At 38.3% G+C, this 71,667-nt stretch overlaps 3 protein-coding genes across 3 annotated transcripts; 1 reads left to right on the top strand and 2 right to left on the bottom strand.

Moving 5' to 3' along the window:
- The first annotated feature begins 10,274 nt into the window (after positions 1–10,274).
- LOC115924701 (uncharacterized protein K02A2.6-like) lies at positions 10,275–14,429 on the top strand. The gene has a single exon (XM_030987454.1). The coding sequence runs from the start codon at positions 10,275–10,277 to the stop codon at positions 14,427–14,429; it is 4,155 nt and encodes a 1,384-aa protein (XP_030843314.1).
- Positions 14,430–20,936: 6,507 nt separating this feature from the next.
- LOC583433 (selenocysteine lyase-like) lies at positions 20,937–38,340 on the bottom strand. The gene is made up of 13 exons (XM_030987005.1): positions 38,112–38,340; positions 37,412–37,510; positions 30,436–30,545; positions 29,271–29,371; positions 28,611–28,767; positions 27,507–27,637; positions 26,538–26,699; positions 26,209–26,327; positions 25,299–25,335; positions 24,499–24,582; positions 23,305–23,404; positions 22,149–22,224; positions 20,937–21,177 (listed from the first exon to the last, which is right to left on the bottom strand). The coding sequence occupies exons 1-13, from the start codon at positions 38,153–38,155 to the stop codon at positions 21,018–21,020; spliced, it is 1,380 nt and encodes a 459-aa protein (XP_030842865.1). The 5' UTR covers positions 38,156–38,340; the 3' UTR covers positions 20,937–21,017.
- Positions 38,341–63,206: 24,866 nt separating this feature from the next.
- LOC105440337 lies at positions 63,207–64,606 on the bottom strand. Its single transcript, XM_030987453.1, has one exon. It carries the CDS (start codon positions 64,604–64,606, stop codon positions 63,305–63,307), a length of 1,302 nt encoding a protein of 433 aa, XP_030843313.1. The 3' UTR covers positions 63,207–63,304.
- Positions 64,607–71,667: the final 7,061 nt, after the last annotated feature.

Here is a 71,667-nt window from a genome sequence, read left to right as displayed (position 1 = left end):
AAATCAAAATAATCACATGGGGTGAGCGTTTCCGGACAGGGCCCCTGACTATTATATACTGTGTAAAATTGTGATAGCTTTCACGATTGCTTAATCAGCTCATGGAATAATCACTACTGCCAACGAATAGGGAAAAATGACTGAAGTCGGATAGTCCCTATTAGAAAAAAGCAGATTTGAAAAAAGGAAACAAAGAGAGCCTTCCTCTCGGAATCCTTAATCCGTTATTATCTTACAAAATAATATTATTTGTAGTATAATGTACCTTTCTTTGTCAAACCTTCGGGGTTATCAATCTCTGATCATACACTATTAAGAAAATGCTTTGTTTTGAGGGAAAGGGGGGGGGGGGGAGAATGAGATGAAGATAGGGAGAAAGAGGGAATGCATGAGAGAGAAATAGAGAGAGAGAGGTGGTGGAGGCGGGCGGGCGGGGCGAAAGCGAATAATTTTTGAGAAAAAAAAGACAATATTTACACCGCCCTATCAATTCCAAACCGTATTCGGTCCATTGTGGTATAATGTGCATATTCATTAGCTTTTAGAATTGACGAAATAGCAATCCTTTCTGTCCTGCGTGATCAAAATGTAAACATGCAGTCCACTTTGGAGGACACGCACTATTTGCTCAATTGCATGTTCGGTGAGTTCTGACGAAAGTTGCGGTGTCAATTCTTTTTGACGAGTAATGTTTTGCCAAAGTGAAAATAGAATATATTATTAAAAGTTCATATATATATATATATATTCATATGCTTACACATTATGTTGGTCTATATTGTGACAGCTATTGTCTGTGTATATTCAAAGACTACATTGCTATACTAGTAGACTTAATAACTATTGTATTTATATATGATATTTGGAATGTATGTGTAATCGATCTCATAGTCATACAAGTGGAACTAACTATATGATGCTTGCATCGTTATGTTATCTCATTTCTATCTTATTTCTAATTTTACTCACTTTTGAAATGCGTGTTTGTAATATTGTTGATTAAACAACAAATTAATAAAGATGTAATAATTACTTTGTTTATATATGATATTTAGAATGTATGATGCGTAATCGTTCTCGTACAAGTTGAGCTAACTCTATCATGCTTGCACCGTCATGTCATCTAATTTCAAATTTCTTTCTTATTCTGCACTCACTTTTGAAGAAGTACATGTTTGTAATAGTGTTGATTAAACAACAAATTAATAACGATATTTGAAAGCCATCTGAACGTGCGAATGTGGAAACACCAAAGAGTTAAATTAAAACATCACCCCCAAGTTTTTGTCCTCGTCATTTATTATCATTTGAACAGTTGATGAAAGCATATAAGTATTTGTGATAGAATCTACTTATTATAAAAGTACCTATACCAACATACACAATCATAATCATAACTTATTATAAAAGTACCTATACCAACATACACAATCATAACATACAAAAGCAGGACAAATAAGGAAAATGAAAATAAGGGGGAAATGAATAAACCTGCAGTTATTGAAGAGGTGTGTATTTAAGTTCTTCTCAAAAGAGTCAATTAAACTCGAAGTGCAGACATAGGAAGAGAGGTAGTGCCATATTTTGGAGCCGTAATGAGAGAAACCCATTAATCGGAGGAATGTATAGGATCATTGGTGTTGGATCGGGTTGGTGCGTTCAAAAGAATGGGTACCGGTAGATCATTTGGTATGGGTATTTAGGCAATTCATTTATTACACGCGAAACTTCATAATACGCTTTTTCATGGGTAAAGTCTGGGCAGTGGTAGCCTCTTGTCGATTGCCCTCGCGTTGTTGGAGTCTGTAAATTCTGGCGAGCGAAGCGAGCCAGAAAAACCGAGCGCGAGCGAGGGCCTCTTGACAAGTGATCTGAATTATATATTCATGAGACCCGATTTCCTACTGAATTATGCATGTCTAGACAGCAGCAATTGCGTGAGTGTATGTGTGTATTGGGATTGCCAAACTAGACTAGTCTGCAAACACAGACCCTAATTTGACACTTTATCAAAAAATAATTGTGCCTTGAGAGAAGCCTAGCCAAGCTACCTACTGGTACTTACTGGTTGTGTTAATATAGGTCAGGAGCAGCTATAGTACATGGCTTATAGTAGTCTTATAGTGCAGACTCTCTTTTACGACTGACTAGGGTTTGTGCTTGCAGACTACAACTAGGCGGCCAGTCTCGCTCTCACGGAAGAAATTCGCGCAGAGCGGTAGATATTACGTCATAGTAGCTCTCTCTGATTGGATGACTTTCACCGAACTCTGTTGGGTCGGAATATTCGCCAATGTAAAACATAAGAAATTCAGATCACTTGTCAAGAGGCACTCGCTCGCGCTCGGTTTCTCTGGCTCGCTTCGCTCGCCAGAATTTACGGACTCCAACAAGACGAGGGCCATCGACAAGAGGCTAGGGCAGTGGAGACAGATAACCCCATTCATTTTATTTGGCTTAATGCGTGTTCCAAAACTCTCCGGCTCGTAACAAAAGAAAAAGGTCGACCCGTATTGACTTTACACACCGGACTTTTGCTGAAAAAGGGGGGGGGGTGCTGAAAAAGGCTTGTATAACAAATGAAAAAGGTCGACCCGTATTGACTTTACACACCAGACTTTTGCTGAAAAGGGGGGGGGGGGTCGCTTGGAACACGCATATGCGTACCCTAAATAACTTACTCAGGAGACTGGATGTTTTGGAGCAAGGATATCCTATCATCCTAACACTACTGCAACATTTCAACTTCGACTTCTGGTGTCTGGAGATGTGAATCCAAACCCAGGACCAACCAAACATGGTAATGATATATCTCCACCTAATGGGGAAAACATTAAGCAAATCGTCTATGACCGATCATTCCTGCTTAAATGCAATCCAGTCTGGGACCATGGAAAGAGAGGGAGTATTTCGAAACAGATATGGAGAGATATCACAACACTTGGTATCTGCCCATCAACATATTATCGTGGGAAGAGAGGAAAGAGAGGTGGAAGGAGAAAACAGTCAGCAGAGGGAGGCTAATTCCAGGACAGAATGGGGCCAACATGAACAACCTCCGCCATCTAATGGACACATCCATTTGACAATCTGAGATGAGATCCATTATACCACAAGCCAATGAGAATTGTTCAGGAATAAATGTCATTGTGAATAATCAGCGCCACTGTCAACGCGAAAGAATTTCAATTCATGCAAACCTTGTGAGGATACAAACGACTGAACGCTGTCATAGCCAAGTAGCAGCCAGTCAACACAGATATTTGAACCTTCCATCCTTCTATCTATGCAACGCAAGATCCCTCAACAATAAATCAGATGAAATGGAAATAATTCTGAGAGAAAGGAAAACCGATATTGCAACAGTAACAGAACCATGGTTCAGATCCGATATGCCAACACACCTTGCAGAAATTACTAATTATAATTTGTTCACAAAGTCACGTTTGCATAGGCAAGGTGGTGGTGTGGCGCTTTATGTCCTGGAGGCATACAACCCAGTACAAATGAAAATTGAAGTACCCACAGAACTGGAGGTTCTTTGGGTGAAAATACAACCTGAACGTCTTCCGCGAGCAATTTCGCATCTGATCGTGGCGGTAGTGTACCATCCGCCAGACAGTGTGCACTGATAGACCATCTACAGGACACTGTGGGTCAGATCTTGGGCCAGCATCCAGATGCTGGCATAGAGATGATGGGAGACTTAAATCAACTTGACTTAACTACCTTGCTTGCAAACACCAACTTCAAACAAGCCGTCAAGACGCCAACAAGAGAAAATAGGATCCTGGACAAGATAGTGACAAACTTCTCTGGTTTTTATGACCACCCACTTGTATGTTGTCCCTTAGGAGCCAGTGATCACAACATGGTGGTTTGGTCACCACTTGCCCCTCCTCGTTATCAAAATTCTATTATGAAACAAATAACAAGACCACTCAGAGACTCGGATAAGAGACTATTTGGGTCCTGGATAACAAGGTATGAATGGAGTTTGGTGATGGACAGTATTTCATCAGACGAACAGACTGAAGCATTCTATGCCATTTTGAACTCCCAGATTGACCGTTTCCTGCCGACAAAAACGGTCAGAATGCACTGCCGTGACAAGAAATGGATTATCCCTGTCATCAAATTTTTGATCAAGGAAAGACAAGCCGCATTCAATGGTGGTAATAAGGAACTTACCAGGAAACTTGCCAACTGCGTTAAAAAGGAAATAAGAAAAGCAAAGCACGACTATTATCACACTATCTCACACTTTTCCTGGATCTCCTGTGCTGTCTGCACTATGTTCCTCCCTACCTCTCTTCTATATTTCCCTACAGCCCTATGATGATTATGGAATAGAATTAAGATATTGTTAGCTATTAAGCGAATTTTATGAATTTTATTAATTTGTATATATATATATATATGTGTGTACACCGATTTATTTAGAAAATTCATTCACTGTGTGATAATGTCTTATTAAATACGTTTTATGTTTGTATAAATATTTATGTTTTTACAATGTACAAAGTTCTGCAATTCAGCCATCTGGCTGCAAATGAATTTTTAATAAAACCATTACCGTTACCATTACCATTGACAGTTTAGGAGTTCAACAATGCTGAAAGAGAATTAATTAAGTATATACAGAAGCAATCTTTTCCAGAAGAGCTACATTAAAGAAAATGGAGATAAGAGACCTCGGCGCAAGCAAGCAGGTGCTATCGAGAAGCTGAATCCGATCCTGAAGGACGGACTGCTACGAGTAGGTGGGAGACTGAGTAAGGCCTCTATCCATGATGACGAGAAACATCCTGTGATTCTTCCAAGTGACCATCATGTCACTAAGCTATCGGTAATCCACCACCATGGTAAAGTAGGACATAGTGGTATGGGAATGACATGGACATCTCTTAGACAGCACTATTGGATCATCAAGGATGGAGCCATGGTCCGTCACCTGATAGGCAACTGCTTTCAGTGTAAGAAGCGGAAGGCTATAAGAGGTCAGCTATTTACGGCTAATTTACCAGAAGACAGTTCGACTCCTGGAGAATCACCTTTTACTAGGACAGGAGTTGATTTTTTTTACCATTCTTGATAAAGCATGGACGAAGTGTGCAGAAACGATATGGATGTATATTTACCTGTCTTTCTACTAGGGCTGTACATCTCGAGATGGCCTATACCTTGGACACAGATTCTTTCATACATACCTTGCGACGCTTCATCAGTCGTCAAGGTCACCCGAAGGTCATATGGAGTGACAATGGATCAAACTTCAAGGGTGGACAGAAGGAGCTTAAAGGCAAACTCTCAAAGCTCAATTCAGACAAGATGAACAGGTACCTGCATGGTGCAAAGTGGTATTGAATGGCATTTCAACCCACCAGGAGCTAGCCACATGGGTGGTGTGTGGGAGAGGATGATACGATCTGTGAGAAAAATCTTGGCAAGCCTCCTACATCAGACAGTGACGGATGAAGCATTGGGAACCTTCTTCACAGAAGTAGAGTCAATTTTTGAACGCTCGACCGCTAACCCAATTGAGCATGGATTCAAGAGACGATGAACCTTTGACTCCCAATCATCTATTGCTACTTCGCAGAAATCCTAGCTGGCCACCAGGCATTTTTTTTAAGGAACATTGTTATCTTCAGAAAAGATGGAGACAAGTACAGTACTTAGCGGACCAACTTTGGACAAGATGGGTCAAGGAATATCTTCCTTTATTACAAATAAGGCAAAAGTGGAGGAGACCGAATATGAAATTTGCGGTCAATGACCTTGTACTTGTAGTCAATGAAAGTGTCCTGCGTGGGCAGTGGCCCATTGGGCGTGTAGTGAAGACTTATCCGGACAAACAAGGTCTTGTAAGGCAGGTGGAGATTCGGGTTGGACCAATCTCAAAATTGTGCCTATTGGAAGCTAATGAAGAAATTTCATCTTAGGACTTTAATAGGAATCAAATATGTAGATGTTCATTTTTGCACCTTAATTGTTAGGGGATAGAGTTGGTATTTTAATCCACTATTTTATTCCCTATTATCTAGTGAAAAGGCAACTTTAATATTTTTATTTTTTTTTATATGTATGTTTTTGACAAAAATATGCATGCTATTGATAATTTGTTCATTTATACATGTATAATGTGATTATGACGTCATTTAACTTGACACTTTAAGAGCATATGTGAGTGATATATGTATCTAAATTCTTACACTCATTTGTTTTTATTGTTAAGACAGAAATTGAAAGTGTATGACGCTATAGGATGTGTTGAGAAATAATTTAAATGTAAGTTAAATCATTTGGGGCTGGGTAATGTAGCGTCAGGGATATATGTGAAGCGCCATCTACGGCGAAAGGATAATTTGTGCAGCAAATACCGTGTATAAGCAAACATGGCGTCTTGATTGTTATCAAGATTTGAAAGGAAAGTTCTCCAGAAGGAGCAAATAGTTGTGAACCGCTAAATGATGATGGTTCGCTAACTACGGAATTGATGATTGCTGAATTGCTGATTTGCTAATCACTGATTCGCTGATTGATGAGCGACGTGAAGATGTCTTGTTACTAAAGAACAGAATACAGAGAAAAAAGAACAGGACAAGTTGTTTCAACGTTTTCTTTATTGGCACATTCACAGTTGTATCTATAACATTTCTGTGTAGTGCATTGTATTTAGGCATATATTGAAAGTGGAATTATGTTAAAGAAGTTTGTGAGGAAAACAAGGGAAGTAGACGCTGAGAAGCACTATCATTTATATCTATATAATCTCTTTGTTCTTCCTAGTACTTTGTGATTTAGATATATTTTATCCAATGTTCATGTGTTAAATTACTTGTCAAGTGATAAGCACTATTATACTATTTGTGATCATGCTTGTTATAAGCAATTCATTCATGTAAATGGTTTCTGTCATTACTGGGGAGGTGTTTACACCCGACTTAACTTGCCTGATTATTCTTTGATTAATTAACTTAGTAAATTAACGAACTGTAATACTACATTGTTCATTTGTCCTATTACAGTAAAACCATCTTCACCATCATTGATGTGCACCAATCGTCGTATAGCAAAGGGCTCAAATTAAAGAACATAAATGCAGATATTGGCTGTGTTTGTTTATTCGTCATGTCGCAAAAGTAAGTGAGGATGCGTTTGACATTGTTTGATAATAACCTAATGTAGTTGAAGCTACATTAAATTTTAACAACTATTCATTATCTGAATGAACCTTGAAAGTAATTGACTGGAAAATACTCTGTTGATAATATGGAACGGTCAGCAGGGCTCAAGCAGTCATGCATCGGATATCAGGGGAACATTGCAATGAGATACAAGGAGTTAGAAAGGCTCCTGGGAACCTTGCAGTCGTAAAGACAAAGACTTATCAACTTCAAGGCGTATTCCTGCTCTACGAGGCAGAGTTCAAGGAATATATTGCGTCCCTTGGTGGTAGACCTGCCAAATATATTGAGGACGCTTAGAAGCAGTTTACCGCCCACAAACACAATAAAGAAAAATTTGACCAACAAGTTTTGTCTTGGAGCGCAGCATTGAAACCAGGGGTAGGAGATGATCGCCGCTCCCGCGTGTCTGCGAAATCATCTTGCTCGACTCTTAGAAGTGCAAGCTCCAGTATCAGCATGCACGCCAAGGAAACAAGTGCACGACAAAAACTGGCAGAACAAAGATTGAAGCAGCTTGCTGAGAAGAGAGCGCTGGAAGAACAGAGGAGGATCGAAGCTGACAAATCGTATCGCCGAGTTGGACATTGAAAATGAAAGGGACAATGCCGAAGTAGAGGCAGATTTCTGGACCCAAGAAGCTGAGGAAGAAGTCAAAGAAGAAGGCTTATCCGAAAAGGTACATGTAGACCTAGGTAGTAAGCAATTATTGCCTATTGTTGAGAAACCGCCTAGTGTACAGGTTGCCCAAAAAAAGAGGGCTTATGAGTTAATAGGGCCTAGTGATATACCGATAGGGCTAGGCGTTAGCATTAACCGTTCACAAGGGGCAGGCGCGGATCCAGGATTTCTTAGGGGAGGGGGCCCAACTTTTTTTTTTTTTTTGCTCCCGAAAATTTGAAAATCGCGCTGGCCGAAAAGTCGCTCAGTGGGGGGGGGGGGGGGGGGTAGTGAGGACATTTTTTATTTTTTGATCCTCAATTTTTTTTTTTTTTTTTTTTTTTTTTTTTTTTTGCTCCCGAAAATTTGAAAAACGCGCCGGCCAAAAACTCGCTCAGTGGGGGGGGGGGGGGGGGGGGGGGGGGTAGTGAGCACATTTTTTTTTTTTGATCCTCAAAAAAATTTCAATTTGCACCCCCCCCTTGAGCGCCAGGGGGGGGGGCCCAACCCCCAAAAAAGGTAAAAATCACGTGATTTTACATGATTTTTTTCTCAAGGGGGGGGGCCCGGGCCCCCCGGGCCCCCCCCCCTGGATCCGCCACTGACAAGGGGATCATATAGATAGCAACCAGAGCTCAGCACAACAGCTGTGCGATGCTATGATGTTGGCAATGAATATGCCCAAGCCAGAGCTAGTGGGTTTTGATGGGGAACCAACAAAGTATTGGAGTATCATCCACACTTTCGATGTTAATATAGCCTGTAAGATAAATGATGAAAAGACAAAACTTATGTATTTGACTCAGTTCTCTGTAGGCAAAGCGAAGGAAGCTATTGAATGTTGTTGTCTAATGAATCCAGTAGACGGGTATAAAAGCACGAGAGCGACACTAAAACAGCAGTTTGGCCAGTTGCACATCATTAAACATTCTTTAATTGAGAAAGTAATTAGTAGGCCTCAGGTCAAGCCAGGTGACGGCTATGGCTTGTCAGAGCTGGCGAGAGAGATGCGTAGGTGTCTGGTCACACTTGAGCAAATGGGTCACACGGCCGACCTCAACGCTAGCGATACGCTTCTGAAGATACAGCTCATCTTGCCAGCATACCTCCAATCAAGGTGGCCGGAAAGGGCACAGTGTCTTCTCCAGGCAGGTGAAGAACTCAGTTTTGCTCATATGACTGACTTGGTCGAGAAAGCAGCTCAGATAGCAAATAACATGTACGGGAAAAAACATTGGAAAACCAAACACATACTTGGTTAAATCTTCTAGCCAGAAGGGCCACTACAAAGCGTCAGGACACAGAGTGACAACCTTGGCAACGGAGGTTCAAGATGACAAGAGAGAATGGCTTTTTGTAACGCATGGGGAGGACAAGAGGTTCCGGAGTTAGAGTCTGCTGATTTCCCCCCTTTTTTCCGGATCAGAGGTATAATATTGTGCTCCATCCTATAACATTATTATGAGCAAGAGACAGGAAAGGAGTAAGGTGAACAAGGGACCATATCTATTACGTGACAGGAAAACTAGAAGTGGAATAACCCAAACTGTTTCAGCAACTACGAAGGCTGCAAGTTTAACCGGCGCTATGTCGGGTGAACCTCCCGGTGAGACGGTCGAGGAAGGAGCCTTTCTTCGGTCTACGTCTCTCCGCGAGCCCACTGACTACACGCAGCCCAGTGCTGCGGAGAAAGACAATATGGCGCCACTCTGAGTCACTCTGAATTTGTCAAAATCACCGACAAAATTATTGAGCAGCTCGACTTACTGAATGCAAATGTAACATCAATCCACAAGGAAATAGCTGAAATACGCGCTAACATGACTGATTTGCAGGCAGCAGTAGCTGATTCCTCATCCAGGCTTACCGATATTGAAAATGACGCTCTGCCTAAATTGCGGAAAAAGAATGAGAATTTGGAAACGGATCTGACACAAAAGTTAATGGCTCTTGAGCTGCATGATCCCAAAATGAACTTGCTTATATACAGAGTTGAGAAAAAGAAGGATGAGAAGGTAGTTCAAGTTGTGAGAAACGTTATTGAAGAACTGGGATTCTCAAATGAGGAGGTTGAGAAAATCTTCTTTGCAAATGCCCATCGACTGCCACGTCGCATAGTAACGCAGGGGAATGAGCGAAATGCCGGGCATGGTCAAACTGGTCATGACCCAATTGTCATGATAATGAATATGTATCAGATTATGCAAATGTGACACCTGTGACCTCAGGAGGTCAGATCGCATGTGCGCGATGTATATGCGATACGCGTGACTTGATACCCAGTGCGGGGAATAAACACCAGACTATGGTTTATGGAATTCAACTACTTTGTTAGTTTGTTTGCACTTAATATGTGACATTGGCGACGAGGATTAATGTTTCTTGGATGTTGAATCTGTGGCTACGAGCTGGAAAAGTTTCAACATGGCATTCGCTGGAGCGGAATTGTTAGCGCTTCGAGGAGTTCCACACTTCGATCCGACGGGTGGTGCAAGTATTGTCAGCGGCAAGTGGAAAGCTTGGCTTGAAGAGTTCGAAGCCTACGCCGATAGTCGCGGCCTGTTTCTGGACGGATGTACGCCGGCCCAGGAGGCGCAACGAAGAGCACTGTTGCTGTACACTGCGGGGCCTGTGGTAAGGGAGACTTTCAAAACACTTCCCAATAAAGGAGAGAGGAATGAGTATCAAAAAGCCACAGATGCCCTAAATGCTCATTATGTTGTCAAACCTAATGCTACGTTTCAAAGACATTTGTTCAGGAAAACAAAGCAGGAAGATGGTGAAACGGTTGCCCAATTTGTTACCAAATTACGACAGGTTGCTATTGGATGCAATTTCGTAGCTGGGGATGTAGAAAACCAAATTCTTGACCAAGTAGTTCAGTACTGCAGAGCTGATAAACTACGCAGGAGAATGCTGGAGAAAGGAGGTGAGCTCAAGTTAAATGATGCATTGTCCATGGCTGCTGCTCTAGAAGCTGTTGAAGGTCAATTTAACTCCATGTCATTGAGAGAGAGAGAAAGGCCTAGAGCTGGTGGACAAGTTCAAGTGAACCAAGTATCGTATGAGAATGACAGAAAAAAGAATTTGGAATGCTACCGATGTGGGAACAAAGGACATTTTGGGAAGGATGCATCATGTCCAGCCAAAGGAAAGATCTGTCGGAAATGTGGAGGCCAAAACCACTTTGCGACGATGTGCAAAAGTAAGGCCAAGAGCACAAGTGAGGCGAGAGGAAAATTCAGAGATGGGAAGTCCAGAGATGGAAAGAAGTATAAGAATAGAGTTCGCCAAGTGGAAGGTGAACCCGGAAATGATAGTGATGATGACAACAGCCGTGGCCGTGATCAGAGGTACTATCAATTTGCTGTGAATGGTGATCATGAGAAAGTCCCAATAATCATTGGAGGTGTCACAGTCCCAGTGATAGTAGATTCGGGAAGTGATTGCAATGTAATAGATCAGATATTGTGGGAGAAACTGAAGAAGGACAAAATCATCTGCAAATCTACTAAGAGTACCAAGAGGCTTTATCCATACACATCACATATACCATTAACGACCATTGGATGTTTCACAGCCACCGTAGAAGTTGGCAAGATGAAGTCGACTGCAGAGTTTGTTGTCATCAAAGAAAAGGGAGAACCTTTACTGAGCAAACATACGTCTAGAGAGCTGGGAGTGCTCCAGGTGGGAATTGTACATGTAAATGCGGTACAGAGTTATGCAGGTTTAAAGCATGAGTTTGAAGCAGTCTTCAAAGGAGTTGGGAAGTTGAAGGGCCGACAAGTTAGGTTAGCAGTGGATGAAACGGTGAAGCCAGTGGCCCAGCCTGTGCGAAGGACTCCATTTGGACTGAGAAAAAAGGTCGAGATGAAGATTGCGGAATTGATCGATCTCGACATCATTGAGCCAGTTGAACGCTCCACGCCATGGGTAAGCCCAGTTGTCATAGTTCCAAAGAGAAATGATGAAATCAGACTGTGTATCGATATGCGTAGAGTGAACGAAGCAATCATAAGAGAACGTCACCCCATTCCCACTATTGAGGAAGTCCTACAGGAGCTGTCGATTAGCAAGGTCTTTTCGAAAATAGACCTGAAGTGGGGGTACCACCAACTGGAGTTACATCCGGAGTCTAGAGAGGTGACAACCTTTGTCACTCATTGTGGGTTGTTCCGCTATAAGAGACTGTTGTTCGGAATCAATGCTGCTCCAGAGATTTATCAATACGAGATACACAGAGTGATAGCTGGGATAGAAGGAGCTGCGAACATATCAGATGACATCATTGTGCATGCATCGACCCAGAAAGAGCATGACAAGAGGTTGAAGCAGGTGCTTGGCAAACTGCGGGACGCAGGACTTACTGCAAATGCAGAAAAGTGTAAGTTTGGTGTCTCTGAGTTGGACTTCATGGGGCACAGACTGACTAGCGAGGGACTCAACCCAGGATTGGCCAAGGTGAAAGCAATTGCAGAGGCCCGTGAACCCCAGACTGCAACTGAGATGAGAAGTTTCTTGGGGCTAGTCAACTACTGCGCAAAGTTCATTCCGAACTTTGCTACATTGGCAGATCCACTGAGAAAGCTGACCAGAAAGGACACGCCATTTCAATTTGGTCATGAACAACAACAAGCGTTTAAGGCGCTGAAGGAAAGCTTAATGAGTGCAGAGACCCTGGGCTACTATGATCTAAATGCACCGACAAAGGTCATAGCGGATGCCAGTCCAGTTGGCTTAGGAGCAGTGCTGGTGCAGGTGCATGCTGATGGCCCGAGGATAGTAGCATATGCCAGCCGCTCGTTAAGTAACGTTGAAAGGAGATACTCTCAGACGGAGAAAGAAGCCCTTGGACTTGTGTGGGCTTGTGAAAGATTCCATGCGTACCTGTATGGAATAGAGTTTGATCTAGTGACTGATCACAAACCGCTTGAAGTCATTTATTCACCGAGATCTAAGCCATGTGCGAGAATAGAGCGGTGGGTTCTGAGGCTTCAACAGTACAAGTACAGGGTAGTCCACATCGCAGGAAAGTCCAACATAGCAGATCCATTGTCAAGATTGCTGAAGGATGATCAACCGAGAGAAACTTCTGTGTTGGAAACAGAAGCAGAGAGCTTTGTGCGTTTTGTGGCAGTCCAGTCAACGCCAGGTGCGGTGACAACGAAGGAAGTCGAAAGAGAATCTGAACATGATCCTGAACTCGAAGTTATCAGAGAGTGTATTCACAGTGGAAAATGGGATGATTGTCCATATAAAGCATACATTCCCATCAAGGATGAACTCTGTATAATTGGTCAGTGTGTGCTGAGAGGTAGCAGATTGGTGATTCCACAGGCACAGAGGCCAAAGATGGTGTCATTAGCTCACGAAGGACACCTGGGCATTGTTGGCACCAAACAGAATTTGAGAACCAAGGTATGGTGGCCAGGATGTGAGAAAGATGCAGAGAAATTCGTCAAGACGTGTCATGGTTGCCAAATCACAAGCAGGGGTAATCCACCAGAACCAATTCGAAGTACTATGTTGCCAACAGGACCTTGGGTGGATGTAGCCGTTGATTTCCTAGGACCACTTCCGACAGGAGAATCTATACTTGTGGTAGTTGATTATTATAGCAGATACTATGAGTATGCAATCATGAAATCAACCACTGCAGAGAAGACAGTCAAAGCCCTGGCTGAAATCTTTGGCAGACATGGGTTACCTGTGACGTTATACTCAGACAATGGACCCCAGTTCATCTCAGAAGTTTTTGCAGAGTACATGAACATTACAGGAATTCACCACCATCGGGTGACTCCTAAATGGCCCCAAGCCAACGGCGAGGTCGAAAGACAGAACCAGAGTATAGTGAAAAGGCTTAGAATTGCACAGGCAGAAGGCAAGGATTGGAAGGAGGCCTTGCTGACTTACGTCGCAGTCTACCGGGCTAGTACTCATTCGACAACAGGAAAAAGCCCGGCAGAAGTGTTGTTCGGGAGAAAGATCCGAACTAAACTACCACAAATCCAGGACATTAGTGAGGATCAGGAACTCAGAGACAGGGACCTCCAAATGAAAAGTGGTGCAAAACACTATGCAGATCTGAAGAGGGGAGCCGTACATTCTGACATAGTGCCAGGAGATAAGGTGATAGTAAGACGTGATGAAAGGAGGAAACTAGACACGCCATACTTTAGCCAGCCATACACAGTGACAGCAAGAACAGGAAGTATGGTAACTGTGAAATCACCTGACGGAGTCCTGTATAATAGGAATGTATCAAGTGTAAAAAGATACATGTCCCGAGACACTCATAACGAAGCTGCCAATCCAGAGAGGACAGACGGCAATCCTGAGGCGGTGACCGGTATTCCTGAAGGGTCGGACGGTACTCCTGAGGCGGAGACCAGTACTCCTGAGGCGGTGACCAGAGATCCAGACTTAGAGGCAGCGAGCAACACATCAGGCGGTGACCAGAGACATCAAGATGGTGATACCCAAGCAGAGACAACAAACACCAACGTTCCTATGGCAGCTAGTAGACCACAACGCCAGAGAAGATTCCCTAAGCGATATGATGATTTTGTGTGATTCCAGATCAATATGGTGGGGATGAGCTCTTTGTAAAATAGCGACAGTGATATATGAAACTACATGTGCCAAGGAGAAATGTTTGGAAATCATTGGTTGAAGCCAAGTTATGATTTAAAGGGTGTACGCCTTGCGCTGCCCATATTTGTGAAATCGACATGTTGGAGAAATCACCATGGAAACCAAGCGTACGAGGAAGTTGTGTTATGTGCTAAAATAATAAGTTCTGATATATATGTTTCAATATTACACATACATTAATCAATGTAAAAGGGTGTACGCCGAACGCTGCCCTTATTGTATGTGATAGGTGTTGCGAAAAACACAAGTTTGAGTTGGAGCATCGATCAGTTTTCAAAAATGGATTCAATCATCGAAGAGAGTATTTCCAGAAACTTCAGTTTCAGCTAGTCGTATGAACGCTTGGAGATAACAGATGATTTACACAAACTCAAAACTAGAACTCAAATAGTATCCAGTGAACAGTTGAACTTTTATTTGGACCACAGACTGGATGCATGAAAGATATTGCATGAAAGATATTATATTGCATGTTATGTTTTATGTTGTTCAACAAAGTTGTTTGGAAGATAAAACATTTGGGAAAAGTTTATCGACCAGATAAATTTGTTGTTTGTTAGAAGTTGTTTTTAAAAAAAATAAATAAAAAAAAAAACAAAAGGAAGAAACAAAAGCAAATGCACCATAGCATGTTTATTTCAGTAATTCACATATGGCTGAAACACAAGAACAAAAGAAATATTACAAGAATTTTCAGTGAAACTATAGTATAAAAATAGACCAGGATAAAGTTTCATTCTGGCAAAGGAGGGATGTCATGATAATGAATATGTATCAGATTATGCAAATGTGACACCTGTGACCTCAGGAGGTCAGATCGCATGTGCGCGATGTATATGCGATACGCGTGACTTGATACCCAGTGCGGGGAATAAACACCAGACTATGGTTTATGGAATTCAACTACTTTGTTAGTTTGTTTGCACTTAATATGTGACACCAATCATTGTTCGGTTTCTAGCTATGATGGACAGAGATTTGGGGTTGAATGCATATCAACAAAGAGCAAGAATACGTCCAGTGACCCTTGAAGGTCAAGCTGCTGCCAGACCTGCTACCCGTTTCGTAACGGACCTACCTGCACCTCCCAAAAGAAAGAGATTCATGTTGGAGCAACAAGCGTACCAAATGAGGAAAAATGAAAACAAATCTACGCGCATCAAGCTAATCGGTACAAGTTTGCAGTTGGAATGCAGGGAAAAGGGCAACTTTAATTCGCCATGGCGTGCTGTGATTGGATGAAACGCGTATATAAACGGACATAAACTGATGCCGCCTTTGCCAAAATAAGTTGTAAACAAGCTCTTTATAATTTTATACCGCACAGTTCAATAACGAAGAGAAATCAATGAATGACTCACTGTTCTATTCCAACGCTTCAAGTTATTATGGTATGCCTGCCAAGATACCAATAAGGACTGTGGTGATGAAATTAGGTCGTCAAGATTGTGTTGGAAGTTTGGTCTGAACTGAACGTACTAGGATTTTTTTTTTCTTTTTCTTTTTTTTTTTTTTTACGAACTGATGCCACTTGAAAAATATATAAGTGAACTTTTTAGAGATTATGTCAATAATGCTTGAACACTCTCTAGTTTTAATATACATTATGAGTTCAATTAGTTCAATTCAAGATGTAAACTCATTGATTTTAACCTCATGTAATGAAATGTTTTTGAAAGTCGTTTACATTGAATATATTACGACTCTCGTTGCTTAAGATGAAAAGAGACAGGTGAAATGAATCAGTTTGGAAATGAGACAGTTGGGAAAGATTTCATTTCATACCTAATTTATGACTTCTTATAATGTTTATTTAGAGGAAATAAAGTATGTATTTAGGTCAATCTAATGATTAATTTTCATACTTCTGAATGAAATGTATCAAAACGTGGTCATAAAGAAATGAATGGTGTCCAAATTTTCTCAAATGATATTGTCTGGAATGTGGTTCATTGCGCTCTCAATTGATATTCGTGTTATTGTTAATTTACAATTTCTACGTACTTAAAAAGTTGTACTATTTTTAAAAAAAGTAATTGTTATGGTAAAGGTCTCCATATTTCAGAAGAAGACTTTTATTAGCAGTTGTCCTCTTTTTCTTTTTTTTTCTTTTTTTTTTCTTTCTTTTTTTCCTTTTTTTCACAAGAAAGCTGTTATTGTCCATACGACTTGTTTTGTTTCTGGATACTTATAAGCTACCCATTGAAATTAATTTATTAGAACCTAAATATATAGAGAGAATATGTTTAAGAGAGAATATGTTAGAAGTGGTATGGACTTTATAGAGTAGGGGGATGGAGTACAGCAAGTTAACAAAAAGTTACTTAAAATGGTCCGTTGGTTCCTTTCGGTGCGTTATGATGTGTCCACGTTTTTGTGTGTTTTTGGTTAGTTTTTGTTTGTGTGTTTGTGTTGTGATGTTTTGTCTTTGTATTAGTGTTGTGATTCAGACGGGAGGTACATTATTTTAGAAATTGAGATACAAAACATAAGATACATTATTTGTAATGTTTATTTTCCAGTTCGAGAAAAAAAGCAGGAACAAATAGATTTTTTAAATCATTTAAGTGTTCGCTTAAATAAATTCAATTTAAACAAATCCCTTATGGTAATTGGTGGCGACTCTAAAATGATTCGGAATTTTGAATCGGATATTTCAAGTAAAGGGAGTATTAGAGGTCACAAGTTTAATTTAGAATTTGAGGATTTCCTTGGAAGGTTTGATATGCTGGATATATGGAGGAAAAGAAACCTAGACACGATTCAATTTACTTACAGACAAAGTAACCCTTTAATTCGAAGTAGGTTAGACTTTTGGATAGTTTCAAACGAACTGGAGAAACAAATTGCCGAGTGTAATATAATACCCTCCATAGCTTCTGATTACTCTGCCATCCATCTAGGTTTGCCTTTGGGTGATAAATTTTTTCAGAATATAGGTCCATCTTACTGGAAGTTCGATAATAGTCTGTGTTTAGATGTAGAATATGTTCAATATATGAGAGCAGAAATTAAATCTGTCGTAGATCAGGGGAAGAAAAATATTACAGACGCCAGAGTCCTGTGGGTTTTCGTTAAAATGAAAGTTCATGAAAAAACAAAGAAATATTCCAAAGGTAGGGCACAAGAAACGAAGGAAAACCTACGCAAAATACAGAGAGATATTCAGAAGCTTGAACTTTCATTGGTTATTTCTCCAGATAATGATACCTTACAAAATTTAGAGTCAAAGAGAAAGGAACTCAAAGTGTTATATGATCAGAAAGTAGTCGGGTTGAAAGTTAGATCGCGTGCAAAATGGTTTAAAAAAGTGAAATCAATGAAAATTATTTTAAACAACTGTTGGCATCCAATCAGAAAAAAATATTTATAGACAAATTACAATTAGATGGTAGGAATGAAGAAACATCTGATCCAAAACCAATTTTAAAAGAAATTAAACATTTTTATCATAAACTATACTCAGAAAATGAAAAGATGGATAGGACAGATGATTTTTTTTTTAATATGTCTCACTTAAATATAAGTGAAGCTAGTAAGAAGTCGTGTGATAAGAAAATTACATTTGGGGAATGTACTTCAATGTTAAATAAAATGTCTTTAAACAAATCGCCTGGGAATGACGGTTTGTCAGTGGAATTTTATCGCATTTTTTGGCCTGATATAGGGAACCTTGTTTTGGACTCCTTCAATGCCTCCTTTGAAAAGGGTGAATTGTCCACCACACAGAAACAGGGTGTAATAACGGTAATAAAAAAAGAAGATAAAAACCCTTTATATATTCGCAATTACAGACCAATTTCCCTCCTTAATGTGGATTATAAACTTTTGTCTAAAGTGTTGGCGGAAAAAATAAAGAATGGATTGGAAGAGGTGATACATGTAGATCAAGTTGGATTTTTGCCTGGTAGGAATTTAGGAGAAGCGGTGAGAGTTATTGACGATGTCTTTTTTTACACACAGGTATACAAGGTACAGGGTTTTCTAGTAACAGTTGATTTCGAGAAAGCTTTTGACACTGTCTCAAACTCATATATGAATTTCTTACTGAAAAAATATGGTCTCGGCCCATATTTTTTAGATGGATAGAAGTATTGTACAAAAATGTAGTTAGCTGTGTCATGAATGGGGGCTTTTCCACAGGCTATTTTGAAATAGGCAGGGGAGTAAGACAAGGAGATCCCTTAAGTCCATATTTATTCTTGTTAATCATAGAAACATTAGCAGTGGTTATTCGCAATGAACAAAAATTAAAAGGTATTTTGATAGGCAATATACAGACGAAGATAGTAATGTATGCGGACGACTGTTCAATTTTTTTGAAAGACACAGAAGACATGAAAATCTTAGAAAAAATATTAGATTCCTTCTCTCAGGTATCTGGATTAAAAATTAATAGGGACAAAACACAAATTATGAAGCTTGGTTCTTCTGGTCACAGTAATGAAAATTTGACCGGTAAAACATTAGGTAAGATGGTTTCTCTGGTAAAAGTTCTTGGAATATACTTTTCTTTATATATTAATGTTGAAGAAGAAATGAATTATAAGGAAATACTGAGCAAAATAAAAAGATTGTTAGGGTGGTGGAAGCAACAGGATTTAACACTTTTTGGGAAAATTCAATTGGTTAAAGTTTTTGCAATCTCTAAATTACTATATGTGTCTTCCATAATTTCAGTACCACCAAGTGTTTTCAAGGAAGTTGAAAAGATATGTTTTAATTTTATATGGAATGGACATGATAAGATAAAAAGAAATATTCTATATTTGAACTATGATAAAGGGGGTTTGAAAATGTTGAAGAAAACCGATCAGAAAGAACAATTGTGTTCATATGCATCATTTTGTATAATTATGAAGATCTGAATAAAGGCAAAAAAGCTTTAAAAAATTTTTTTTTAAAAGCCCAAATGCCCATTCTGTGAAGGGGAACACTACCTGAGCAGGTGCCCTCAGTTCAAGGAAAAAACGCAGCGGGAAAGGGTTAGGATCGCCAGACAACAGAGGTTGTGTGACAACTGTCTCAAACCATGACATCTGGCAAAAGAATGTAGGGGAAAACCGGCCTACGAAATGAGTGGATGCACTGGTAAACATCACTCTCTCCTACATGTCACCCACAAAGAAAACCGATCAGAAACTTCCGTCACTTGGGCCGGTGATGACAAAGTCGTAATGACAGAGAGCTCATCTGGAACCAACTTATCCATGGTAGGCTCCAAAAAGGTTTGCCTCTGAGTCGTTCCTGTGAAGGTTAGAGCAAATGGAAAGGAAATAGAAACCTGAAACATTCTAGACGGTCTGTCACTGTGTGACAGAAGCCTGGCCCAAGAGCTGGAACTGAGAGAGAGGAAAGGCAGTTCAAGATAACGACTATCAGCCAGGATAACTGCTCTATGAAGGGGAGCGAAGTGAGCTTCGCTGTAACTGGAGTAGGAGAGTCGGAGACAATCAACTTTGACGTTGTCTGGACAGTAGACAAGCTTCCGATTTCAAAAGAGAGTATCCCAAAACAAGAGGACATTGCAAGATGGCCACACCTTCAGGGAATTATGCTTCCACAAGGCCAGGTCAAGCTGTTGGTCGGAGGGGATGAGCCTGAAGCATTCTGGGTCGTTGATGAACAAAGAGCAAAGGGCTCGAATTAAAGAACATAAATGCAGATATGGGCTGTGTTTGTTTATTAGTGACGTCGCGAAAGTGAGTGTGGATGCATTTGACATTGTTTGATAATAACCTAATGTAGTTGATGCTACACTTACATTGCCCTTTCGTGGTATACAAATTATATTACTACGATAAATATTAACTGATTTTTAAAGACTATTTGATATGAAATAAACTACCCTTTGGGGCCTATAAGTCACAAGCATAGCTTCCAACATAGGCCCTCCATATTTCACTCTTCTTTTTAGTTCAGTCTTTTAACTTAATGCATTAGATCAAATTGATATGAGGTACTCAATTTCTTTTACTTTGTGAAATCATTGCAAAGTATTAAATATATGTGAAATATGAAACAATGCACTGAACCTGAGAAGTTTTGGTGCTAAATTTGTTTGGTCCATGTACTGAACTTGTATTTGCCTGACAAGCAGAGAGGGCATTACATGTCTGGTATTTCTCTCTACTTACCCTATAATTTTATAACAGTGGGTTGCAGTGAAGCTCAGATCATGTCTGCATGGTTATGTTAACTTCATTGGTTCCAGGGAGTCATAGTGATCATTGATGACCACATCATTGTTTTAGAGAACGTTGTGACATCCAACGCTTTACCTTGGGGCATTGGTGGCAGCCTTTTTGTTATTGTTTTAAACTTGAAAGGCAGGTGGAATAGGTAACTGCATGTCTAAGAGTCGATCTCTGACTTAAATGTTTCCAGAGAGTCTTTGATGTTCTTGAAAACTGCATCAATATCCTCAAGAGTGGTGTAACGTCCAACACTCAACCTCAAGGCATTGGTGGTCCTTTCCTGGTATTAGCAGAATACTACGATACAAGTCTATGAGTCAACCTCTGACTTCAATGTTTCCAGAGAGTCTTGGATGTCCTTAACAACTGCATCAATATCTTCAAGAGTGGTGTGACGTCCAACGCTCAGTCTTAAGGCATTGGTGGCCACCTCGTTTGGAACTCCAATGGCAAGCAAAATATGCGATGGTCTAAAATTATTTTAAAAAGTAGATAAAAAAGAGCTGTAAGTACCACATTCATCTAAAGTTTCAAATAACAACAAGAAGATCACTATCCAAAGTTTAAATATCACAAATCTTTTGACACCAACCTTATGAAAATCAGGCAGAGCAATACAGAGTCAGATAACCTTACCTATGTATGGCCTGCTATCAGCCCCCAAACAGGTAAATGGATTTTCTGTCCAAAACAAAGTGATGACTGTATTTTTTCTTTTAAGTAACGTACATGTACATGAATATCAGTTGTCAATGATATTTTGAAAATTCAATACATTTCTGTTTAAGATGCTCAATATCCAAATGAAAGCCTTGAAAAACAGAACGAATAAACAATGAAATTCATAGCAATTAAAGACACAGGAAATCATAATACATTCAGTAAACAATGAAATACATGTATGTAAGAATTGAAATACAATTGAATGATTTGATACATTCTCAAGCTAGTATTCTTCTATGCAGAAAAACCAACATGTTCAACATGAAAACTAAAAGTCATGTTAAACAAAAGGAAATGTTTAATCTTGGTCTAACTGCCTTTGTCTTACTCAACTTTATATAGACCAAGTTTTAAACCAAGTGCCATGTTTGTCAGTACATTATGGACCTTTGAATTAATAATGTAAATTCAAACCCAGTATTCTCGATCTTGGTAGTCAAAGGCTGAAGTATGGACTATTATTATTAAGTAATTTTTCACAACAATTGCCTGTGAGAAGAAACGCCAACTAAAAATATCCCTAGGGTCTCTCCTCACAGTATAACCAATGGCCAAATGCAGGGGGGCCACTACACCAGGGTTTTTCGCCTACTTCTATTCACACAGTGCTGTTGGTTCTCAACGTGCATTATTAGTAAATTCTCCTATACACAGGACCTCCATTTAAAATCCTATCTGAGGGACAGGGTGCATTACCTAGACTATGGAGCATTCTTACCTGTCTCCGGTATCTGAATGGCATGCAGCTCCAACACTGGCCTGGAGTCTCTTCACCTTGGATAAAATCTTCCTTCCTGTATAAAGTGCAAAGTGAGAATTATAATTAACCCTTTTGCAACAATTATTCCACATTTGTTGGTTTAATTGGCTCAATAACTGTTGATTCAGAGCCCTTTAAAATATACCAGAAACATGAGAAGAAAGGGCAAACATTTCAGCACATAATGCATCTAGTTTTGTTTCATGACCATATTGCTCTTGATGCTAACAAATTCAAAAAGGAAAATAAGAAGTAAAATCCTGAAATTGGCATCAAGTCAAGGGATTAAAATCGTTGTTGTTCAATCAAAACTGGCAATTTGTTGAACATTGTCGACTGTATTCACTGTTTTCAGAGACATTGTATATTATTCTATCATTGGTAGCAATGAAAAAAGAATATTATTATTGCAAATTTGAATAATAATATGTGATCAGTTTAGCCCTGAAAATAAATCCTATCCTGAAAGGGTTAAATTGGCAATGGCTATGAATCTCAGTTCTGGCACATGTACCTCAATTATATTTCAGGAGAAAGAAGCCCAAATCTATTCATGAGCTCTTGTTTTGTTCGACTATCATTACAAATGTGCACTTATCAATATAGTGTGCATGAACCGTAAACATTGATGAAAATAGCAAATTTATAAAAGCAATGAAAAGTGTTTATTCTTAGTTTAATCATTTTTGAGCTGTTCATCCGATAAAGGACCTTTGAAACATTGTAGAGCAACTTGTTATTAGGAATTGATTGACAATGGCTACTTTTAAATGTAATTTAAAGTAGTGGTAACTGAAATGGGATAGTATTAGAAAAAAACTACAAAAAGAGATGCAGAAAATTCATGTTATCTGAAAAGAACAACTCACTGTACATCATATCAGCCTGCATCCTACCCACACAATATAGACAGGACTATCATAGCTATACTTGTGCATCTTTCTCTTCTAACTACTGAACCTTTCTATGTTTTCTACAAACAGAGATAATCAAAATAGTATATAATATAAACCTGCATTTCTATTAAAAATAATAAAACCCCATCTTACCTCTTCCCTACTTAACACCCCTTCCCTAATACCGTAATAGGTGCAATTATTCAGTCCCTTCTTACCCTGACGATTAGTGCCGAGAAAAGAAACATTGCAGGTATTGGGTATCCTCTCACTTCCCTTCAGCTTCCCATTGAAACAAACCTGACCTGGAAAGGTAGACTGAAGTAAAATAATAATAATAATAATAATAATACAATATTTATAAAGCGCATATAACAAACGAAAGTTTCTCTGTGCGCTGTACAAGCATGAATTACGAGAAATATAATCATACAAAAGGAATAACTAAAGAAGAATATACAAATTTTATAACTACTAAAATGACTAACTTAATATAGTATCTAACATAATAAAAAGTAGCTACATTTGTAACATGGTCAAAACAAAGAAGGTGAGTTAGGACAAAATACAGTTCAAGTTTTAAACAGAGAGACAGAGAGAAAAAACACTTAAATTGTAGCTTGTAATGTGTTGACAATTTGTGTTTACCATGATATGTTCATGAACTATAGTAGCAATTATAGTTTAACAACTATATTATTCATACTCCTTGTAGATATGATGTTCTTGTGTTTTTTTGTAACTTAATAATGAAAGGTGGACTGGTTGAATTAGGGCCTTTGTTGAATAATTTTCACAAGAAACATAAATAGGGACAATCAATTTTGCATACTTAAATATGTACAAGACTTGGTAAGTGTAGAAATAATTTAGTTGTCAACTGTACATATCTGTTTTTGGTATTACACGTATTACATAACTTCATTCACATGGTATATGAACATTTTGTTTTAAAAAACAAGTATTAAAATGAATATGAAGACAAATTCACGAAAATATATTGAAACAATATAAACAGTTGATAAGCAGGAAAGAGATGGAAAAGGAGGGAATGAGACAGGTAAAGGGAGACAGAGAGGGTATAAAAACGAGTGATACTTGTTGAAAAGAAAATGCAAAATTCAACTAAGGATCAGTAAAGTTTGATGATGATGATGATCAATGATTGTTTTACCTGACTGCCAAGAAAGCATGTATTATGCTTGTAACAACCGGAGGACTGATGGCTTAAGGGCATGAGCGCATTGACTTGGTTTTGAACCTGGAACCTCCCAGTTATGAGACCCCTGCTCTACCACTGAGCCATCATGCCTCCTGGTTTTGAAAGCCAAGTTACAAAACCTGCATAAATGTAACCTCTCTTTATTCCCAACACCATTATCAGAATGACACAGCCAAAACTTAATACTCACCTTCAACAATTCTTCCAGATAATCTCGGACTTTTCTCATCTTGGAATCATACTGCTCTATATTCTCAGTAACAAGCTCAGCTGCCTGAATGCAAATCATAAAATCATTTCTTACAGATTAGGAACAAACTTCCAAATGATGACTGCATTTATTTCCAGAAGGCATAACGTTATTTCTTAAATAATTTGCATACAAAATAAAAACATGAAAATCTTCACATGGCTCAAAAGGCTTTTCAAATTTTCCACACACAAAAAAAATAGTTAAAGTGAACAACATTTCAAAGGAAGATACCTTTTTCTTTTGAAGGACGTGTACTAAACTAAAAAACTAATTCATACCCCTTGTTAATCTGATGTCTTTTGTGTTTTTCGTAGCTCAAGAATGAAAGGTCTCTTGGTTGAATTAGGGCCATTGTTGAATTCTTTTAGATATAATCTTTAATATGTCACGTTCTTAAGAAACATAAATTGGGACAAACAAATTTTCACATACTTAAAAAAAAAAAGAAGTTTATAAGGGTATGAATAAATCAATTTACACTGATATGATTTTTAATGATTTGTTGATCTGCCAGTCTTGTTGTGTTCATTGGTCGGAAAGTGTTACAGAAGTCTGCACCACTTGTTCAGAATTTAATTTTCTATATTTTTGTGGCTTAGGATTGTGATAAAACAAGTACAACCATGAGAATATTTTTTTTATGGGGTTGGATCAAAATGTTAGGGTAATTCAGAAGAGAAATCTTGCTATTTCAAACTAAAATTCTAGATTTTAAATGAAAGAATGATGGATTTTACCTTTCCTAAACCTGCTATCATAGCCGTATTCTCAGTCCTGTAACCATTCATTTTGTAAAGAAAAGGGAAGCAAACTTTAGGTTAAAGTGCTTAGGATAAATATGAAATTGTGAAGTTAAGATGCATGTATAAGAGCAACAAGACCAAAACATAATATCTTTATTAGAGGGAACAGTATTAGAAGGCGTATTTATGAAAAATGATAATAATTTTCAGTTGTTATCAGTAAGTGCATATCACATACATGAATTTATCAATACCTCTATGTGCTACGAAAGAGCTTGATTATTACGGCCAGCTCATGAAGACAATAAAGCATTCAAGGAATCAACTCCTACCATTTTCCATTTTCTTCACCTGGCTTAAGAGTGGCAAGTGCAGAATGTCTTGCCATGCAAAGAATATCCAAGCAGCAGCATGGATTTGAGCCTTGAACACTACGACCTGTAGTCTTGTGGCTTATACACTAGATCAAAACTTACACCTCTACAATAGAAACACATATTGTGGTATTCTCTTACTTTTTTACTAGGATTTCGTCTTCTTCTGGTTTTCAGCTTGAGATTACATTACTGACATCATCAATTTGATTATGATTTTCTCTCTTGATTTATTTCTGTAGTCTCTTTACAGGAGTTTCTTTCATGCCATTTTTGTTAAGTCCTCTGTTCTGTATTAATTCGGGTTTTGACTCTTTAACGCAAAGATTTTGAATATCATTGAATACCATTGTGACGTCATTCAATAGTTTATTGTTCAGTTACTTTCATCATACCACGTCACAGATATTAAACTCTCTTGCGCACCCTCTCTCTCCCCTTGAACATTACGATCTGTAGTCTGGTGGCTTAAACACTAAAACACAACTTACACCTCTACAATAGAAACACATATTGTGGTGTGCTCTTACCCCGGTCTTAAGTTCCTTTCTTGCCCCCCTCCAAACAGCATGGGGTGCAGTGGTACACCCCTCTCACTGGTTACTCCTCCACCTCTGACATACAAGGCACCTATCCTTGGAGCATAAAACTGAAATAAATATATATAGAAAGAAATGAAGAGTAAAGAACATGTTAGATACATACGATGTACCGGTATATGAAATTGAATGAAAAGTGAAATTTTAAATGTTTACTTTTACAATTTTATTCACTCTAACTGTTGGTAAACAAAGAGGTAAAAAATGTTACTAATGAGGAGAAAAATTTAATCAAAACACAAGAGAAAATCATCACCAACCTTGTGGCCCACAATTGTTAGATAGTCTGCGTTAAGAATGTCAACATCTACCCTAATCTTCCCGATCGTCTGAGCGGCGTCGGTGTGCAGGAGGATTCTGGGTACAACTTGGGAAGGATCATGGGATATTCCTTTCAACCTACGAAAGATCTCTTCAACTGGCTGAAAGATAGAATCAGAAAAAGAAATCTGGATTAGCGATTAGTATGAAATAAAATCACGGGATGCTTTATGATTTAGATACACATGTATATCATTACACCACTCATCAGATTTTTACCGGTATACACACAATGTGTCTCAACTCCCTGGGAGTCTCCTACAATTATGTTCACATTAAAAACAGGAAAGTGTTTTATTTCGGAAAGTTCCCTGGTAAAGGCAAAAGACCAAAAACGCCATTACAAAGGTTTTCATCTTCCTTCGCGATTTCCTATTTCTCTACTCATTTTTGAGTGGCAAATGGAGATGGATTTTCAAAAGACTTTGGTGCTTTGCCTGAACGTGAACAAACAAATATCACATCTTACTAGAGGTGTTGTGGTCTAATGGATAAGTCTCTGGACTGTGAACCACAAGGAACGGGGTTCAAATCCCTGGCGCAACACTAATATCCTTTGTTAAGACACACTTGACACAGGTGTAGTAAATGGGTACCTGGTAGGATTTATTCCTTGAGTGAGTTGAGCGCTATGATTGCCAAAGTTAAAGCTGGGATAAAAATATCCACAGTCTTTTGAAAGTGCATAGAGACGTGGCTGCCGGGCTCACGATCGATTGGGCAAAAAGAATTTCTGTTTCGGTTTAATGAAAATTTGGAGTGGACTATTAGGCTATTATTATTGTTATTATAATGTGAAATGCGATATAAAAAAAACAGAATATTACTATCATCTTACCATTTAACCACAGAAAATATTCTATACTCTATATATCAATGAATAAAAAATCATTAAAAGTTAAATTTACCTGTATGACTCCTGTTTCATTGTTTGCATGCATGATGGTGACAAGGCATGTTGTTGGTTGAATGGCTTTCACGATGGAATCAGCCTCGACTCTCCCTGTTTCTACAGATGCTGGTACAAAGGTCACATCAGCTGTATAAAGAGAAACATGACTAGCAATGAACGTGAGGCAGATTGCTAAGATTCAAGATTCAATTCAAGATTCAAGATAATTTATTGTCGTGTAAAAAGTACATAAAATGTGCCTTCGGACATTCAAAGGTGCTATACATGTACATACAAATATAAATATATAAATACAGACAAAATAATTACATTTAAACATAACATTTAACAATCATCACAATTTTAAGAAAGGTTGCATTAAAAAGAGTAAGATAAAACTGAGGAAAAGGCAGTGCAGTTTAAAACACTGGTCTTGTTTTTTTAGGGATTAACTCATGGTATTTAAATGTGTTTACTATTGCAATTGTTCATGTAAAAAATATGTATTTGGGGTAGTCATGGGGAACTTGACACTGTTTGGGTATTAACCCTAAAAGATGTTATTCTTCACCGAGATATGGACCCCACTTGTGCACACTCTCCATCAATTTCAGAGGAAAAGCCCTGTTCTAAATAGGAAATTCATCATTATACAAAATTCCATGCCCAAACCATTACTGAATACTTCCCAATCTGTCACAGCAAGTTCAAAATCATTTCCAGTGGGCCTCGAGTTTGATTTTGTGCAAGATCTATTGACATATTAATTGGTAATTGCACACAGTTTGGAGTTAGCTAACCGTAATGGATATGGGTGATTCCATAAATTAGGGACCCACTTTGTGACAGTTTTGGTGTCCCAGTTACATAAGGAACCCACACGTTTTTGTAGCTCTGAGTAAAGACTTAAATAGTGGAGTGAGATTGTTAAGTGATTCTAGGTATGAGGATGCAATATTATGCTTGGAAATTACTTTACAATCTCACTCCACTATTAAGTCTGTACTCAGAGCCACACATACGTGTGGGTTCCTTATGTAAGTGGGACACCAAAAATGTCACAAAGTGGGTCCCTAATTCATGGAATTTCCCATATCTTCTTAGGGTAATGGCATCTTACCGATTCCCTGATTCACTAGATGCTCCAGAGGTAGTTTGATAGAGTCATGTTCAAGGTTTGATGTGATGATGTGTGGCTTGCCTGGATGCTCAGATGATGATGTTCTCAATGAGTTCTTGAAATGCTCTATGGCCGTGTGGATTACCAGATTGTTTGCCTGTGGAGCCACGTTCAAAAAAGGAGAATAAAAAAAGGAATATATTATCAATCTCAAGTGAAATTCTCCTAAGCTCAACCAGCTTTATCAGGGGTGAATAGCTTTACCCATGTGCCTTAATAAAGTGTGACCAAGTTCATTACAACTAGGCCTAAAACAAAAAGATGTTGTATTAAAAGTAGATTTCAAGATTTGTGGGTCGGTCGCAAAGGGCAATACAACAACTTTTTTGTTAACGCCCAAACACAACTGCAATCACAGTTTTTAATTAGCTTCTTTTTTTAAATTGTCCTGTACAGGTCCTATTGATAAGTCTTCAGACTGTAAACCACAAGGAACAGGTTCTCATCCCTATCGCAACACTAATGTCCTTTGGAAAAGACATTAATCTACAATTGTCACACTCCAAACATAAAAGAAAAATCATACATCATGAGTGCAGTCAGTTGAGAAAAAATGTTGCCCAGATGCCCCTTTCAATTTTAAGAAACATATTGACATACCTCTGTACCACCTGACATGAAGATGATTTCATGGGGGGAAGCTCCTATCATTGCAGCGACCTGAGACCTGGCTTTGTTGATCAGCTGCTTGGCTAGCTGACCTGCAACATGGTTTTATCCAATGATTGAAACATGGTTTACAAAATAGCAAGAAGTACAAGAAATTCCGTAAATAACTCTCACGAATGGAAACCTAGATGTATGTTTTCAAAAAACCTTTACAAATAACTATGCCTGGACTTTTTGTCTTACTTTCAGAAGAAATCATAGAGATATACCATCATACAGTACACATTAACTGTTTATTAATCTCATGCTAACAAGGTGCTTCATGATTATTTTGGATTCTGAAAACGAGAAATGTAAAAAAAATTCCTACAAACTCGGTTTCTCGGCTCCTTTTCAAAATGGAACGCAGTCACTGCCAATTTATGCCAAAATAATTAGTTACCGCTGTTATTCTTTTATTCTTTTTATAAAAATACAAAAATGACATCATTCCCATTGTAATACCTTAATATTCTTTACATTATTCAACCCATATTATCAAATCAGTATCACTGGTTAATAACCCATATACACCCCTCAGCTTATATTATCAATTAATATTTCATTTTCCTCTGGTGCCAATTGGACAGTGGAACGTTTTGCACAAATGCTGATCGACACCCCCAAAAAGGCCACCACTTGACAGAAGGATTGCTTTATGCAACTCAAAGGCTATGTAAAATTACTCATTTCCAGTCACCATTTGCACACATGAAGATGCATTTAACACCTGTAAGTTTCACACTGGAAACAATTTGTTTAAATCTTGAAGCCCTTTATCATCCTATGTGTAACAATCTTCTGTTTATGTGATCTAATTGAGACTATACAGTTTATAATGCAAGAGGGTGCTGGAGACCCTTCTAATATGAGTGAATAAACCATACAGCCTGACAGAGTTAAGGCACTTAAAATCACCGTTTCTTGTGTTATTGTTTAGGGTTCCTCATTTCAACAAGCAACTAAAACATCACAATATGAAAATATAATGTCACACTAGAAGGTCATGACAAAAAAATAGTCAACAAAATTGAGAAAACCAACAAAATAACTAGTATTTCCTTCAGCGTTATAAACAGCATTGAAATTAGATACAAGATTTTTTCCATCTGCAAACCTTGAGGGTAGGGGCTGCTTGGATTTCCCCACGCTTCAGACAAGGTCCTTGAGATGACGTCAACGACCGCAGGCTCAACCGGTGTGGTTGCATTGTAGTCCAAGTAGATCCTACAACATCAAAGATAAATCAGTTCTGCTATATGAACGTACAGAAAGTAGGCTATATGTATTTTTAAAGCCCCATTGTCCTACTTGTAGCTACTTGCTCCCTCTTTATAGAAAACTTCCCCAATCGGTGCCTGTTGGTCCCCCATGATCCCCTTTTTCTCATGTTAGTTGAGAGCTGAGTTAATGAGATAGCCACCTGTCAGTGACCTTGCTGTGTGGTCTAATCCCTTCTGGCCCAGTAGTATTGATGGTCTTTAACTAGATGTAAGAAAAAGAAATGTGAAGCAGGAGCTGAATTTTACTGTTCTTTTACATGTTGAAATGTACTTGATAATTACAGGCTCGACCGGCGTAGTTGCATTGCAGTCCAAGTAGATTCTACAAATGAAATGTCAAAGACAAAATAGAGTATAAGGGCTATTAGTCCGGCAGCCATCTCGATATACCTTGTTTTAGGGTCTATAGTTTTTTTTTCTTCGGATTATAGTTCCTTAGACCATCAATTTGAAGAATTCGATTGCTGACACTCTGTCAGCATTGAGCAATTTGAGATATGTGACGTCATACAAAATGGCCGCCAAAATCCCCTTTTTAACCAAAATTAATGATATAAAAAGTTTTAACAGCATTTTACTACATTAAATGGCAGTCAAATATCTTAATTTTTTTCTAGAATCATCACTAAATAAAAATTGCGATGCTGTATGATCACAAATGATATGCAAATTTGCATAATTCGGAATGGCGCCCTCTATAGACACATTAACTTGAATAGTTCAAAATGATGGCCAAATACCAATTTCTAACATGAGATTATCATATGTCATGAGTCAGATGCACTGGATACAGTGAGTAAAAATTGTGCTGCACATTTATTTTTATTTTGTAATTTTATACTCGAAGAAAACATGGTTGAATTTTATGTTCTCTGTCCCATAGATATGAGGTGGCATATGGTTATAAATGCCCATTTTCAGTGACAGCGTTAAGAAACTAGATTTGTATTCTAAGGTACTAGATTCTTTTAAATTAACCTACAAATTACGAACTACCGATACGATACAGGACTATATCCGTTTATAAGTTTGCTTCAAAATCTTGAAATTTGTTTAAAAGCCCTCTAAAGTGTTGGGAGCCCTAAAATATTCCATGCGGAAGAGGGTGTCATTTAACACTTAATTCTGCAAAGTGAGGTCGTGACTGTAATGCGTGCTTCCACACGCATGTTTGCAAATGAGCTCTCTTTTAGTAACATTTTCTACAAAAGCTTGAGGTAGTTTGAGGTAGTGAGGCAAGGTTTGGGGGTATTTGGAGCTCCTAGTCTTCGGACCCTTGATAGCCACACGTTGATACGAGCCTCTGACATTCAGTTGGTTGTTGACTGTCCATAACATGAAGCAAAGCATTGAGTAGGTTGAGTGATGACATATGACCATGCTGCATCAACATTGCCAACTGAGTCCTAAGGGAGTCGAATCTTCTGCTTCATCACTTTCAGCATTGTACCCTATCCAATGCCAAAGTATGCCCCAAGAGTGTCGCATCCCGTCAACGCATGTCCTGCCAACATCGATGGAATGATATCTCCTAACTTGTCTACATTAGCAGGAACATCAATAACAGTTCAATTTGTGAAGGGGCGTCTCCATGGTCATTGGCGTTTTATAAGTCCGTCATGTAGATAATGATCGATGTAAAAGTAGTACGTAGACGTCTGTGTCATCCACTAGGACCCTAACATACATCTTCTCATTAGCATCAATTCAAATCGCCTGCTGTACTTCGATGTTGCCTGCTTCATCATAACTATGTTGTGGACAGACCTTTCCTTGCCATGACATCACTGCCTGGAATCACTTCAACAGGAACCTCATCTTGACGGTAAAGGCCTGCTTGTGCTTTTGCCTATTTCTGAGCACCCAATCATCCTGCAGACTCGCGCATATAATTACGATGTCGATCAACTGTAGTTTGTTGTCATGAAAAGATAGTGAAGTTAGCAACACTAGAGACACGTTTCAACAACTTCTCTCCCTAGCTTTATTGATCTTTCCAAAGCTTTTGACTGCGTACAACATAAACGCCTATGGAAGATTATGAGCTGGATGGGCTTTCCAGCATATATAATTCAACTCATCCAGTCGCTCTACCAATACCTAGAAGCAACAGTAAGAACAGAGAATGGCTACACCGAAAGGTTCACTATTGGTCAACTTGTCCGTCAAGGCTGCATCCTATCACCATCTATGCTGTATTCATTATGAGAAAGGCATTTTATGGTCAAGTTTCTGTTGGTGGACGAACGATCACCAACCTAAGATACGCCGACAATACAACACTCTCTGGCGTATTGATGGGGAAGGGTTGGGGGGGGGGGGGTTGGGGACAGTTAAACCCCCAAAAAAAATTCAAACTGTTTTTTCTATATATTCGATACCAGTGATTTACAAATGTTGCTGAAATGACATGATTTTCCTGGGTTTTTTCTCACTTTTTAGTAAATTATTATTTGTTAAGCGTATGTTGGAAAATGACAAATCCTAAATTCACAGTCAAGCAAAAAATATGCTTATTTAAAAGCCTTCATGTCAGGGTCCGCAGAGCAGCGGGGCTCAGGGGACTCGAGCCCCCTCACTTTTTGTATAAAGTATGTTGAAGAGAACTAGAAAGAAAGAAAGAAAGTGACCCGAGGTGAAATGAGGTATCAAAATATGTTCATCTTACAGTTAATAAATGCCTGAAACCCTTGAGCTTCCAGGGGCTGTGCCCCTTGAACACCACGCCAATTTGCGCTCCTCTCTTCCTGATCGTAAATACTTCACCCCCCCCCCCCACCCCGATTTTAAAAAAGTTCTGCGGGGCCTGCATGTAACATGTATGAGTGGTGGTGATGCAGATTGTTTTTCTGCCCCTCTAAGTGTTTTTGCTCAGTATGCCACTGACAACACTTATAACAAGAACATCAGAAGAACTACTAGAACTCTTTAAAAAAGAGTGAAGGATGCAAGTGAATAATTTGGACCCTACCTCAATGGGAAAAAGACCTAGATCATGATTGGTGGAAATTAACTACATGCAACAGAGCATGGTGGTTGATGGAGAAGAAGTTGATCAAGTGGACAAGTTTATATAATGTTCTTGGGTCAATGATTGTCAAGGAGGGTGGAAGCTCGGCAATATCTGCCTTTGAAATGTGGTGTTGGAGGAAGCTACTTGGGATATCATGAAGAGATTACTACACCAATGGACACAATTAATGTCCATCATCAGAGATCAACCGCCACTTGCTACCAGGATTGACGGTACAAGCTACAATAGTTTGGTCACGTTAGCAGAAGATCAGGAGACAACCTTGACAAATTATCATTCAAGGTACCTTTGAAGGAACACGTAACAAAGGAAGACTCAAGCTCAGATGGACTGACGACGTTCGGGAAATCACTAGCCACCCTCTAAATACTAAAGACACTCTACCGGATTGCAGGAGACAGATGCCGATCAAAAGGTCTCATCAAACGGGTCACAATGGTGAGCCATGATCTATATGACAACGACGACGACGACGAATAGTAAGAGATAGTTTCTTGGAGGGCAGCAGTGACGCGGGACTCAGTTGGAAGACTCTCGACCCGTTATGACCTCTAGATACTCTCGGATCTGTCAAACACCAAGCAAAAATCATCAGATTTTCATCCACAGCAGAGCACAACCATCAATGACTGTACAAGGTTGTTCCAGTGTCTCATGCCTGGCTGACATCTCAACTTTTGTCAAATTCTATAAGTCCGTCTTTGACATGGGAGTGCTCGTTTCCAGAATCATCAAAAAGTGCTGTTGGGACTGGTGAAAGCTCTTATGACAAAATGTCCTTGATATTCACCTCTCTTGAACTTGTCTGCAGTCCTATTACTCTGGAGTAGATCAACTTTTCATAGATTTTCGTATCCCAACATTGACTTCTTCATGGCAGCCATGGTTTGAACTTTCTTGGAAATTGTGTCATAGAATCCACCAGGTAATATCTTTTGAAATTCATGCATCTGTCTAGTATAGATGTCAACTGCTTTATCCACATTCACTGACGTTGGAGCAATGCTGGTCTAAATAAAGCCTATCAATTGAATAATAATGTGTGCCGTAAAACCACTTCTCACCGATTTGATGAAAAATGAATTCTTTCTTAGCCATTTTTTTTTCTTGACATATGTAGGGTAGGTGTAGGGAATTGGAGACCACCAGGCTTGAACCCATCACTGTCTGTCCGTGTTGGCTCCAATATTGATATAGCGACATATGTGGCCTTAAACAACACTTCTGCATATATCCAATTCATTTCGAAGACTACAATGCGTTCTCTCTCCGAGAAAATTGGCAAGATTGACCAAGATATTAGCAATTTTGATCGTAAAAATTTGCTCTGATATAAAAACACAATTTTCACTGAATTTTGTGGTGTATGCAGATATTTAGGGGTGGCTCTTAAAAATTAGTTTTAAAAGGAAGTTTATGAAATGTGCCAACCATCACAGAAAGCTTATGGCCATTGTATGTTGTGAATGGGTGTTGCAATTCACATAATGAATGGTGTCTGATCAGAAATGTGTGTAGGTAATTGGGGACACCAGGTCCAAGATGGGGGCCTACTTCTCCCCAGTTGTCCATTTCATGTTGAAAGGCACTATCATGAAACATATTTGGTCGTACGTGTCACCATTCTAATTTGAATGCATTCAATTTTAAGAAGTTGTTTCTTTGCTGTGAGTTTGATCAATGTAAAAGTCATATTGCCAGAACATTATTCTGAAAGTATTTTAACATAATTTAGAACACCTTTATTACTGTAAACAAAAACTACAGAAATATTTTGGGCCACATTGTTTTAAAATCGTTTCAAAATTTCAGTAAGTTCATTGGCTCCATATATCTCTTTCAAAAAATGTTTGAACTAACTATAACAATCCCATTTTCATTCAAATTGTATTTAAAATGTCTTGATTTGTAACTGTCCCTTATTACCTACACATGTAGGTAATGAGAGACCTTGGGTGATGACGTCATTAATCATTGTTATCTTATTAATCAGTTACATCATGACAACAATTTCGTTACAAAATAAAGAGAAAAAATACTAAAGGGAATACAAAAATGTCTGTATGTGTAACATTGTTCATGTTTATGTAAATTATGCAAATGTGCTTAAGGGTCTTCCATTCCCCACACCTACCCTATCTAAATTTGTACCAAACACGATGAAAGATTATGCAGCACAACTGCAATTGTTGCCCCCAAAAAGCATTTAATATGATTTCAACGTGACATAGATTTAAGAAATTGGCATTTGGCTGGCACATATATTTTATTCAAATTAATATGTTTATAGAGGGCGCTATTTCAAAATATGCAAATAAGCTGGTCATCTATGGCCATGCAACATCACAAAACATTTTGTTAGTGATGGTCCTAGAGAGATACAGACATTTGGCTGCCAAAAATTGTAGAAAAAATCCTTATTATATATTTATTATTCATTTTTAAAGGAAAATCATGTACTTTGGCGGCCATTTTGTATGACGTCATATATCTTAAATTGCTCAAGGCTGACAGAGTGTCAGCAATCGGATTCTTGAAATAGAAGGTCTAGGCAATCAAAATCCATTGAAAAAAAAACTATAGACCCTAAAACAAGGTTAGGCCAATAATCTGCATTTGGCTGCCGGACTATATTATTACTGATCTGACATTTGCTACGGTGAAAATTGATCAGTCATTTCATGGAGTTCCAAATAGTTCCCTCCCTAAGAGATTGTACTGGGAGTACACCATTTTAATCTTCAATAAAACTTTTAAAAAAATCTTTGTTTTATTGTAAAATACAAATATTTTCACACAAATTATGATTTACATCAAAGAGACAGACTCTGAAAGCCAATTAAAACTAGATGAAACTTCGACTGCACGCAGTGAAAAATGATGCCTCAGCCATAGAGCAATTTCACCAACCAAAACAGAAGCAATTTTTAAAATTCAACTTCGATTGTAAACCCTTAACAGGTTCTCAAAATATCGTGATTACAAGCTTTTTGTCAGATACATGTATGACCCTTTGATCTTTGACCTCATTACCCTAAAATCTAATCAGTTCATTGGCCCTGGAAGATACATACAATGTACATGTCCTCAGTTTGATAGTAATCCATCTGTCAGTTCTAATGAGAATGCGTTCACAAGCTATTTTTGTATACTGTACATAATGAGCCCCATGACCCCCAAATCTACTCAGTTAATTGGCTCTGCAAGATACATACATGACCTAAGTTTGTCAGGAATCCATCAATCTGTTCTAATGAAAATGCAATCATAAAGTATTTTTGCATACATAATGAGCCCTGTGACCTTTGACCTCGTGACCCCAAAATCTAATCAATTAATCGGCTCTGCAAGATACATACATGATATAAGTTTGGCAGGAATCCATCGATCAGTTCTTCAGATAACGTGATCACAGGTTGTTTTTGCATACATAATGAGCCCTGTGACCTTTGACCTTTGACCTTGTGACCCCAAAATCTGATCAATTCATCGGCTCTGCAAGATACATACATGACCAAAGTTTGGCAGAAATCCATTGATCGGTTTTTAAGATAATGCGATCACGAGAACGGGACGTACGTACGGACGGACAGACGGACAACCCGAAGACAACTGGGCTACTTCGTAACTGAGGCATAAAAATTGCTCTGCCCAAGCCTTTGTTACGATAGATTTTGCTAATGTATCAGAAGATAAACTACTATGACAGCCACTGCAAATTCCTTTTGTGACCCAGAAATACAATTAAAAATAGAGTATAATAAATAATGACTTACTGTTCTGTAGTAACGTTTCCATCTGCTGTGTATTGTCGAGTGTGTGTTTCATCTTCTCTAATGACTTTTCCATGATGTACTTCAGCTTGTGGAGCTTTCCTTGAATACAAAAATAAAAAGCGTTTTTGTAAAACATTATACTTTAATCCCTGCAATTGTCAATATCAATATTTTGAAGCCCAGTTTAGCCGATGTACATGTATCCTGATTAGGTGATCAGGCATTCAATGACTTTCTTCCTACCGGGTACCCACCTATTTAATTCACCTGGGTGAAGAGTGGCAAATGTAGATTAATGTCTTGCCGAAGATTTGAGTGCCGAGGCATGGATTTCAACCCTGTACGGCTGTACCTTTATTGTGATATAAACCATGACAGGTGACAAATGACATCAAAAGCCTACCCCTGTCCAAGTTAGTTAACCAAATAGCATGATCCATGTTGTAAAACAAATTATTTCATTGACCTCTTACAAAATGTAAATTGCATACATTACCTGTTGTTAGGTAGGGCAAGCCATAATATCTGTACAACTTGGTAACAATTAATGAATAATGTATGCAATTGGCATTTTGACTATTGAAATACAGTGATATATAACAGGAAATGTAGAAGCTGGTATAAATTTGAATACATCACGAAAATGATTTATAGCTTAAAGACCGGTACCCCTGAAAAAATGAAGCATATTAAAGAATACCTTTTTAGTGAAGAGGTTAGGTTCTGGTCCTGTACACAAGACATGGCGATACTGGAAAGCTAAACAGGGAGGCGATACCGTTCCGACGCTAATGATGATTATGATGATAAAGGTTGACTTTAACCCATTAAGTAATGAATTCTCTCGTTGCCATAGGCTTTAGTACAGGAGCCACACGTTTCTGGTGGGCAGTGGGTTACCGCAAGTGCTGTTCCCTTCTTTCCTGGTGTCAAAGCTTAGAATTAAAAAAATATAAACAAGAGGATACAACATTGCAACGAGAGCTTCAGTTTCACAGTTTAAAAGGTGGCAATTATTTTTCATTAATTTTTTTTAGATTCTTTGCATAAAACTCAAACAAAAATTAAACTCCCCATAAATCTATAAAAGCCTATTAAAAAGAGGTAATAACAATAAGAACTGTTAATCTTATTGCTTATTGGTTTTGAGAGAGATTGAGAGAAGGACAAAATTAACAAAAATTATGATGTCCTCAATAAACAAAATTCTGTGAAGACTATGGACGATTGGGGACCAAAAGTGATATTAACAAATTTTTAAAAAATCAATGTTTTTAAGGGCGAAAGGATCGTTGGGGTAATAAAATGAAAATTAAATTGCAGTTGAACAACTGTATAAATAAAATGTTCCTGCCCATCAAGGTCAATTAGGGCAGGGTCAAGTAAAATTGGCTCTATCTGTTAAAAACCTACATAATCAACCCCTTAAGTTTCCTGTGTGATGGGATTTATCTCAGCTCAATTATCTTTGTACTTTTATTAATCATTTCTGAATGCACTGATTTAAAGACCTACTGATGAGTAATGTACCAAGTGATCTGACTGGGAGACCTACAGGATATCCTACACTCCCGTATAGACGATGATGATGAATAAAGAAGTTGCTTATTCTTATAAAGCGCTTACCTGCAAGTTGCATCGAAGTCTCTAAGCATTGTAACAAACAAAAATGACTAGAACTAGGCCTAATATTAATAAACAAATATTAAACAAAACAAACAAATATCATTACTAAAAATGAGCGTCACCATTAACATCATCTTCTTCATCATCATCAACATCATCTTCTTCATCATGATAATCAAGCTACTCTTCCTTGATCGCGCTCTCAAGTCAGATAACCATCTCTCTCTAGGTCTACGAGAGCACCCAGTACCCACGGCCTGCTGCGGGGAGAAGAACGAACGTCGTGCGATAGATTCCTACCTAGAATCTGCACGACGAGCGACGATTTAGAGTTTAGTTATAACTTTAATACATGTAAACAAATCAGGTGCAGGCATTTCCTTTGTTGCATATTATTCTATACACGTTCGAGAATATATTGCCCTAAACGTGTAAAACAAAAAAATCAACGAAAATATAATTTTAGGCAAATAGTTGAAGCCTACCTCCCTGCATATATATGCAGACAGCCACGGCGACAGGACAAGATTTGATCACCTGACATTTTGCCTGCAATCACGTGATTTAAGTTGGGGAGTGGGTGGTGCAAGGTTAATTGTGTGAGCTTGGAGGGGCTTCTCCGCGGAGATCATATCGGGAGCGATATTAGATGGCATCCCAAATAGAAATCACAACGGTTTTTCCCGTAGGCCTAAGAAGGGGAGGGGGCTTTAGGTGGTCCCAGGCGCTGATCCTCGGGAGGGGGGGGGGGGGGGGGGGCGCTTATTTGCCCGCTGGCTGATTCGCCGCTAAAAAAACATTCTCATGAATTTGGGAAGGAAAAAAAAATAGTGCTCTTTACCCCCAATTTGAAGAGATCCACCGTGCAGTATTTCATTTTTTCACTAAGAAGGCTTGCCTAGCGAGACAATTGCCTTTGGCGCGGGGGACACTGGGAGCCCCTCCCTAGCTAGCTGCCCCTTCCACTGAATTGACACCCGAATAAAAAACTATCATAGCAGTAGAGCGACAGGAGTATCAAGTTTGACAAACATATAATCACTTTACAGCAGAGGCGGCCCTCCCGGGGGCAGGGGGGGGGCACATAGGAAAAGTTCCCCTTTAACTTTGTAAGAAGTGCCCCTTTTACTTTGACAAGTGCCCCTATTAATTTGTAAAAGTGCCTCTTCCCCTTTTCAATTCTGATAAGTGCCCCTTTAAATTGGACACGTGCCCCTTTTCCTTTGACAAGTTCCCCTTTTCCGTTGCAATAAGTGTCCATTTTCCATTCTCATAAGTGCCCTTTTTAATCTCTAGTAAGTGCCCCTTTATAGGTACGAGCAGTGCCTTTTTTCACTTTTGATTAGTGCCCCCTTCATCTCTAATAATTGCCCTATTCAAATCTGAGAGGTGCCTCTTTTACTTTGACAAGTGCCCCTTTTCCTTTGTAATGAGTGCCTCTTCCCCTTTTAATATCTACCTCTATTTTAACTCGGATAAGCGCACCTTATATATTTTCACATGTGTCCCTTTTCCTTTCTAATAAGTGCCCCTTTTCCTAACGATAAGTTCCCCATTAAAAGAGAGCCCCTTCCCCTTCTCATAAGTGCCCCTTCTCTGGTATATGACCCTTTTCAGATACGAGAAGTTACTTCTTTTTACTTCAGATAAGTGCCCCTTAACCTCTGATAAATGCCCCTTTAACATCTGATCGGTGCCTATTTTCTTTCAACTAATGCCCATTTCCCTTTATTATGCATAAGTGCCCCTTTTTCATTCACATAACTGCCCCTTTTCATATCTGGTCATTGCCCCTTTTCAGGTGTAAGAAGTGTCCCATTTTCACCTCTGAAAACTACTCTTCGTACTTTGACACATGCTCCTTTTCTTTTCTGATAAGTGTCCCCTTTTCCTCTCATCATTAAACGCGCCCCAAATTTCAAGCGACCAAGAGCAATTTCTCCTGAAGCTCGCTCGCTACGCTCGCACGCATCTATGGATGATATACTTATGTTACTTATCAAAAGTCTTTCCAGCCTTCCAGTATGAGAATGTGCTTATAACCCCATCAGGATTGGATTTTTTCTTTTTTTATAAGATGTACTTTTTCGCACTGTGATCTCACAAATATCACAATTTTTCCTTGCTCGCTTCACTCACTCGCAAATAATTTTTCAGACCATCACACCCAGCTGCAAAGCATGATGCTTAAGCAATATCTTTTATGGTGTATAAAGTGAAACAAATATTGAAACCATCCCTGATAAAGTAATCACAATATAGGGGTGTATTTTTCCGCTTTGAGATTTTCCTTTGAAGGTGCCCATTTTTCTTGGTTCCCCCCCCCCCCCCCCCCCCCATTTTGGAAGTCGCTCGGCCGCCCCTGATTTACAGGAACCCATTATTATTATTATTATTATATCATTATTATAAACTTCGACTGACAAACATTAAAAAATCGATGTATTCATGACTTTTCCCCCATCTTCCGATTGTCCCCCCCCCCCCCCCTCCTCAAAGGTTCCACGATAACTCGATTTAGTATGAAGACGTTACTGGCAAACGCCATCTATGCGCAGCAACACTATTTCTCTATCTACCGCAAAAGTCGTTCCCTACAATTTTATGTTTAATTAACCTACATTTTCATTCCCAATATATTGTTTAACTTAATGTTGATTGATTTAGCAATTTATATTTGCCCTCATTCAACAATACAGAGAAATTGAAGTCGTTCGCATGTTAATCATGTTAGATACCTATCGATTAATGCATTATGTGTTTATTAGAGTGAACTATATTTAGGTATGATGTAGTTATGTTAATGTTTTATTGTTGTGATATGTTTATTTCTCTCGTTTGTTTTATTTTGGTCCATTCTCAGCCGAGAGGGGTGGGAGGATTCCACCCTCCTCCTTTTGACGCTACTCGATACCCGTTGGTCAAAATTTCATAAACTTGATATAAGAAAAGTGTGAGCATCTAGGCGATAAGGTCATGAAAGCTCATGGCGGGAAGAAAAAAAAAAAATCTGCGAACATTATGTTACGGCCCTCAGCCCTTTTAGTGATAAAGCAGTTTGACAAAACATTACTGTAGGTATCACAGCTAAAGTTTGAAAGTATCTACATTTTCATTTCCCCTGCCAATTTCAATTTAGAGCACATGGAAAGAGGAGTTTTGATACCTCATTAAATGAGGTATTAAATGGCCGTATTTTCAAAAGTACTTATTCAAATTTGACAAATTTTGTCAAATTTTAATAAGTACTTTTGAAAATACGGCCACTTACATAAGAGACGAAATGGTCAAATTTTGCGTAATTAGGCTATAACTGACAATTAGCCATTTTCAAGGTGACATAATTTTGTAATTAATTGATGAATCACCTTTCTTTTCAAGAAATCTGTTCTCTGTATGGATTTCTACATGCCTATTTTTTTCCAGGTTCTTTAGACAAATATTTTTTTTTGTGGAATTTTTCAAATAATTAAATAAAGCCCATTTTTATGCGTGTGACAAAAATTTTGCGTCGCCGGAACAAGTTTTCATGGGTTTTGAAACATGGCTAGATTTAAGAGTGTCTATGAAGTGGGGCTGAATTTCGGCATATCTGGGGTTTGTATATCGCTTAATCATTTCTGTAAGTTTGGACCATCAAATCCATTTAAATTAATTTTAAATGGCATTTGAAAAAGGCTCTAAACTCTTAAAACTTCATATTTTAAAGCACCCTTAAGCTTTTTTTTGTTTTCAAGTCTGCCTAAATTGAAAACCGTTAATGGTAGGGAAATGAATTTTGGCACATCAATAGAAAGTATGGCAGTGGCGGATCCAGGGGGGGGGGGCACAGGGGGCACGTACCCCCCCCCCGGCCCAAAAAATATGTTAAAATCAGCCCTAAATTCCCCCAAAATGTACTGAAACCCCCCCCCCCCCAACGGAGAAAATTTAAAAAATTCTTGACCCCCCCCCCCCAAAAAAAAGTGCCCTCTTATCCCCCCCCCCCCCCCGCTTATTCAGCGGTTGGCCGAGTCGTTACGATTATTTTTAGACCAAAAAAAAAAAAAAATGTCCTCTTACCCCCCCCCCCCCCCCCACCACCCTCCCTCCCCCCTAGGCCTACCTAACTTATTTACTATATAAACAAAAATAATAACAAATCCCTTTTAATTGAAATTCCTAAATTGAATCCACGATCTTAAATTTAAAAACTCTGGGAAAACAATAAATGCCCTTTAAATCCTTGGCGTGGGTTCGCAATCACAACATGAGAATAGAGACACCAGTATGGGCGGTGCACGGCCGCCGAGCTATCACCGAGTGTGTGTGTGTGTCGTTGGGTTTTCATACAGACGTACGTGCATCAATCAGATATGATTACTGAAAAGGCACTGCCTGAATTTAATTGGAATTTAATATATCCAAAGATCAGAAAAGCCGTCATTACAGTTATTTGATGTAGATTGAAACACACAAACTGTTTTTTTTCTGACAAAATTTGATTAAATTTTCACTCTATAAATTGACAAAGATTACACAAGTTTGTTCTTGAATTTCTTAAAAAGTCACTTTGAAATTCAAAGTTCACTCGCATGACGTGTGAGAAAAATTGCGAGTGGAAAAACACAAACATGTATTATTGGTCTTGTGATCGCTTTTAAATCTGTTTAGGTTACGATAGCATAATAATTCCGTCGAAATATATATGTATTTACTAATTTGTTCGCCAAATGTTGCAAATCCTGCCTCAGTTTCGATATTTGAAGCCTCAGATTCATGCTCCGTTTCGGATCTGTCACTCCCCTGCAAAGAGTGACACGTATGACCGTTACCACCAATGCATATAACCCCCTTTTGCGGTCAATTTCAAGGACATTTTGTGAAATTTAACCCCCTTTTTTACGTCAAAACAAGGACAAAATCGTACTTTGGAATACCCCTATTTATAAGATTGTAAGGACACTTTCGCAAATTTACCCCTATTTTACCATATTTCAAGGACAAGACTCGGCTCCGAGAATTTTTCTTCCCCGTTTTCTCTTTTCCCTTCCCGGTTTTCTCTTTTCCCTTTTCCTGTCCCCTATTTATCAATTTCGGGGACACATGTGCGCCCCTATTTTCTTAATTTCGAGGAATATTTTGTCCGCGGACATTGCTTGAAATTTACCCCTTTTTCCGCGATTTTGGTAACGGTCATGCGGTCCGGCCGGAAGTCACATTGAGTGACCCCACCGGGGGGACGGCAAGCGGCGGGTGCGGTGATGCGACACGTGGCCGCCACGTTGCCCGTCGGGTCCGCGTGCGAAGCTGGGGGCTTGCTCGCTGTAGTCACTCTCGCTCAGTGCGTATTATACACAGAGTACAGCTGTACTAAACCGGATTCGCGCTCTAGCGCCATCTAGCGGTCATTCTTAATATTTACATGATCGTATTCTCCAGTAAATTCTCTTTCTTCTCGTATCAAAATTGAATTAAAAGTATGTTTTTCTGATATAGAAAAATTGTTTCAAACTTTTCACTCTGATTTTTCACGATCTTTTTGAAACATACCCCCATCAGTTTTTATATGAAAATAAAGCTTAAGATGTGCTCTTTCCAACCAGTGGATTTTTAAAACTCAAAGACGAATGGCGTTCGATCAAGCGAATTGAGCTAAAACTAGGGATACAAATCGGCCGTCAAAAAAATGGCGACAAACGAAGTGAGACCGTACGAATTAGAGGGTAAATCTCAAGCAACTGTGTCGTAAGTAATTAATGGATTTTGATGAAAATGACATGACATGAAAGACAGAATCCTGAGCTTTCGAGAGACATATAATTTTATAATATTTATTTTTTCCATGATATGAAAATCTTTCTTCACAAAGAGAGAATTTGCGTGGTTGAGCTCTGTGTGTCCCCACTCAACGCAGCTCTTCTGTGATACCTAATAACTTTTATTATGAGAATATTATGCCGTGCTTGTACGTGTTTGTGATAGGGTTTTGCTTGTGTTTTATCTCGTCATGCAGGGGCGTACGCAGGGGGGGGGGGGGGGGGGGGTTCAAACCCCCCCCCCTTTGATTTTTTTTTTTTTATTTTTTTATTATTAAAAAAAAAAATTATACCCACGGCAAACCTAAATAAGGTGACCTTACCCCCCCCCCCCCCCAACGAAGAAAAATGTCAAATTTTAAAATTTCGAGACACCAAAAAAAAAAAAAAAATGTCCGCTTACCCCCCCCCCCCCCCCCCCTTCCCCACTGAGCGACTTTTCGGCTGACTGAGTCGTTGCGATTTTTTTTTGACCTCCAAAAAAAAAAAAAAAAGTGTCCGCTTACCCCCCCCCCCCCCCTCCCCCCCCCCCCCCCCCCCCCCACTGAGCGACTTTTCGGCCGGCGCGATTTTCAAATTTTCGGGAGCAAAATATTTAAACCCCCCCCCCCCCCTTGGAAAAATCCTGCGTACGCCCCTGTCGTCATGAATAATACTCTGATCAGGCGCGTACGCAGGATTTTTTCAAGGGGGGGTTTTAACATTTTTAAATCGGGCCGAAAATGTCGCAACGACTCAGCCAGTCGCTGAATAAGCGGGGGGGGGGGGGGGAGTAAGAGGACACCTTTTTTTTGTTGGGGGGTCCCAAAAAAAATCGCAACGACTCAGCCAGCCGCTGAATAAGCGGGGGGGGGGGGGGGGTAAGAGGACACTTTTTCTCGAAATTTGAAAATTTGACATTTTGCTCCGTTGGGGGGGGGGGGGGTGGCGTAAGGTTAACTTTTTTTAGGTCAGCCATTGGTATCATTTGATTGTTTTTTTGTTTTTTTATTAAAAAAAAAAAAATACCAAAGGGGGGGTTAAAACCCAACCCCTCCCCCCCCCCCCCTGCGTACGCGCCTGACTCTGATGCTGTTCTGTTCAGCTAAGCAAAATAAACATTAGCATGACTAGAGACCCGGCAATAAACATTTTGTTAGAGTTAAACAAAACTTTATAAAAATCTCCAAGTGGTCTGCTGATAAGTATGTCAAATAATATTGTATTTCCACTAAAAGCAACACAGAACCCCCCCCCCCACCCTCCCCTTCAAAAAATAACAACTAACACTTTGAAAGAAAAGGGTTGTCTGAAAGAATGAGCAAATTAGTATTACTGGGGGGGGGGGTACTGGTGGATTAAAATGTATAACCAGACAGTAAACCTTTAAACCCACCTGCCATTAAAAAAAACCTCTGTTGTACGTTAATATTTTTCTAAAATTATGGATTCAAACTCTCTAACGAGTAATGGTGCCGAGATTAAAAGATTCCGTTGATTATTATAATTTTTTAATGGATCGGATCATCGGAAGGAAATTGAATTTTCCAACCAGGAATGTATAAATATGATTTATATCATACATAATCTTCAAAATTATACAAAATCCCTTAATTGAATTTCGTTATTGATTACGAATAATCATCTTGAATATGGTTACATATTTTGTAGGTATTTTGCAGCACAGCTTTCAAATACAAATATTGCTCTTCAAAAAAAGAAGATTTTATAATGTGAAATCATGTCAGAAAAGAGCATAAGGGGAAAAAAATGAATGAATGAACATGAAAAGCTGAATATCCGAGAAAAACATCGTTAATATGATTATGAGGTCTTGTTTTAATTAGAATGACCCGATTGCGAAAGAGGTTGCCCATAGACGAAAATGAAACCGCAATTCGCCAAAGAATTCTCCTCCCACTCAACATCGGCGAAATTGAATTGACTGAACCCAATTCTAATTTGAATGTGCATGTTTGGAACCAGTGGCGGATCAAGGGGGGGGGGGGGAAGTGGGGGCGCCCCCCTTGAGAAAACAATCATGTAAAAACACGTGATTTTTACCTTTTTGGGGGTTGTTAAAATTTTCGAGGACGAGCCAAAAAAAAAAAAAGTTGGGCCCCCTCCCCTAAGAAATCCTGGATCCGTGCCTGTTTGGAACATTCGTTGTCTCGACCAAAGTGAATGCAAACAGTTTTAATGAAACAGCGGAGCAACGAGTGCAGAATATTTGCTCGAACATATATACACGTTAATGAAATTGGTTGCTGCTTTGACGACATTGATGAGGAAAAACTATATATTTGATTCATTACAGTCCATGTACTCTTTCGCAAAATTGAGACAAAATTAAACAAACCACGCTAAACTTCTTTCCTTTCTTCCTCTATCTCCCGGCCTCCTTCCCTCTCCTCCCCCACTCACCCCTCTCTCTCTCCCTCTCTCTCTCTTTCTTTCTCTCCTGCCTCTTTCCCTAACCCACTTCCCCTCTCTCCTACTCTCTCTTTCTTTCTCTCTCTATCTCTCTCTCTCTATATATATATCTCTCTCCCTCTATCTCTATCTCTCTCGCTCTCGCCCTTTATTTTCCCCTCTCTCTTTCCATCTCCCTCTCTCCCCCCTCTCTCTCCCTCTCTCTCTCTCTCTCTCTCTCTCTCTCTCTCTCCCTCTCTTCCCCTCTCTCTCGTTTCTCTCCATTTCGCCCTCTTCCTACTCCCTTCCCCCCTTTCACTCTCTCATTTTCCTCTCATAATCTCTTACTTTTTTTTTAGTTAACTTTTAGAAGCAAACATTACCAAGATAGTGATTGGCGGCCAAATCCTTCTCAATCAACCTGATTTCACAACAACAAAAAAAAAGAAAAAAACAGATAATTATCCTTAAATCATTTGTCCTTCTTTCGCTCCGCCTTTTGCCTGTGTGTGACTGTTCTTTGTTTGTTTGTAGTGAATTTAATATATATATATATATATTGTAGACATGATGTTATGGGAAAACAACGACCATAACTAGCTGAACTGAGTGGCATAGTTCCGGGTGACAAGGCGGTAACCCAGCACCAGTTGAATGGCAAAAAACGAAGAAAATATGGGGCGAAAAGGAGTAAGGAAAGCAGGGAGGCGGGGATAAAGATTATATAATCTCCTCTCACACCTTATAGCCATCACCAATTTCCCTTTGAGTATCAATGAGATGTATAATACTTTTGAATAACGTTGATCATCATGATGAAAATCATTCTCTTCTATAAATATAGACTTAAAGAAATTTTGGACAATGAGTAAATTATTGTTAATTAGAGCCACTATTGTATATCCAATCATAAAATCCATTTAACAATATTTAAAAAAAACACAAACGTATTGCTTTTCGGATTGCTTGTATTTTTCTCGTTTTCCCCTCCCTTTTTCGGGGGGGGGGGGCTAATTTTTTTTTTCCCAAACAGGTTTGCCAATGCTAATATTGCCGGTCATCTGATTGGCTGATATGTTACGTCATTAGCAATGACGTAACCGTTAGGGTGAGTGATAGGGTTATAGAAATCATGCCGAATCACTTTTCATTAACCCATCGTTGGCTCAATCGGTAAGGTCAGGGTAATACAATCTTAGAGTTGTGGGTTCATGGGTTCAAGTCTCAGTTTATTCAGCTTTTTGCCTTTATAAATAGTGAGGCAAAGCAATAAAAAATCAAAGTCTAATTGTTTGTGACCTCTTTCCAAGCTGCTAATGACGTAGAACATATCAGCCATTGGAAAGAACGGAAATATAAGAAATTTCAAACCTGTTTGGGAATAACAATTTCGCGGGCGGGGGAGGGATATTAGCATAAACCACTTCACCAAATTGGCTGTTGTCATTTTAGGGAGAACTGAAAGCAAGCGCTCACTGCCTTATCCGATCATAGCTTCCTAGGCAATTCCGCAGGGAATATGAATTATCAAATAACAATCTTCTTTTAGCTCTATTTCTTTTTATAGGAATTAGTACAAAGGTAGACTTTTGTCTGAAAAAAAATTCATGAAATCGATCAATAAAAGATTACTTGGCTTTGCAGTCACGTGTCATTTCTTTCTTTCGGTTTATACATGATATTACATAAACATGATGATTCCACGAAGCGATCATAATTGATACGTTTTAGTATAGGGAATTGAAATCATCAAAGAGGCTTATTTACGCTGAATAACAAACGTCAATGAACTCGGCTAGTAATATGCCCCTCTATGGCGCCATAAAAAACATCATGGGCGTTATTCTGAGCTCGATTTTATCTCTAAAATATTTTATTGTATCTCTTTTTAAATAGTTGCTATTTTGAGACCAATGTTTATCTCAGCTTTTATCCTTAAAATTTATCTCAATATTTTACTTTTCCATTACTTATACGCGCGGCTATTTAAACTCCAATTTGTTATACATGTACGTGAAATATAAAAAAAATAAAAGTTAAAATAGGGTAAGTGCTATTTTATTGATCGGACACACGGTATTAACTGAAGTGCGACTTTAGTGCGACTTTATTTAAAGTATGCTGCTTGGTGTGTAATCAAATAAACAAAAAAAGTACAGAGTACAGAGTACATTTCTCAGGCAACATGCTAGTAGGATTATTGAGTATTATTTCAAGATTTTCGCAGACTAATATACTTGAAATGATGCTTGAAATAAATGTTCAACAGCCTCTGAAACTATACCTCCGGCAATTTTTAAGGAATTCTTAGAAAAAGCAGGTTTGCGCTTTGAGGCATGCGTAGTAAAGATTGTAAAATTGTCTCATTGCTCATTATAATGAGGCCTAAAAAAAACACGTGTTGCCCTTTACGTGCCAAAACATGGGTCGGTCGGTAGGAAATCGTTTTTGTTTTTTTTGTATAACTTTTTTTCTTTTTTTCCCCCACTTCGGGCTGATATTTCTCACTTTTTAATGGTTTCATACATATTCTTGTATTCATTGAACTTTTTTTTTTTTTACTAGTATTAAATAGGTCCATGGTAAATATATTATGTAAAGGTGTATACAGAAATAATCAATAGCATAAATATGATAAATGCCATAAATACATTTGTTTATTTTAAAGGATACCACTTAACATTTAGGTAAAACTAGTAAAAAAAATTACTGTCTCAAAAATCATTACCTTTTCTTCATTTAACATAGTATTCAGACAAATAAATCTGAAGAAGATATAGAAAGAATTTTTTTATTTTTTTTTATTTTAAAGAATACCACGTACCTTTTAGAACTAGTGAAACAAAATCTCAGGAATCTTTGCCTCATATCCATTTAGTAGTCTGACAGGTAATGATTGTTTGCACTAGATAATTGGTTGGTTGTAACCTCGGCAATGGGCATGAGCGTGATCACGGTGACCGCTAATTCGTTGAAGAATATTTCGGGCATGGGTGTCGATACAGGTTTTTATACATAAGGTGTCTCCACCCTCCACTTCTCCCTCCCCCTTTATTTCCTCTATCTCCGTCTCTCTCTCTCTCTCTCTCTCTCTTTCTCTTCCTGTCTCTCTCTCTCTCTCTCCGTCTATCTCCCTCCCCTCCGCCCCTCTCTCTCTCTCTCTCCCTCTATCTAATTCAAACATACCTAAACACACACACGCGCACACACCACTCGTTCTCTCTTTTATTTTGTTATTGGCCACTGGCTTTCCATTATACACTGTTTACACATGCATATTGTATGAACATGGTATCAATCTTAGCTCATGACATGTTCGTCAGCTCAAGCTTTTCCAACCTTGTCTCTCCTCTTATATCCTCGTGTTCCCCTAACGTGTCATATAATGATATGGGTGTTTGTCTTGAGAGCCTTAATTATCATATTCCTTGATCCAATGCGATTGTCCTTTATTTCCTATTTTGCACGTATTTATAAATATTTTAATGTGTTCATGCCCTTTGATCGGGACCATGCATGATGTAAAACAGCTTTACTAAAACTGATCGATTTTTATTGCCCAAATGTTTCAATAAAGTATACAATTTTCGAGCGAAAACGCATGTTTAAGTCTTTTCAATCAAGATAAATATCGTTTATTCTTAGTGATATTGGCGTTGATAGATGCAAAGCGGACCGTTCGAAATTTTGTAGAATTCTCCGTATCCATCGCTTTTTATCAAAATTGGAACACAATTGAAAGGTTCCAATAAGCCCCAACCTAATAACGACATTCATATTATCTAAACAAAATTAACGACATAAGGAACTCTGATGCCCAATCCACTTTCTATGAAATCCTGGCTACGCCAATGCTTCAAAAAGTATCTCTGAATAATTCAAAAGGCTCCTAAAGCCATGCGATTGAATTATGCATGAAGTTACGCCTAATCTTACCACTTTTGGAAATCGTGTACAAGTCTTATACGGATTAAATCTACATTTTGAAATTGTTTGTCAGAGACATTGTAAATCAAAGTAGCTTATTCGCTTTTGATATGTGTGTTAATGATGCCGTGCACGTTTTGTGTCTTTATGTATTTATGTCCTCAATCGAACCCCCTAGATCAACCAACCTAGATAATGCCCCATTCGCGAACTGCCATAACATAATTTATACACTATCTATAATGCGCCATTAAATCAGATTTCACTAACAAACTTCGGGTTTTAACGATCTGTTTTTATAACAGCCATGCTCATTAAGCTACGCCCAGAAACAGTCATTATCGTTTATCGCTATGGCAACGGTTTTTTTAAAGCAAACTGGTTCTTCAGTCCTGTACATCCTATGCTCAATATAACTCTTTAACTCACTTTTCAAACACATGTAATTCTATTTTTAAAAAAATGTCTTAAATCCCAACAGATTAAATCTAACAATTCCTTTTATTCTATTTCATGAAGGAACGTTATGTGTGAAATGTTAACGGTCTTTTGCTTTAGCCGTTTACATTTCTATTCCTCATTCATTTAACATCAGTTTAATGCTAAAACTCGGAAAGAGATTGAGCCAAATTTGCAATACCCCCCCCCCTTCCCAAATGTTTATACTTGCATATTATAACTTCTGGCTATTTATTGGATTCATGTTCAGAGGATAAACTATGGTGGCTTCTAATGGACACGCAAACGCAAAATTGACGTATACCTTTGCTTGGTAATTTTTTCGTTTTTCTGTACTCAATGGCTGCCTGTCCCTTCAGGATTTTCACGTCTTTGACGTAAAAATCCACAAATTTGCTGCATAAGTATACGTCAAATTTGTGGATTTTCACGTCTTTGACGTGATAATCCACAAATTTGTTGCATAGGTATACGTCAAATTTTGCGTCTGCGTGTCCCTTAGGAGCCACCATAATAAACAGTTATATAAAATGACCCCCAAATATTCGTTGGTGGACAGGAGCAATGTTTGATTATATACCTTGTGTGTCATGTGACAACAGCACTGCAAACATGTTAAATCATTTTCTGTTATCATTCATACAGCCATAGCGTAGTGGGGCTACGGCGAACGTAATTGGTACTCTAGAAATGAAGAAAGATAAAATTACATTTAAAAAGATGAAATAAATACAAGTAGGAAAAAACGTACATACATTTGCCGGTTGACCCGATTCATAATCTTTTCAAATAATCATACTCTGATACAAAATTAATGTAGGTTTGCTAATTTGATGATAGCAGGTCGGTGGTCGGTGCTGTTGAACTTCAACATTACACGGAGTAGTAGGAGGAGGTAGTCAGGTAGAAGAAAATGAAGAAGAGGAAGAAGAAGAAGAAGAGGAGGAAGAAGAAGAGAAGAAGAAGAAGAAAAAGAAGAAGAAGAAGATGAAGAAGAAGAAGAAAAAGAAGAAGAAAGTGAAGAAGAGGAAGAAGAAGAAGAGGAGGAAGAAGAAGAGAAGAAGAAGAATAAAAAGAAGAAGAAGAAGAAGAAGAAGAAGAAGAAGAAAAAGAAGAATGAGAAGAAGAAGAAAAAGAAGAAAAATAAGAAGGAAAATAAGAAGAAGAAGAAGAATGAGAAGAAGAAGAAGAATGAGAAGCAGAAGAAGAAGAAGAAGAAGAAGAATGAGAAGAAGAAGAATGAGAAGAAGAAGGAAAAGCCATGGGAAGAAGAAGAAAAAAAGAGGAAGAAGAAGGAAAAGAATGGGAAGAAGAAGAAGAAGAATGAGAAGAAGAAGAAGATGGAGAAGAAAACGAAGAAAAAGAAACGATGATGTATACAATGCAATCTTAGCTTTCTCACACTATTTCTATACGCAGACAATACACCAGGGGGTGTTTCACAAAGATCCTAAGTCGAACTTAACCATAGAGATATGTTACTACTAACACTTCACTCTAAGTTGGGCTTAAATATTATGGAGAGCCATTTGTAGCCCTAAAATAAAATATATTCAAAAGCGAAAGTTCAAGTATTCTGGACTTTTTATAAATTCCACATCAAGAACATGAAATCTCCTTGATAATAGAAAATTATGAATGATTTGAATCAACATTTTATGCCTCTTAAAATAACTGTTACAAAATATTTAACAGATGCTAACGGCTTTCCATAACTTTGAGGTCCAACTTAAAGATAAGTTCAACGTAGGATCTTTGTGAAACTCCCACCTGGATTTACACTTTGAGTCTACCCGAGGTTATCCAAGACAAGGTATACGATTGATCTTATATAGGCCCTACGCTCAATAAATATTTATTTCACAGAAATCTTTTGTGATTTTTGCACGGGGCGATATGTGATTGTTTTCATTTACAAAAAGATAACTCTGTCCGTCTTGAATTAATTCGGAAATAAATAATATTGAAATCAAGCCACTAAATGCCATGCGATACATTAAATCACACCGCCAAACTAGCAATTTAATAAAAGATTGCGAAATGCCCTGCATGCAATATGATAATTACCATATAACCTGGGCAAAGGCTTGGGGACATTAAGTTCTTGGGGATGAAAAGGGAAAATAATGGGATAAAAATATATAAAGCAATTGATAAATAGTGATACAATGACGTCACCAACTGATAACCGATTTTGCAAATTGTGTAGTGATATTCATTGTTCATACTCTAAAAAAGAATCATAACTTATTTAGTGATCCGATTTTCCTCAAACCGTTTTGCTCTGTTTCTCCTGTTTTTCTGCATCTTTTGAAAGCAAGTTGTTTTTAGAGTGTATTAGTGTACCGATGGAGCATTTCGTCGCAGGAACACGGGTCGTACAACCCACGAAATAAGAATATACATGAGGAATGGACATATTTACAAGCCTGACATTTTGACCTCGATGTCAATATGTCCGCACTTTTGGTGTTATTCTTTTTTTAAACACGTTTTCCGATTAATTACATATGCATTAAAATACTATGCCTGAGAATTTGATGAGCAAGTTTCATTAGTAGATAAAGATGAAACGATACCAGATTAGCATTTAGAAGTAGACCCTATAAAGGTCAGAAAATGTCAATGCGTGGAAGGAATAGTAATTTTTATAAATTATTGTTTTCAGATTCACATTAAGGCCCAGACTAAGAGATATACAAGCCTTTTCTGGTATAGGATTAAGCGTAATATGGTATATTTCATCTGGCATTTCTGGGAACTTAGTTGACCTTTCACTAGGGTCTCTAAAGTTTAATGGAGCACATAACCCGACGTTTCTGAGTGCTAAATTGATCTTTCACTAGTATCTCTAAAGGTAACAACGGAACACATGGGTTGACGTGAGTAACTTCGGAAAAAGCAAACCAAATTTTTCATGGCCTTTTAAAAGAAGGATTTTCATTGCCGTGACATAACGCTAAGGTATGGTGAGTTCGGATGATGTTTATGACAAATTTTGTCTGGTATTCAATTTTCCAAATCGTACTTAATCTTGGACTCACAGCTAGGCCAGTGCCAAAATATATGTTACACAACATGATCATAAACAAATCTTAAACACCACTTTTTTGTTTAATTCGTTGATTTTTTGGCCTGCCATTTACATTCCTGGGCAGAGGTGGCCCTCCGGGGGGCAGAGGGGGGGGGGGGCACAGTGCCCCCCACCTTTTCAGATACCCCAAAAGTGCCCCTTTTTACATAGGAAAAGTGCCCCTTTTATTTTGTAAGAAGTGCCCCTTTTACACAGGAAAAGTGCCCCTATTACTTAATAAAAGTGCCCATTCCCCCTTTTCACCTCTTACGAGTGCCCTTTTTATTTTTGACACGTGCCCCTTTTCCTTCGGCATGTTCCTATTTTCCTTTGCAATAAGTGTCCATTTTTCATTCTCATAAATCTTGAAATTATCTTGAATAAGTGCCCTTTTTAATCTCTAGTAAGTGCCTCTTTTCAGGTACGAGAAGTGCCCCTTTTCACTTTTGATAAGTGCCCCCTTCCCCTCTGATAATTGCCATATTCAAAACTGAGAGGTGCTCCTTTTACTTTGACAACTGCCCCTTTTTTCCTTTGTAAGAAGTGCCCCTTCTCCTTTTAATAACTACCCCTTTTTAAACTTGGATGAGCACATATACACTCCGGGGCCCGTACGGCGAGTAAAAACAGACATTTTGGGAAATTTCGGCCGGTGTCCGGCCAGTTTCCGTAAAGTTCCTACGGGCGCCGGGACAGTTTTTGAAGTCGTACGGGCGCCGTGGTGCTGAGTTGGCTGCTCCCAATTCTCCCGGCGTTTTTATCTGACCGTTAGGCCGTAGAAAGCCCGTAAAGGACCCTTAGGGCACCTTTCGGGTCCCATGCGAGCTCCGGATTGTGCCCGGACGGGCCCCTCACGATTTAGGGGGTTAATTCTCATGAAAATGTTTACGGGCGCCTTGCGGTGCTCAAGGGTTCCGTACGTGTACCCTACGGCTCCTTCACGGGATCCTCAAGAGCCCCGGGTGATATGCACAACAACAGGCGTCTGCCGTCCGGCGGCCATTTAAAATGAATATTGCCCGTGCGGGTCCCTCACGGCGGCATCTCGAAATGTACAACGCATTTTTAAATACAGGAGGTGCGGATACCAGAGGACACAGAGTGAGTCAGAAATAATGTCCCACTTTTTAAAAGTTGTATTGTTTGAAGTATGAATAATAATCATGAGTTTCATGATATGTCTTGATAGAGTTATCCTCCCAGTACATTTAGGTACCATTTTCATTTGAATCTCTGTATGCATGACTGAACATCAGACAATCTTTACAAGACATGCACAGGCACATGCACACAAATGAGCATTCCATTACCGGCAAGGCCCACCCAAACTGTTACTTTTAGTCGGGAATTCTTCTTATCGTACGAAAAGTTGAGTGGCCGCTGTCCTCTTGGTGCGTATTGGCAGATGTTGGGCTTCATGATGATGATGATGATGATGATAATGATGATGATGATGATAATGATGACGATGATGATGATGAAGATTAAGATGATGAAAATGATGATGATGATAATGACATGATGGTGGTAGTGAATGTGTACAAAAGGGAAAGATTTTTAGGGTTATGCCACTTAAACATTCAGCGATCTTGATAAAAATCAATGCTCAATCAGAAAAGGGGGTAATTATGAAACAATTGTCACCGCGTGTGTGTTGTGTGTGCGTTTTGTGTGCGTGTGTGTGTATGTGTGTGTGGGTGTGTGTGCGTGTGCGCGTGTCTGACTGTCTTTGTTCAATGCACTGTTTTATTCCTCACCGGGTAACTTGGCGCAAGTGAGATCTGGCAGTCTTGTAAAGATTGTCTGATATTCAGTGATGCATGCAGATATTCAAATGAAAATGGTACCTAAATGTACTGGGATGATAACTCTATCAAGATATATCATGAAACCCATGAATAAATATTCATACTTCAAACAACACAACTTTTAAAAAGTGGGACATTTTTTCTGACTCACTCTGTAGTTCAGTGCACCGCATGGCACCCGGCCGGGCGCCTTGAGGACCACGTCCGGGCCCCGGCAGGGCACCTTCCGGGAGCTATCGGTACACCTGCTCATCGAACGGAGCCCGTAAGGTTACCGGCCGTCACTCGGCCGGCACCTTTACGGGCGCCTTGCATTTCACTCGACCAATTTTCTCCGGGCACCTCCCGGGCGCCGCAGAATATGTGACCACACATGCCGAAGAAATGAAAATCGGACAGTTCCCGTACGGGCTCTAAATCCACGGCAAGCCGCCGGGTAGGGAAAATCGTACGGGCCCGGTTTATATATGACCTAGGCATAAGAGGACACGAAATTGTCCTCCTAATGACAATGACAATGTCTACTTAATGACTGGTTTTTTCATTCTAAATGTCTGTCTAATGACGCTTTTTAGTAAAATACAGATATACATGAATATATACAGTGTGAGTCAGAAAAAAAGTTAACACCTAGAAAATGGATAATTATTTTAAAAATCATCTATGAAAAATTAATTATTATACATCTTATGAAAGAGTGTTTTATCCCAAATCATTTGGCATCATTTTTGATTGTGGTATGTGATCACGCTTGGATGATATTGAATTATCTAGGTGCAAACTTTTTTTTTGACTCACACGGTATATATATATATATATATATATAGCGAGAGGGGGGAGATTGAGAGAGAGAGGTATATATAGGGGAGAGGAGACAGAAATAAGATAAGATGGGGATTCAGAGAGAGAAATGTTTTGTAAAATGTAATATGCTTCGTTAATTTTGCATGGAATATGAATACAAGCTAACATACTATCAACCGATCAGAGGAAGAGAAAATACGGTAATCAGATGACAAGGAGAAGTGCCTGAATATATTATACACTCAGTAATACTCAACAGATTTAATTATACGATTCCCCAAGGGCCCCAGTAATTACGAGTCTCTTCTTTAATACATGCACGAACACAGATGCATTCAGAACAAGTGGTATATAAAACAGGCAAATTGTAACAAAATTGAGAGCATCGGCGTATAATTATTTGTGTAAATTAAAATAATATTATCTCCCCCCCCCCCCCCCCCGAGAAGGGCAAAATAAGGATAACGAGAGATGGATAGACGATAAGAGAAGGTGTGGGTGTGTTTATTGCTGTATGTGAGAGAGAGAGAGAGAGAGAGAGAGAGTGGGAGAGAGGGATTGAGTGGGGATAGAAAGTGAATGCGAATGAGAGAGAGAGAGAGAGAGAGAGAAAGAGAGAGAGGGATCGAGAGAGAGAGAGAGAGATACAATCATCCAATATTGAATATATCGCGCATAATTTGTAAGTTGTGAGCAAATACAGCCATCGGCTGCGCTTCATCAGTTGTATAATAAATCATGAATAGATGAATGAACAATCAAACAAGTGCGTTCTAAGTGGTGAGATGGATTATGATAATTGTTGTCCATAAAGCATAATAATTGAAAGGTTAAGAACTGTTTCCCGAACATTACATTGTACAATCTTCGCAAGAAACAAAGTACGATTGATTTCACATCACAGTAAATTGACCATAGACCCACGTGTATTTTCAGGATAGGGAAAAGGTTAGGAGCAGAGGACATTTTCTGCTTTCATATTCGTCATCGAAATGTTTACTTTTTTGTGGGGATGGGTTGAGTTATTTTGTGGGTTTCTGTTTTTGTTTATCTGTCGTTGTCATCAAAGGAAGAAGACAGTGTTTTAACGCAAATGAATTTGCGAAAGTAATCGTATTTCACATTCAAAGGGAGGGGTCCCCTCTTTATCACAAAAGGGACATTTTCGCAGCAAGAGGAGGACATTTTGTTGAATACACATTATCTCATGATTTGCAAATTATAGGGGGCTCCCGCGGTGGAAACACCCGCCTCGATTCAGACATTAAAATTTCCTTTATCACTGCCTCCTCCCCCCCCCCTTCCTCTGTAGTGCACATTTTTGTATACATTGTATGGAATCGAAAGATTGTTAAATTATGTAACACAAATTAGATGGAAATCCAATTATAATAGCAAACATCTGTTTAAAAACAAAATCAAAGAAGCATACTGGTGAAAGTTTGAACGAAATCTGACCCCAAAAAAGAAAATTATGAATGTTTGAAACTTGTTATCACTATACGTATATAGGCATTTCAAATTAGCTGATGGTAATGTTACTGTAATCCAGATCCGGAAAACATTTTCATTTGTTCCAATACCCAAAATGGTTATTAAAAAAATGGTCGTCATAGAAAAAGCTTGAACTGACGTCCTTCTCTTAAGTAAATCATTATGTAAACAATGCACAATGAAAGAGAGAAAGAGAGAAATTTTATAAGGAAAAGGGGGAGAGAATTTGTACATGTTTGTAAACAATCATTATGTAAACAATGCACAATGAAAGAGAGAAAGAGAGAAATTTTATAAGGAATAGGGGGAGAGAATTTGTACATGTAAGTTGTATTAAGCGGAACATTAGTTCCCTGGCAACTGAGATTGTCATATTGTAAGGTAGAATGAAACATACTATAAGATAATAGCTGTGGAGACATGTAAATTTGTATGCATAAAACCCATGTTTAAAGATAAAGGCATTAATAATACAAATCGTTTTGTAATGATTGAAAACATGTTTAAGGGCTTGTCATATCCGATCGACAACGGCAACAGCAAAGAGCTTTCCCATTAAAAAGCCCTCCTTACAACAAAATATAACTCGGGATAGACTTTTATGTTATAAGGACCTGTTACTGTAACAATAAACTCTCCAAGATATATGTATAGCGCCCCAAGGGTGAAGACATTAAAAAACAGAACATAGTTATATTTGTGTACACGACAAACAAGACAATTATCAGCGACTACGTCACAACCCACCAAAGAAATTACCACTTTGGGATTAATTGGATGTAATGGTCTCATTTAGGCCTACCTGGCAGGAATTAATTCCTTGAAATACAAAAGCGCTGTAATGGCAGCCATGCTAAGGCCGGAGTAATAATTGCGGAGCGCCAGGAGTGTTAAGTATGGACCTATTACGGATGGACATTTATCGTTTTCTTAACGAATTCATTGTGTCTCCGTCAATGTCGTCTCAATAATATTCCGTACATGTTTCTTTCCTTTGGTCTCATCATGGTTACCTACATGCGCAGAAGATAAATACTCGCCTAAATCATGGAGATAGAAAATTGTTGTTCCGTGTACTGTACATGTATTTTTTTTTTTTGAAAAACATGTTGATATTACCAGAAAGAGGTTATTTTTGGATTTTTTGGTTGTGATTTAAAATCCCGTTTCCCCCTATTTCCTCATAATATTCCAGAGTTACAACGCACCGGGCTTATAAAGATCATGGCCTTCTAATTGTTTTATAAGGTCATAGGTGTGTGCGAAAGTTTGCGAATCAGTAATAATACATTTCATATCACCAAAATCGTCTGCCTTTCAACTTTGCTGCTCCCCATTGAGGATGCTTTTATTTAAGACACACTCTTACAAAGCACACCATCCAAACAAAACCCAAGAGAGGGAAACTGCTCCTTTGTCAATGACCGAAAATGCTTACGCGGTCGTTATTGTTTAAACAGCTGAATGTTCTCATTAAGATGCACATAGTCAGAAGGCGGCGACTATGATTGGATCAAAGAAAGAATCACGTTGAATGTCCATCCGTATTAAGTCCATGGTATAACAGATATGAGCTCTATACAAGAACCCAATATTATTGATGTTATTAGATTTCAAATATTCATAACTTTCTTATTTATTGGGCTGATTCTCTTTGAATTTTTCGCCATTCTGTTTGAATTCTCTGATTTTCTGCTTTCATTCAAGTGAAGTTATTACAAGGCCCTACAAGCCAGTTGCACACGAGGTGTAATTTGCCTGCCGTAAAGACGGTGTCAGTCTTCGCTATTTAAGGATATTGTAACAGGAGCGTACAATGCCATCGATAACCGTTTAAATAACGTGATAACAAGATAGAATGGACGTCTGTTGCCAAACAGACGATAAAGGCTTGTTCAGATAACCCGCCGCGGTTATTTGCGTGGAAATGAATGGCAAATGCGCGCAACAAAGGCTTGCGCGTATTCACTGAGCTCTGTGTTATAAACCAAACAAAAACAGATTTGTGAAGCGTATGACACCGTACGTCATCATAAGAAAATACCGCCGCGGTTTTGTCGCGTGACTCGGCAACGACATTTTCCTCGGCATAATTTACCCTGATGATATAGCTGTCTAGCGGTATATCACATTTAATACCAACTGATACAATCATCCTCTCCTCTTCTTTACATACCTCGTCTGAAGCAAAACAGGTTGATGAATTAAAGATAAACTTGAGTTCTAGTGGTAAAAAAAAAGAAAATGAATTCTCACAGAATCAAACAAAACTTACACGGAATGTTCAAGATTATAAATAAATGTCATGTGCCAAACAATTTTGGAAGAAAATGTATACTGGCTGAGTAATAAGCATAGAAAGATAGGAAAATCAGGTAGTACTAACCCCGACACCATTTGTGTAGTCCCATTTACATCTTTCTGTGTACAGTGCTTGTTACTTTACCAAGACTGGGCCAAATTTATTATGATTTTGATGACTCCAGAACCTTGCAGTGCACGCCAATACTTACATCCTACATGATCAACTTTTTCTGATCCATTCCACACCTTTCCTTTCACAACGCAATGGCATTACCAGAACTCACCTTTATCTTTAAATGTGACAAATGGGAAAGGGAATTTCCATCGTCGTCAAGTTTGACATATTTCTACTTTTTTAATCTATTTTCTGTCGCATTGTTGAAAACCGCCACGGAGAATGAATGAGGTCGGCCTAACATTTTATTCAGGGCATTTCTTTTGTGAGCATTTTTTATCACCGGAAAGCCAATATGACATACCCACCTTTAGGCTATCATATCGACCAATCATGCACGCAAAACCTTCAAGTCATTTTGCACACTGTTGTTGGTTAATAATACCATTTACAAATGTATCATCCACTGTCTGTTTCCAATAACGATTTATTTTCAGAATATTTTAGGGTAAATTAAGGTATGACGAACTCGGGGCATGCCATTTGCTGCCAAGAAAGAAAAAAAAAACAATTAATACACCGCTGATTCTTCTGCAATACTTATGTTTATCAATGTGCAAATTGTTATGTATTTATGCTTTAAAAAACTTTGTTCCAAGTACTGTTTTGCATTCTTTTCTACTTTCATGGCCATAACACCAAGTATTCAAATTTCAATATAAATTTATAATGGAGGTGTTCGTAGGGATGATTATCATCGTATAATGTTTTAAAGAGTTTGTGTCTGTTTTCTATAAATTTTGTTGATTTTCTTATAAAAACGTGTAAAGTTCACAAGGGGAATATTGCCATGTTGAAGAATTTGAAACCCAAACGACATGACTAAAATACAAAGAGACGTATCGCTTTGGTTTCCAGGGACACAATTTGCTTTCTAAATTTCTATCTCGTTGTTCCTATCGCAACTTATTGCAACCATGACGTTCGTCAAACATCCCCGAAAAATATTACTAGTAGCGGTACTTTGAATCTTTGTTTAAATCACATCTTTGATTAAGGTTTGCTTTTGATGGATATCTATGTTTAAAGAAATGAAAACACACTTTCAGACGAAAATGATGGTGAATAGCAAACCAATTATAATATCATCAATATATTATGTTGGATTTTAATTACATAAATTACTCATAAGCTCACGACACTTTATAACACTTTATAGATTTATGGTAATTTCGCAATGACTGTAGGGTAAACCGCAGTGTAGCCCATAATTACTTTCAGTTTGGCATTTAAGGCTTGTCCAGATATATGAAAAAGGACCGCGGTGGTATGCCTTTATATATATATGTTTATATATTTATATATACGTATATTTAAAGCTTACAATAAGCTTGCATTACTTTAAAGCTTACAATCCAAAGTGAAGCGGCATAGGATAAAAGCAACACGTGCATTCGTACAAAGTTTACATTTTCTTTTAACAATTTTTTTATAGGAGTGATTAGTCTGCGTATGTCAATTTTATTATCAAGGGATTATGTGCAGGAAATTAAAATTTAATCAGTTTTAACATCCAGTGCAACATAAAGCGATTTCGTTATTGTGGAGCTATTATTTCATATAAAGCTATGATTTTTTTCCAATACAAATTACAGGCACTTTCATCCAAGGAACTCTGAATATGCCGTGATACTGATTTGCCAACAACAAAAATATAATAGGCGCTCCGAAGCAATCCTTGATCATACAAAAATACTACGATACAGTCGGTGTACACGTAAGTTACAGAGGCACATGGTGTTTTATAATATGACAAAAGTATCACAAATCAAATAACTGTTCATTCATTCTAATTGTCCTAGCTTAAAATATCAAGCACATCGATTTAAATTAAAACAAACACCAAACCACGAGATATATCGCGTGACACAATGCAATAATATCATATTAAGTGATAACAAGACAATGTGAAAAAATTTCTTTCATGATTCTAATGCTTTTAACATAGTACAAGGTTTGTGCGAATTTTTTTTTTAATGAAAATGCGCAGACGAAGTCATTTTACAAACACCTCGTCGAACGAATGTGCCATATTTACTTTTTGCACTTCAAAAATATGGCTTTACAATCTTTTCTAAAATTTGCGTTAAGGAGTGCGTAAACAAAGATGCCGACAATGTGATTAAGGGTTCGCAACTGGTAGGAGAATGCAACAACGATGCCTTGTGATGCCTTCGCGCGGTACGCAGCTACTGCCTCATCGGGGACATTGGTGAGGATGAAAGATGGTAGCCAGGACAGGATTAGGATGAGGTTTGTCCCGAGCAACATTCGCGTCATGATGCGTTCTTTTCTCTGCCGATTGCCTTGGGATGGTTTAGCCATGTCTCTCCTTGTTGGTCGGCCGGCGTTGTCTTGGTTGTCGGTTTCAGGATAGGTGGAGCAGTCTTCAGACGGAGCGTCCTGTTGGGGTACACGGGCGGGTGCCTTGGGGTGCTGGAGATGTCCGGCTCCCATCTCCACAGGGTTTATCGGTGGACTGCCGTTGGACGTTGGGCGTGTCAATATACTAACGCTGCCTCCAGAGGAAAATAAGTCAGAGACACTGTTGCTAGCGTCCTGTATATGATTTCCAGACAGAATCGCCATAGTTTCTCCCTGCTTCGGAAGGTCACATTTTCTTGATGTCACCCTTTTGTTGGTCCCGACGTCACCATCCGTTGTTACAAATCTGCGACCATTGCTGATTGTATTTCCTGGACGTTGGGCGCTAAGCGATATTTGACCGGTATTTCCTACAAGTCCTGCCCGAACCTTCATCTGTTTGCGAATTTCTAGATAGATCCTGACATAAACGCAAGTGCAGATAATCAGTGCTAGTAGGTACGATATAGAGGTGAATATTTCATTGCTCAGATCAAGCCAGTCGGGTCCACCTCGGTAAATACACTTCTTGACGGGACCAATCTGGACTGGTTTCACAAACAATGCAAATTGAATATTTCCTGATACGGCTAGTCCGATGCTCACTAGAATCACTGCAATGATCCTACGCGCATTTGATCTAATCTCCAAAGGTTTACATACGGCCATGTAGCGATCAAGTGCGATAAATGTCGTCAGGTAAACCGCCGAAAAGGAAAAGGCACGGCTACCGTAAATGCTGAATTTACAAAAGAATGCATTGATGAAAACACCACCCAGTGATCTTACCAGATGAATAGGAGCAATCAAGCAGGCACAGAGGTCGATGGTCGCTAGACTCAGTATCAAAAAGGACGTTGTCGTTTTGCGAGATTTCTTTGCGAAAACCCAAATCACCAAACAATTTCCTGGCACGCCGACAACGAAGATGATCGTGAACAGCGAAACAGCCACTATTGCCGTAACGTCCATTTTACAAGTGACAGGGAGTACAATTTGAGTATTAGAAAAACAAACAACGAATTTTTCTCAACCCATTCACGACCGTTTCCTTTGTTTCTATACAGTCAGCATCTGACAACTTGGTGATGAGCTGTATTGAAAGCGTAGAAGCATCTGATCCCAAGGGAAAGCTTGTAAATGAAGAATAACGGATATATATGATTGCAAATAGCGTCTCACGTATAAACGAACTAATAAAGCACCCCAAAAGCTTACGGAATCATGTAGTAGGTGATGACATTATCATTGTGCAAGACAGTTGTTGAGCGCGGTCGAGTAGCATTCACTGAGGACGAGCGATTACAACAAATAAAACCTACGATGCTCCTTGCTTGTAAGTTTTAATAGAACGTTGCACATAATGTCGGCAATGATGATCGCGATGTGATGTATTCAATCTTTAAGATTGGTTTGGTTGTCACGTGACCAAGTTCGTCTTTTCCACCACTCTAATCGACTATTTTCGTAATAGAGGGGAAGACCTCGTAAAGGCTTTCTAGACGATTCAATCACACAATGTGGAGCAACAGGGTATGAAACGATGAAACGGTTGGCTCAAGACCGAGGAACTTGGAGAGAAACTTGGAGAGACACTTGATATAGAATTTTGAATTTATGACTGAACCTGTCATAAACTGACAGATCACTATTGATGATGATGAACCAATTTAATGCATACATTTTTGGTTCCATGATACAATTTATTCCATTCACCTGTTATGAATAATTATGTTTTTTTCAATAGTCAGAATGCAAATTGCATATATTATTTGTTGCTTGGTAGGACAAGCCAAAATGTTTCTCCTACCCATAGCAACAACTAATATAATCATATATATTATGTTATAAATTATATAATTTGATTTGTGCATTTAAATTAGTTTACCTTATAGTGGCCTATTGAAGATGATTATCAATCAGTTGCAAATCCCCAGGAGGAATTAACGAATGCTTTTGGCCTAACATACTGATAACCTCAAGAGGTATGTGTGCGTATGATAAGTGATCACTCACGCAGATTTCTCTTTGATCTGCCCACACTGACATTTTGCTATCGTCACCTCAATTCGTAACCCCGAACCTCCCCCTCCCCCCTCTAATTCTTTACCACGTTTTGCATACTTTTTTTTAAATGTTTTTATTAAGAAATCAAATCATAACATATACAAACTTTCCACCAAAAAAAATGCTGTGTTACAAAAGAAATTAATGACAAATTAAGGTATTTACAAACGATTGAGATGATCTGGGGAAAAAAAAAAAAAGTACACGTAATAGAAATAATCAGAATTATAACGTTTTACATACTTTGTAAAAATTAATCAGTGATAAAAACAAAAATCAGATAAGGCCGCCGCCTCCTCTTTTAAAATATTTACTATTCAGAGAAGAAGAAAAAAAATCCTGTGATATGGATTTTTTTTACATAGCTTCTAAAGTGATACATATCATTTGATATGTCATACTTTGTATCAGCATACTCACTTAGCAAAATATCTGTGAATAAATAGGCTTGGGCAGCTATGATTAGCATGGCAGCCATCTTGGAGAAAATGCAAAAAACTGCAAAATATTAAATAGTAATGCACCGCCTCCTCCTTTTTTTTAACAGTCCGGTCGAGAAACACGTTATTTTTGTTATTTGGCCTGATAGGATATGCATAAAAATAATACGACGTCCTAATCTCACTAATCGCTTTATTAAAAAAAAAATCTACAGAGAACGAATTAATGAACGGCATATTTGAACAAGGACAACCCTAAGAATTAATCAGTGACAAGTATACAGTATTTTTATATTTCCATTTCTCTTTCGAAAGCGGAATTATTTCATGTTGCTCAAGTCGCTGCAAGCATCGTTGTTTTTGTAATTGTCTATCCTCTCCCACGGGAATTAAACAAAGGTCAAAACTCCATATTTATGTTACCATGACTACCATGATAAAATATACGATGTTGGTATTTGTCGTAGTGGTAGTAATGCCCCTTTTCAGCTTCATTAATCGTTAATAGACCATTTTCGTAATGTAATCAATTCTCGATACAAATATTTCATTCACCTGTGTTTAATAATTGTCTTTCATTTGTCAGAATGCAACTTGCATGTATTACGTGCTGTTAGGTGTGGCGAGCCATAATGTTTGATTTGATTTTTTAATATTTTAGTTCTGCATTTTTCCAAATACAATAACTGAATAACAAAGCCCAACAGAGGTAAGTAATATAAAATATACAAACAATAATAATTTCATGTCAACATGTTTTTTTTAAGTTTTTTTTTTTTTTTTAGATATATACATATAATAACGAAACTTAATATTTCTATAACATATTATCATACATTTAAAGTATTATCCGAACTATCTGTGAAAAAGGGGAATGAGACCGCAATCATAAGCGATGTTCGACTAGGATGACGTCCTGGCAACAGTAACGTTTGCAGTTCGCATTCTATTGAAATACAATTATTAATCGTAAGATAGGAATGAAAAATTAGTATCTGTCTGAGCCCTTCACAAAGACGTGAGCATTACATTTGATTGCATTACAAAAGCGTTCCTTTTAAGGCGATTATATTAAATGATGAATGACGAATGTTCGTCTTATTTCTTTCCTGCCAGCTTCTTTCCCCTTTGCATGACTTATGAATTGGATTAACGTTCTACATCCTTAAATACTCCCCCCCCCCCCCCCCACACCAACATTTAATGACGAAAATGCATCTTCAGGATTCAGGAGTGACAGAGAAAACCATCTCCGTCTTCAAGAGGAAAGACTTTTGTTCATCCTTCCAGCGTTCAGAACCTAAAGAGCTTTACATCCATAGCAACCGTCAAATCTAAAACTCTTACTCTGACAAAAAGGAAGAGCCGGCATTATTTCTAGGTATTTTCACAATACTTGTATTTTGAAATCGAAAATATACCTCGAGAAATGTATACAAATTAATATGTGAATAAACATGTGACAATTTAAACTTCTTTGAAATTGATCATATTTATTCATTTATTAATTATCATTCGGCAATTTCACAATACAATCAAGGTGAATACAAAATTACAATGACAACATTTATACAAATTCAATTCTTCGCAGCAATATTTTGAGTGCAAAAAAATGCATATTCCTTTCACATTTTCCTTAGATTTAAACACACGTAAGAATTTGTGTACTAACGAGTTTTCATTTTAATCAGCAGTGCAAATAATTGCGTCTTTATAACACATCCTACAGACGTAGATGTTGCGAACGGTTGACATTTATAACAGTGTCTGTTTGCTTACATGTCCTTGCTTAATTGCTCTAATTCAGAGATAGAGGAAATGCGAAGGGAGTCTTTTGCTGATAAAAGAAAAGGTGTTGCCCATTTTGCGCGATTTCATTGCACCTTGAATTTTATGACCTCTTCAGGTGCATGTCATTCATTTTCAATATCCTACATGAGTTGTTCATCCAAAAGAGAGACAGATGGTTGATGGAGAAAGGGGGAGGTGGTGGGAGCGAGAGAAAAAGAGAGAAGACTCACAGAGATAACAAAGGGTTGAGAGAATGAAATAACACTATTTCCTTGACGTCTTTCTCCCCATAGAAACCCATAGTAACCCAACAGACTGGCGATTTACATATTGTAAACAAATCTGTGTCTTAAAAGAGGCAAACTGTTCATGTGAGAATCCATCAGTAAACTGGAACCAATATTCAAGTCACTATTCAACGTTTTTTTACGAGTTTTCTCATTTTCATGTCCTCGATCAGGAAGAACTCTAAAAGATGTGGCGGAGTAAACCGCCGCAAAAGAAGCCGCCTGTGTTGTTTTACGTATAAAGGAATCGCAACTACTATTCGCGCAACACAGAATTTGCGCGGTTACACTAGACTAGAGTTTCGACTCCTTTATTTTACCTCCCTGGTTAGACGTAGCGTAAGACTGAGAGTTTGAGTCAGAAAATAATTAATGTAGAAATTTGTCCGCGAATAAATTGTAGCAGGTGCATGTTCAAGCCAAACGTAAATGTATTTCTATCAATAAGAATTATAAACGGTGGTATTTTCTGCATTTTTTTTCCTGTATATGCTTAGAATTCGACCAGTCAATACTCTTTTCAATGCGGAATATGTCACACCTAATACAGAGCGATTCGATCCAACGTTTCGCTCGATTTACTCATGATTTGACATTTAGAAACTGTTAATTTTAGGAGTATGCAGCTGCTTTCTTGCAGCACCGAAATAGGGATTACTTTTGTCACACTTCACACATACTTCGACTCAGTCATCAGGATTTTCCGGTGGCTTTTTTTTCTCCACGAAAAAACACAAAAACACACACACAAAAAAAAAAAAAAAAAAACGGTCATCACAACCGAAGCGGGAAGGTGATGAACATTCTCCGATGTGTGTACTAAAGATATGCCACTTAAATTTCAGAGGGGAGGGGCATGGGCCGGTTGTGCCCCCCCCCCCCCCGCCTCACAAAAATATCCCGTTAGTTCTTTCCAAGGTATTATTGAGGGGGGTTCCCTGTTCATTTAGTTAAAAACCTAAACCCGGCAATCTGATGTTATTGTCTTTCAAAATTACTAAATTTAGTTTCGTTGAGACAAATATCATTCAATTATGCTGAAATTATTTTTGAATGATATTCTGAATGTTTTGAAATTCTTAAATAAGTCTGAATATTCTAAATTGTTAAGGAGCTCGTGTAACATTTTTTTTTCTTGTCCTCTTACCGAGGTGTTTTATTTCACATATTTCACATTTCATATATATTTCACATCAATTTACATTTTAACATAATATAACAAGACAAAAGTAATTAAATAAATAGTTATAACCTTAACATTCCTTGAAGTTTTCTTTGTGTTTCGTCAATAAAAAGCTTTGTTTACTTGCTATGTTATGTCGTAGTTTTAATTTGAAATTAATGAACAGACTTTTGCTATTGTACTTTTTACCATCACACCGAAGTTGAATATACATTATGTATATTATGTATTGTCCTAAAATTAACATGAAGTTTATCACAAAGTTTTCTTTTTTTCATAAATATTAAATGCTTTTTCATTAATACATATTTGTTCATGAAAGTAGTTATAATATTAGTTTTCAATCATTTTCCAAAAAACTCTAACCTTGTTACATTTTAACAAGACATGAACAGTAGTTTCCGTATGTTAACATATATCACACTGGTCATTTTCCATTAAACGCCATCTGCATGGATTATGTTTTGATGGAAATATATTATGCAATTTTTTAAAATTAACTTGCTTTATCCTATTTTATCCTTTTTGTATTGAAATTTAAAATTGAATACTCTTTGCCAATTATAATGATTACCATCTATCGCATTCAGTATGATATATATTTTTTTTAAATGAAAATGTTTGGATTCTAGAAAGAAAAAAAAATTAATATATCGATATAAGGCGGTGTCAGAAAAAAAATTCCGGATCTATTTTGAATTACATAAATAATTAGGTGATACGTACGTAGACGTATCACCTTTTGATTTCGTCAAGATTTTTATTATTTATTTATTTATTTATTATTATTCTTCCTCGAATTTGTTCGCAGGATATCTCAAGACTGAACGAAGCCATTGTTATGAATCTTTCAATGATGATAGATCTTAGTCTAATGGCCCGGTCCCACTGGCCGACGGACACAAAACGTATGCATAAAGGACACAGCGGACGAGCAAAATTTCGGGGATGGCTCCATCCGTTTTCATCCGCTCCAGAAATGGACAAAATTTGCGAAAATTTGCGAAAACAGAACGGAAAATAACGGACGTGGGTAGTATGTAGCGGGGATGTTAAACGGATGTTCATCGGAAGCCTAGCGGTTGAAAGCGGATGGAAGTGGATGACAGCTTTGAATACTTTATATGCGAGATGCATACGCTTATGACGGGCGGATCGCGCCATAAAGATGGTTTGCAATTATGGCATTTCGGCCCGCAAACGTAACAACCTTACATACGTTCTATAGCTGTATGGTTGCATAGTCGTATATGACGGGCGGATTGCGCCATAAAGATGACAACTATACAACTATACATCCATCGAATGGATGTAAGGTTTTAACCAATCAGAACGCAGGAAACTGTACAACTATACAACTATACAACTATACGACTATGACGGGCGGATCGCGCCATAAAGATGACAACTATACAACTATACATCCATCGAATGGATGTAGGGTTTTAACCAATCAGAACGCAGGAAACTGTACAACTATACAACTATACAACTATACGACTATGCAACCATACAGCTATAGAACGTATGTAAGGTTGTTACATTTGCGGGCCGAAATGCCATAATTGCAAACAACCATACATCCATTCAGCTTTATGGTTGTACGGTTTTAACCAATCACAATGCAGGAAACTATACAGCCATGGCGGCGAGAATGTCTGTATAGTTTTATGCCTGTACGGTTTTAACCAATCATAATGCAGGAAACTATACAGCCATGGCGGCGAGAATGTCTGTATAGTTTTATGCCTGTACGGTTTTAACCAATCATAATGCAGAAAACTATACAGCCATGGCGGCGAGAATGTCTGTATAGTTTTATGGCTGTACGGTTTTATCCAATCACAATGCAGGAAACTATACAGCCATGGCGGCGAGAATGTCTGTATAGTTTTATGGCTATACGGTTTTGATCACAATGCAGGAAATTATATAGACTAGCCATGCATCGCTAAACTTATGCAATTAAGGCAAAGAATTTGTTGTTTAACCGAACGATATTCTAAATAAACATACAAATATTACTCCCCAACTTGGAAAAAGATGGGCGAATTGCACCAGTTCATGCATTTCAGTCCCATTCATATAAATTCATCCAGGTCCAACTGCAAATGTCCACCAAAGTTTAATGTTCGGTTAGGAAAGGTACAAATTAATTAATTTAATTTATTCGTGCAGTTGATAACAATGTAGGTTCTCCACGTCATTAGGAATAATCATGTTGTAGTCTATATATACATTTGCCGATGGGTCTGTTGCTTAGAG

Source organism: Strongylocentrotus purpuratus, unplaced genomic scaffold, assembly GCF_000002235.5.
Source record: "Strongylocentrotus purpuratus isolate Spur 01 unplaced genomic scaffold, Spur_5.0 spur5_scaffold_16, whole genome shotgun sequence".
Taxonomy (NCBI): Eukaryota; Metazoa; Echinodermata; class Echinoidea; order Camarodonta; family Strongylocentrotidae; genus Strongylocentrotus; species Strongylocentrotus purpuratus.
This window is presented reverse-complemented; position numbering and strand designations above follow the sequence as displayed.

Excerpts from the sequence above, each read along its gene's own strand:
- LOC105440337 (XM_030987453.1), bottom strand. The coding sequence starts at position 64,606 with ATGGACGTTACGGCAATAGTGGCTGTTTCGCTGTTCACGATCATCTTC.
- LOC583433 (XM_030987005.1), bottom strand. The coding sequence starts at position 38,155 with ATGTCTTGTGTACAGGACCAGAACCTAACCTCTTCACTAAAAAG. Across the intron at positions 24,583-25,298 it reads TGATAGCAGGTTTAGGAAAG|GCAGCTGAGCTTGTTACTGA; the intron begins GTAAAATCCATC and ends ATTTGCATTCAG. Across the intron at positions 21,178-22,148 it reads CATTCAGATACCGGAGACAG|ACCATCGCATATTTTGCTTG; the intron begins GTAAGAATGCTC and ends AAATAATTTTAG.
- LOC115924701 (XM_030987454.1), top strand. The coding sequence starts at position 10,275 with ATGGCATTCGCTGGAGCGGAATTGTTAGCGCTTCGAGGAGTTCCACAC.